General features: G+C 38.5%; 1 long non-coding RNA gene across 1 annotated transcript; it reads left to right on the forward strand.

The window, feature by feature from the left end:
- Positions 1-6,888: 6,888 nt before the first annotated feature.
- On the forward strand, positions 6,889-29,713 carry LOC149841041 (uncharacterized). Its single transcript, XR_016431423.1, has 2 exons — positions 6,889-7,215; positions 29,393-29,713. It is a non-coding gene; the product is annotated as an uncharacterized LOC149841041 (long non-coding RNA).
- The last annotated feature ends 31,976 nt before the right edge of the window (positions 29,714-61,689 follow it).

A 61,689-nucleotide genomic window follows, 5' to 3' on the forward strand; every position in this document is an offset into this window, starting at 1 on the left:
CAAACAAACACAAATACGCATGGGGGCTATTAAATGTTCATATCTAAAGAAAAAATTAGACTGAAATAAAATAATATGTATTTGTTTATATGAAACTCACCTTTCAACATAACTTGGGAAGTCAATACGAAGAATACTACAATGTTGTCGAAATGCAGCAAAAAAAATTCATTTGAATCACTGCAAGGGGAGATGAAAAATGTTGAGGGTTCTAGATAAAAAAGGGTTAGGGTTCTTTCTAAAAACAAACAAAAAAAGAAAAGAAATAAACAAAAATAATTTTATATATGATTTAACAAGCATGCAAATGTAAGAAAATTCACAAAAAATTTATGCAGATCACCCCATATTTGAAGATCTTCTTGAGGATCAATTATTTAAAGGAGTTCCTCACGGTTATATGCGAACTTCGTAATACTATATATGTAAAGTTAGTTTATGAAGTTTTGACAGGTTTCAATTATACGAATTTCACAAATTTAGTTATGCAAACTTTATACTATATATGCAAATTTAGTTGAATATTTGCAAAGTTACAACAGATTTTAGTTACAGAAAGTTCACAGATTTAGTTATGTGAGCTTCATGCTATATATGCAAATTTAGTTGAATATTTGTGAAGTAACAACATATTTTAGTTACAGAAAGTTCATAGATTTAGTTATGAGAATTTCATACTATATATGCAAATATAGTAAAATATTTGAAAATTTTCTAGGTTTCAGTTATAGAAAGTTCACATATTTGGTTATGTGAACTTCAGACTATACATGCAAAGTTTTGATAGGTTTTAGTTAAAGGAAGTTCACAAATTTAGTTATGCAGATTTTGCGAGGTCTACAAAAAAATGTGTGAATCTACCTTTTAGTGAGAGTTTGCGATACCTAGAGAGTGTACCGATATATTGAGTGAACTTCAGAAGGTTCTCTCATGTAAAGGGTAAAATGATTTTAAAGAAGTCACACATTTGCGAGCTTGGACATGGTGTGGATTTTAAAAATTATAAAGCATTTAAAAAAATGTGCCGTTTTTGTCATATAATATGGTCATTTTCTAATTTTTTCATGTGGCAACTTACATGGTGCCTGATTTTTCTAGGTGACACAGGATGCCTAGTTTTTTTTAGGCGACAACATAGACAAAATGGTTTAAAGATGGCACCTATTTTTGCAGGGACAAGAGGGAAAAATTGTAAGTAAATAGTAAATTAGCCATGTTTGCAATATTTTTTCAGTTGTGGTCAAAACTCAGATTTGTGTCAAAAGTGAGTACCGTCTACGACATTTCTGGTAAATAAAACAAAAATTTGAAGATGTGTTGAGACAGAAAGCTTTATATACGCATATGCATACTCACATATACATGTACGCATTAACTTATTTATTTAAAATATTATATACCATTTAGCATCTCTCTGAGCCTATTTCAACATGTGAGAAGAAATTTGAAGATTATGATCAAAATTATGTCTTTTCTTAGAATATCAAAAGAAGTAGCAACTGTTGAGTAATCTTATCAAATTCTGCAATGCTTGTGGCTTACCAAGCAAGACCATGTCAAATCTAAGCTAAGTGAGCTCAACATGAACTGACTCATTTATAAAAAAATGATTCATTGTTTCAAGGCAGGAAGCAATAAGATTTGAACTCTAGATCCCTATCGGGGTGAGCTTGAGCTAGCTCATCTAGAAAAAGATATATTATTATTCCAAAGCTACAAACAAGGGGATTTGAAACTTCAAATTTATTGCTTGCGAGCCAAACACTCTAACAAAGTAATCTGCACAACAAAATGTGTTGAAACTTGTATTTAAAATATATTCGTTATTACTTAATAAGCCTATACAAGCTGAATCAAGCTGAACACATGTTCGTGTTTGGCTCACTGTGCCTATTTTACAAATTTTAATAAAGTCTACGAGCTAATCATGGGGTTGAAGTGCTCATTAACTTGACTATTCATTTTTGCGGAGAGAGGCTCCACGCATTGTCCTGCACGGCGTTTGGCACACAAACGTGCCCTTTGGTGGAACCTAGTGGGATCCTTTCGGTGCTTCCAAACAAGTGGTGGAATTCTTAGGCCACCAGATCCAACTCCAATTTTCAATTTGTAGATTTTGTATTGATACCCCAACTACTGCTTTCACGCAAGGCTGGATTGAGTGCTTTGCACCAACACATTTCATCCATGTTTTGGCATCTCCACAGTCATCTTGGCGTTTCAACTTAAACAGTTGTTTATGACATCATGAGTAGCCTCATTGAATGGTGAAGATGAATGCTGCAAGCAGCGATGTCAAAACACAAATAATGTGTTTTGGCATATATATTACTTGATCCTCGCTCCTTTCATCGGAAGCCAAAATAACCATAAGGCGGCGTTTGAATGGCAGAAGAACTAATCCAGAGGATTATTTCTCCTGCTTTTAGCCTGAGGCTTGCATCCAACTCAATCAGAAAATGATTTATCATGGACAAATCCTTCTGCCTTTTACGCTATTTATGGCCAAGGTATGCAAAATCGTCTTGCTGCATGGTGAAGCTCGCTTCAGAAGCGGGAAACTCCTCGCTTCCCTGAAAGGAAGGAAAACTTTGAGAAACATGCTTCTGAAATATGGGAAACTTGATTTACTTCAATGGGAAGGACGCTTCCTCTTTGTTTCTTAAATAGATTCCCTTTCACTTCCTTAACGTTTCCCTCTCACTTGTCATTTCTCACACACTACTTCTTTACTTCATATATTTTTTATATTTAAAAAATAATTTTTTTGTGTTGGTTTTATACTTGTGTTCATGTAATTTTGAATTTGCTTCTACCCACAATTCATATTGTTTTCTAATAGTCATTGACTATTTATCATCTAACTCACACCCAAAAATAATTTTATGAATTTGTAAATACGATCTGACTTATGTCAATTTTGAATTGGAGCAACATAAATCATGTGAAGGAAAACTTAACTGGGTATGACAGTAATCATACCTTGAAGAATACAAAACATGGCCTATTAGGTGATGAGATAAATATGATGCTTTATGATGTCATTTGTGCATCCAAACTGCCAATTAATGGTAATAGTGATTCTTTAGATAGTGGAGAGCATGATGATGACGATGACTATAATGTGTTAGATGAGGGTGACTATCAAACGATAGGAGAGGATCAAGGCATAGATGAAATTGGACAATTAAATATGGATGCAAAACAGACCCTACCAGTCATACAACCATATCATTTTGGGATTTGAACTTGCAAAGTCCCAACACATGGTGACCTGCACTAACTGCTCTTGCCATACAAGAGGAGCCCCCGCTAGTACCACACGTCTTTCCTTTCCCCTTCGTCCTAAACATAGTTTTTATATGGCTGAATTAGTGACGACCATTACCGTTTTCATACCATAGGTGACGAATCCCACATGTCACTATAGAACATATTTGTTATGGGATTTTTGTGGTCATTTTTCATAATATATATATGATTTTTTTATCTAATTCTGAGAGCATTTGTCTTGATTTATTAATCTGTATCCTGATCATTTTGGTTTTTTTTCTAATGATTTTTTTTTATTTTTTTGAAAATTGATACGATTGCCTAATGGTTTTGTGGGTTTTCAGAGTTGGTTTTGTCAAAATTGATCTGATTTGTTTTCTTTGTGATTTTTATGTAAATCATGAAATTTTTGTGGTTGGTTGGGCCAAAATTTTCACAATACATATTTTTTTTTTCAGGATTTTATCTATTTTTAATGGCACTTGTTTTGCTTTATTTATGCAGTTGTGTGAGTTTTGAAAAATGAATTTTAAAATAATATTTATAATGAAAACTAAGTGAAAACCAGACACCAAATAATAAAAAGTGGCTCACACGAGTGGTGCAGTCTGTGTTGATCTTAGAGAACAAAAAATACTTTGTATTCAAGAACACAATTAAACTACGCTTTATTGTAAAAAAGAAAAATCAATTAATTGAGTAAATAAAGAGAGAGTGTAGCCCTCTGTAGAGGACTTTAAACAATAATTAAGTGGCCTTATTACAAATCCAATTAATGAAAGAAAAATAAATCCTAAGCTAAAAAGAAGAGAAAAGTCTTTAGTGCTTCGAGTCTCTTTTGTCCCCTTCAGGTAATGCTTGTTTTCTTGAACTTTTGCTCTTTGAGGGTTTCCTGAAGGCTTTTCTGAGGACTTAAAGGGCCTTTTGAGGGGATCTTAGAGGGTTCTTCAGGGGTAGATTTAAGGGCTTACCACACATCTAAACGCTTTTCTGCAAGAATAAAAAAATAAAACGCAGCAGCAACGAAGAAAACTGAACAAAAATATAATAGTTAATGAACCAAAAATTCAGCAGGAAAGAAATATCTAAACTACACAAACTAACTGCACTGAAAGACAGAATAACAAAACAAACTACAGTATGGTTGGTGGGTACAGGGAAAAAATTCAGAGCCACTGGTCCCAGCTTGTGGTTACAGTATGGTTGTGTGCAGTGTCAATCATGATCTCCAGTTATACTGCCAACTTAATGTACCTACTCACATACCACAGGCTTTCGCCAGTCACCGACATCCAAACTCTGACCATGAGAAGCAGCTAGGGATGATGAATGGGTCAGCCTCAAGACTTGGTGCCACCTTACAGCTCAGAAGCTCAGACATGCCCATGCGAGGGTTAATCCGCTGGATCTCGCAAAGGTCCAAATACCAAATTAGTAAAAGGACAAACCATTAAACCAAAAATCAAAATGCTTAAGCAGCACCATAAATATGCTGCCAATAGGTTATAGTCTTAAGCAACACCATAAATAGCTAAGGGGGCTTGGCAATAAAAATGGCAATTTTAATAGTATGCCGGTTTGCATTAAAAAATAGTTTCACAAAAATTTTAAGATTAATCAGAAGCCAACTAAGTATTAGACATAATCCTCCAGAAGAAGAACAGCAACTACAAAAGAAACAAAACTCGAGATAACTTCAAACATTTTAGCAAGGAAGCACATAATGAACAAACAAGAGGTAGCTTCAACAAACACCACCATGAAGAAACACAAAGAATCCATGGGAGACTGAAACACTCATGGAGTTTTCCATTAAGAATAGTAACTAAGAACCAGACCAACAGTAAGAAATGGAAAATCAATCAAAATTTTGGTTCAACTGATGAAAAAAAGGGGAAAACATTAATTAATCAATCACAACCTACTTTTAGATATATATATATATATATATATATATATATATATATATATATATATATATATATATATATATATTTGAGAATTGCAAGGTTAATAGAACAGATGAATATTCAAATATTGTGGCTACTTTTCATAATACACATGAAAAGGACATGACCTGTTAAAATCACAAGTATTTAAGCTGCATACTGTTACTGTGAATATAAAATGTCCATGAAAAGTCATGGATAATGTACTTTCATTTCAGAAGCAACTATTACATAGATATCAATATGACATCTCCATCTAACCAAGTCAAATTACATCCACCAATCACCCCCATAGTAAGTAGTTTTCCTTCATCTCCACCCGCAACATGCACCAACATCATATTGACAAAAAAAAAACAATAGAAAAGCATGTTGGTTATGGCCCCCATTTTACAAGAAAAAAGAGAGCATTTCCTAACAAGAAAGCAGCCACCGGTTGTTTGATCATCCTGCTCAATGGCCCAATGTATGCATGTGAGCTTGCACAAACACGTTTGAGAGGGAGAATTCAAAGCAACATTACTGCAATCCAAGCCATTGAATAGCGACTGATCAACTATAATTGGAATGGTGATTAAGACAGTATCCATGAAACAAATTTACAACCCTGCAACAAATATAATCAGGGAAAGAGATAAATTTACAACCCCGCAACAAATATAATCAGAAAAACAGACAAATGTATGCATGTGAGTTTGCACAAACAACAGAATTTAATGCATTAATTTTTTTCCAGTATTTTAACATTGGGATAGCAGGAGCAAAGCAGCGCACTGTCCCAGTTTAAGGGATCTATTTGGAAACCAGTTTTTAAATTTGGGTTTTATTGGATTTTTATATAGATTTCAATTTTTGTTAAGTAGAAGATTCATCTCGAATCCAATGTAGAATTGGGATTAATTTTCTTAGATTTATGAATATTTTTATGCATACTTTCCATTGTGTCTTGTTTTCCCTAGCGCTTAGAATAGGTATTGGTATAGCATAGTTTCTTATTGATTTAGGTACGAAAGTTGCATCAGTAAATCATACCCTTTCACGGTTAAGTATGACAAATTTGTGTCATTGGTAAGAAAGTTTGGTAACTTTTTTTTTCACAGGCCAAGGGAAGCACGCAATCACCGACCACACATTGGCAGATCTCTGATTGATAAAATCCTTGAGGTGTCTCCTGCCCACTGGTACACCTCCCTTCGACCTTGTGGCAAGGCATGCCTTCTATGGGTTAAAATGGTAGTTGAGATGGTAAATATACCAAACTATTGTGACCACAAATATGAAGATGACACCCCCTACCTAAGAACACTATGGAGCCCTTAAATTTCATAGTCAAAGTGGTTTGAAATAACTTATTAATGCGTATCTTGTGAAGAAGTGTTGCAAGCACCGTGGGCATGTGTTCATTGTTGATACTATGGGCCTGTTTACTCGTTAAAGTAATAAAACAATAAACTAATTATATTTACTTGCATGTTTATGTGTGCATGTGCAAGTTTTCAATACTTGTGTATATGAATATTATAGAAAAGTGATGATGAGTTCACCACTGTAAATTAAAAACAATTTTTTGTCGCCTATTTAGTTTAGGGTTACCAGAAGATAAAAGTGCCCATAGACATGGGGAAGCACGTTTTTCAAAACGTATTTCGGAAGCTCAAAACACGGCCTTCCTAAACGTTAGGGGAAGCACCCTATTTAAATGGGAAGAAGCTTTCCGATAATGGAAAGTGTGCTTATCTTTTGATGAAAACTGATTCCCAATTCTTAACTCTGGGAATCATGTTTTATTGTATTTTAGGACTCAAAGACGATCTTGTCTCTGATGTAATTGTTTTTTATCAAAAAAGAGAAGTTAGTGTTTTTAAAGGGCAAAATTGTGAGGAGGGTTTTTCGAGTTTTTAGGGTTTGTGAGAGTAGTCTCTCTCGTTCTCCAGAAACTGACATTTCTTTGGCGACTTCGACGATCTTCGGCTCCGGCAACCATGGGGATCAGGTATGCCCTCCATTTCTCTCTTGGTCTATCTCTTTCTCACTCTGACTTTCTCTTGGTCTGTCTCTTCTCTCTCGCTTTTTGTCTCTTTCGCTCTGACTCTCTCTCCCTCTCTTTCGGTCTGTCTCTCTCTCTCTCTGGGTGCTGTTTTTTTTGGGTGCGTTTGAAATTTTCTTGGCTGTTTTTTTTCTGCTATCATTTAGTGGGTGCGTTTGAAATTTCTAGGTTATTTACCTGGGAGAGGGGGCCAATTAAGTGACCCCTGTTGTTAAAGGGCTTTCTTTGTTGAAAAAACAAAGCCATCTATTACTTTTTTTTTGTCTCTTTTTTTTTTTTGGTGTTCTTGTTGTTGATGACGAAGTTCCACACGTTGAGGGTAATCTCAGTTGGGGTCACCAATCCCCAAGCCCCTACAGAGCCCATCAGTGAAAGACACCCACTTGGTGAAAGTCGAACTTGGGACGAAGAGGTTAGCACCTTTTCCCTAGGCGTGTCACTCGAGCGACTTGGCCGGGTGTCCTTTCTTCCTTTTCCAAGTAGCAAGAATTCAAATACCATGCAATACGATCTTCTAGGTCCGGAAATGATCTTCACTATTTTGTGTTGCCACCTGTGGCAGGTTTTGCTTATATGTTTGCCCACTTCTTTGGGAAGCAGATCAAGTCATGATGAACATGAGCTTTTTGCTCATGCCAAGTCTGTTTGCATTTTGGATGAATGTCATGTATAAGCAAAACCTGCTTGTGTTTGGGAGTGCGCTGGAGTCCCACGAGCAAATGATGCTTGATGTTGATGGAGCGGAAGACCGTTGTCTCATTGATCGGAGATGCCTTAAGAAATGAGACTTGACGTGTTAAAGGTTGCGGGTGGATGAAAATCAGAATAAGTTGAGTAGGGTAAAAAAAAGAAGTAGACCAAAGATAAGTACAAAGAGAAACTGATATATCAGTTAAAACTGTGTTCTTACTTGCACCAACATTCTCGAGGACGACAATGTCGAGGATGACAATGGTTTGGGTGTGAGAGAATGTTTTGAACCGAGCTTTCAGAATGTAGCATAGGTAGTGCGGAGCTCTATCGAGTGAAAAACACATCGAGTGTAGGAGCGCGCGGTATGCGTTGGCTTGATCGGTGATGCACGGTGATAACACCACACGCCTTAAGCAATGATATTGACGTTAGTGCATTGCTGGGTGGCGGCTCAAACGTAGAGCCTTGTTTGATTAAGCAGTGCCAGCGGATCAAAGAATGTTGCTTTCAGAGATTTGGTTAAGGACCTCTCGACTTGTAAGAGTTTTCCACGTGTAGCGTTTAGATGTATGGGGTGCACGTGGGTTGGGGCTAATTCCCCCAAGGATCACCTTAGGTGGTTCCAACCGAGTATGGTGACTCGGGGCTAGGTGAGTGAATGCCTAGGCATCGACGAATGAGTCTGGGTTGTGCTCTTCACTATGATGTTCAATCATCAACTAATCTTTGGACTGGGGGCTGCAAGGTTTTGTTCTTTCAATGGCGAGGTTTTGTTGTATTGTGCGTTTGGAGTCGCAATACGCTCCATAGCATGCAAGGCCAAGACAAGTTTGTACATTTTCAGAAGTGATAGCTGGTATGGGACGGCTATGCACTAAGCGGCATGGACTAGATGGAATTCGCATTTGAAGATGTACTTGATCAACTTTCGCTAGGTAGCTGCGCACGAGGTGGTGCGCAGGGCCAATGAAAATGATTCAGTACATGGAAAAGTGTTGGTGCGTAGCCTTTGGCCGTTGGGCTGGTCAGACTAGGTAGTCTGAAACATTGCGGGTTTGCGAAAAATTCTATGCTCTCGTGATACACGTAAGGCCAAGGCAAGGTTTTGTTCCTTCAGTGGCGATGTTTTGTTGTATTTTGCGTTTGGAGTCGCAATACGCTCCATAGCATGCAAGGCCAAGGCAAGTTTGTGCATTTTCGGAAGTGATAGCTGGTATGGGACGGCTATGCACTAAGCAGCATGGACTAGATGAAATTCGCATTTGAAGATACACTTGATCAACTTTCGTTAGGTAGTTGCGCACGAGGTGGTGCGCAGGGCCAATGAAAATGATTCAGCACATGGAAAAGTGTTGGTGCGTAGCCTTTAGCCGTTGGGCTGATCATACTAGGTCGTCTGACGCAGAGTTACCAGTCGAGGAAGCGGGAGCGGGAAGCGCGGCACTTTCAAAAATTTAGGAAGCGGGGAAGCGTGAGACCACTTAGAAGAAAATTATGAACCGTCTCAGAAGTGACCTAGGAAGCAAACCGGAAGCGAGGGGGAAGCGAAAAATGAAAAAATGGGGAAGCGAGGGGAAGCGCGCTTTCCATAAAAGAGAAGCGCGCTTCCCAAAAAAGGGAAACACGCTTCCCATAAAAGAGAAACACGCTTCCCCACACGTTTCGGAAGCGCGACATTTCACACTTTCGAAGCGCGTATCGGGGAAAGCATGCTTCCCCATACGCTTAGGCACTTCCGGTAACTCTAGTCTGGCGCATTGCGGGTTTGCGAAAAATTCTATGCTCTCGTGACACACGCATTGTTAACTTAAAATTATTAAAAATTATATATATACCCTCCCGCACCCCTGTACCCAGGGTTTTTTTAAAGTGTTGCATCCGCACCCGCACCTACGCAACATAACTTACAACATGATGCATTTGTTAAATAGTTGCACTTGCATATATGATTGTGTTTTGATATTAATAGATCAACTTTAATGCTATCTACTCATGTTTTATTTTGTTAATGATAACAAAAATTTTATATTTTGGTGAATTAGGAAAAATATAATTACATTGTGCACTTGATATTTGATTCCTATTCGCTTTCCACTTGAATCCTAGGTCGCTTTCTTCTTCGTTTCTTCTTCAAAACTTGGTTTGCTTCCGGTTTGATTCTTAGGTCGCTTCTGGTCTACTTCTCTTCTAACTTACAAGATGATTTTCTATTTGCTTCGAAGTTGTTCTGAGCTTCTCACTTTCTAAAATTTTAGAAGTGCCTTGCTTCCCACTTCTGCTTACCAAATCACTTTCCGCTCTAGCTTCCTCGACTGACAACTTTGATTTAGTTCAAATGTTGCAAAATCTGTGTTTTTTCAGAATACACGAGCGTGATAATTTGTCTCATTGCTAGTTCTCAATCCATATTTTTCAAAACCTCTTTTGATGGTATGTTTAAGTACATCCCTTTTCCTTTATTTTATAGGTGATACACTGATTGATCAACTTGACTTTCATTTTCTCCAAAAGCTAATGTGAAATGCACCAAATGTTTCATGTATTATGTGGGTGTTCTTATTCCACGAGCACACTTTCAGCATCTCCACACCTAGGTGATACATTTAGGTTGGTATGTCACTCATGACAACCACTATAAAACCTACTGAATTGGGACATGCCATATAAGGTCACATAAGACTTTAACTTTAGGGTTGGAGCTGAGCCCTTATCTGATTATCCTAGATCGGGTAGAGCTGGCCATTCAACCCCTTAAGGTCAGATCTGAACAAAACTGGGTCACCCAGGTCCAACCCGTTCACTGCCTTTGGCTTGTCTCCCTTGAGACCTAGGCCCTATTCTTCTCTTGGTTTCTTGTGTGTGGTTTTTTCTAAAACTAGACCGTGATCGTCTTTGGGTCCAACCAATTCCTGCTTTCACTGTAAGATGGAAATTGGACCATATATAACTGAGTGTCCAGGTACACTTAGATACAAGTAGGACTCCATTGCTTGTCTGATGCAAGCATAGTGATGTAAATGGCACAGGTTTGGATCCTTGCAGATTTATCTTCTTTGCCGATTTTGTTTCTTTGACATGCAAACACACTCTGTGTAAAAAAGATTATGACTTCTGATGTGGATGTCTATTTGGGTCTCTTTTTTTTTTTTCCTGGTGTGGATTGTTCCTTGAATTTTAGTGCACATGCAAAATTTAGCTAAGATTATAACATTTCTTATATATATTTTTAATTTTAGATCAAAGACGTCGGTAGACGGAGACCCAATACGAAAATATGACATATATATGAAGGGAAAACATTTGCAATGTATTTTATGTGGTAAAAAAATTAGGCTTAGAATCAACTGATTTAAATGTTATTTTGTATGGAAATGTTCCCTTAATCTTCCGCAAAGCGTTGGAGATGAAGTTGAGGACAATCAGAATTCGAAGAGCAGATGAGCCATTGCAACTTAATGAAATACTAATTCCTGACTCTGAAGATGAATGAGCTAAGTCACAGGGACTCGGCAAAGCAGGTGCCGCACCCGCGTTGACGCGATGCGATGCAGGTGCGACACCCAATGCGGTCAACACGACCTTGGGTGTGGTCAATGCACCAAAGGTCGTTTTCGTCCAATTTTAGAACCTATTTTTTTTGTTGCACGATCAAAAGGGGTTGCGAAAGAGGATTAGGGCAAAAATTTTTTGCCCTAATCTTCTCCTCTCCTCTCCCGTGCAGCTTCGCTCTCTCGCTCGCCTCCTCTCCTCCCAACGTCTCGCAGGGGAGCTCGACGCCACCTCCTCCTCTCTCTCGTTGCAGGTACTCTCTCGCTCTCTTGTTGGGTCTGCAGGGGAGTGGCCGAGCCCCCCCTGCTCCCTCTCGATCTCTTGTTGGGTCGGCAGGGAGTGGTCGAGCCTCCCCCTGCTCCCTCTCACTCTCGTTGGGTCGGCAGGGGAGGGGGCGAGCCTCCCTGCTCCCTCTTGCTCTCTTGTTGGGTCAGCAGGGGAGGGGTCGAGCCCCCCTCCCTGCTCCCTCTGATTTCAGGGGAGGGGTCGAGCCCCCCCTCTCTGCTCCCTCTAATTTCAGGGGAGGGGCCGAGCCCCCCTCCCTGCTCCCTCTGGTTACAGGGGAGGGGCTGAGCTCCTCCCTGTTTTCGGCAGGGGAGGGGCCGAGCCCCCCACCCTGCTCCCTTTGATTTCAAGGGAGGGGCCGAGGCCCCCCATCCTGCTTCCTCTGATTTCAGGGGAGGGGTCGAGCCCCTCCCTGTTTTCGGCAAGGGAGGGGCCGAGCCCCCCACCCTGCTCCCTCTGATTTCAGGGGAGGGGCTAAGCCCCCTCCCTGTTTTCGGCAGGGGAGCCGAGAGCTGGAGTCGATATTATAAATCTTGATTGTCTGCATAATTGATTTTAATATAATTTTTTTTGTGTGTTTTCAGGATAAAAATGACAGATAAAGGGAAAGGACATGCGTCATCCTTATCCCCACATATGAGTTCTGTTGCTAGTTTTGCTGATAGTTGTAGTGCGAGTGATGATGTGGGCCCACTATGGGTACATGTAGATAAACTTGCAAAAACTAGAGAAGGAGGTGGTGAAAACAAGAGATTTCGATGCAAACTCTGTGAAAGGGATTTTGTTGGATCTTACACAAGAGTGAAAGCTCATTTGTTCATGGCATTTCAGGATGCAGAAAAGTTGATGAGGCAATGTGAAGACATTATAAGAAAATACAAGAAGAATATGAGAAGAGAAAGACAATGAGTGATTCTTGTGCAATTAGTGTGCCATTTGGAAGCCACCAAGAAGATGCTGAAAAAAAAAAGTCAATGTAGGAGTTAGAGGAACAATACATGCAACATTCAATACATATGGAAGGAAGGATATGGATAAAAAAGTAGGGAGGTATTTTTATTCTAGTTCACTCCCATTTAATACGGCTAGAAATCCTTATTGGAAGGATTTAGTAACATCTTTGGCAAATTCTAATTTGAGTGGCTATGTGCCTCCAAGCTAAAAAAAAATACGAACCACACTTCTTGCAGAAGAGAGGTTAAATGTGGAAAGGTTGTTGGAGATTAAAAAATATTCATGGGAGCAAAATAGAGTTTCTATTGTTTTTGATGGATGGACATATATTCAAAGGCGTCCACTGATCAATTTCATTGCTTATTCGCTTAGTGACCCAATATTCTTGAAAGCAGTTGATGCATCTAGGGAATATAAAAATGCAGAGTATTTGAAGGGGTTGTTTATAAAAGTCATAAAAGAAGTGAGTGATCAAAAAGTGGTACAAATCATTATAGACAACTTTCTAATTTGTAAAGGTGCTACGTTGAGTTTGGAGAGTGAGTACCCTCATACTTTTTGGACTCCCTATGTAGCACACAGCTTGAATCTGACACTAAAGATCATCTGCAACCTCAAAGAAGAACAAAATTTACAAGCATATACTTTATATTCATGGATTGAAGATTTAGAAAGAAATGTCAAAAGCATTAGGAATTTTGTTGTTAACCACCATCGTGCTAATGTTATATTTAACAGGCATTCTGACATGAAATTGTTGAAGGTCGCTGAAACACGTTTTGCGTATTATTGTAATGGTGAAGAAGATTAAAAAAGTGAAGAATACTGTGGTTAGCATGGTGACTGATGAAAATTGGACATTCTATCGTGCTGATGATAATATCAATGCTCAAGAAATTAAGAAATTCATTGTTGATGATGAGTTTTGGGACAGAGTGATATACTTCCTTCCATTTATGCAACCTATTTGGGAAATGTTAAGGGAAGTTGATAAGGATGAACCCATGCTTCACAAAGTTTATGAAATGCGGGATAATATTATTGAAAAAATAAGTTATAGTTTTCAAGCATGAAGAAAAAAATCCTGCATTGGATGATTCAGAATTTTTTAATCATATTCATTCAATTTTATTCAGAAGATGGGATAAGAGCAACACTCTTTTGCATTGCATGACACATTCTCTTAATCCAAAATATTATGCAAATAAGTGGTGGGCAGGTGACATTGGTCATGTCCTTCCAAATTTAGACCCAGAGCTATCAAGATATAGAAATATATGTATGATAAGACTTTTATTCTAAATCAAATCACACAAGAGTTTGAAAATTTTTCATCTTTGAGATTATATGGACCAACATTATTCGCGAGAGAGGAGGATAATATAGATCCTATCACATGATGGTCAACATTTGGATTAGAAACACTTATTCTCCAACATTTTGCATTAAGATTACTATCGTAGTCTACTAGTTCATCTTGTTGTAAAAGAAATTAGAGCACATATTCTCAAATCCACAACATGAAGAGAAACAAACTCACCAGCAAACGTGCAGAGGATTTAGTATATATTCATTCAAATCTTCGACTACTTTCGCGAACCAATGATGAATACATGTACTAATTTGCTTTCTTAGTTATTTGATTATTTTTAGTTTTTCATTTAAATATACTTGTATTATATTTAACATTTTCAAATTGGGTTTGTAACGCAGACAAGGAACATCCAAATTTTGGGATGTAAACCCAGAAGAGTGTGACTTCGAGGGAGAGCATGATTTCAACATGACAAACATAGATTTAGCTGAACCCAATATTCCTTCTAATGATGCATTTGATGATGAAGAAGAAAATTATTAAGATCCATTACTTCATCGTCATTTATGTAATTATTCATGGTCCTGCTGCTGCACCTTTTTTGGTATGTAATTTAGTTCTTTTTTGCTTTACTTATTTAATTGATATTTAGGTTGATTTATGTAATTGCTTTACTTATTTGATTGATATTTAGGTTGATATATTTCATGCATGATAAATGATATTATGACAATGTTAATTGTTAAATTATGACAATGTTAACTGTTAAAACTTCAAAATTATATATATATATATATATATATATATATATATATATATATATATATATATATATATATATATATATATATATATATATATTACATTTTTGCCCTGCCGCAGCCCTGCAACCAAGGTTTTTTAAAGTGCCCCACACCCGCACCTGCACCCATGTGACATAGTGAATGAGATGTTTTTTTGTACCAGACACTGAGGTTCAAACTGCATTTTTTGTGTCTGATTCTAAGGGTGAACAAGTTGAAAATTATGAAGATCCACCCCCACAACAATTTGAAAATTATGAAGATCCAGCTCCACAACCTGCGAAAGAGGAAGTTTCCGGTTTTGTTAAGACATGGTGGAGATATGCCTACCATAAATGAAAAAACTGTGAGATTAGTTTAAGATTTTAGTAAATATTTGTAGTGATGGGTGGAATAAGAAAGATCATTGTAAAGCTTTATGCAATGACCGAAACTTTATTTAGTGATTTTGATTTTATTAAATAATTTGATTCAAGTTGAGGCAACACAAACTTAATGAACTAATTATCCTCATATAATTCCAGATATTTAACTGTAATTGTACTATGATAGTTTTATTGTCTTTGAATTTAGAACATATTAAAGGCCTAAGTGCCCATTTAATGGCATGTGGATACAAGTATGCTCCCACTCTATCCCAACAAGGATTAACATAGTTCTTTCTTTATATCCTTTATTTTATATCAAGTACTTTCGATCTTATTTTGATTAGTGGTTGGCAACAACTAGTTAGTGAATGCTTATGTATCACTCTAGGAGTAATTTTGGATTGATCATGCCTAACCATATTTTATTATTATACCTTTTCAGATTCTCTGATAATCTATGTCACATGGGTGCGGGTGCGGGTGCGGGCGCGGGTGCGGGGATTCGGCACTTCCAAAAAACCCAGGTGCGGGGGTGCGGCAGGGGCAAAAATGTAATATATATATATATATATATATATATATATATATATATATATATATATATATATATATATATATATATATATATATAAAAGGGAAGTGTATCACTTTGATCATCTTATCACAAGAGAAGGTGGTGATGTGGTCTTCCCAGATAATAAAATCATGCCACTGATGGAGTTTCCCGCTTATACAAAGTTAGGCCATATTTTGACATTAAAAAGTTTCATAAGACATTTAGGGTAAAATGAGGGTTTTTATAATGCATCGTATCTCTCAAAGATAGTATTTCTCAAATATGAATGTCATTCATGATATACCACTTCTAGCATGCTTGCACTGACAAATACTATTAGTTTAGAGCAAAATGGTCTCTATACGAGCTGGAAAAGCTTCCAGTACAGTTCTGGGGTTTCCCCGCAGGTTTTTCTGCTGTCAGCAGCTCACAGCAGGTGTCTGTCAGCTGCTGACAGCAGCTGCCTGTCAGCTGCTGACAGACAGTAGCTGTCTGTCAGCCCTGACAGCAGATTTTTTTTAAAGACAGACAGCAGCTGCCTGTCAGCCCTGACAGCAGATTTTTTTTAAAAAAAAATTCAAATTCGCAGCCCATTTCACAGGGATTTTTTTTTAAAAAAAAAATCCAAAAAACAAATGGACCTAAATGATCCTGGGTGCGGTCAACGCACCCAGGATCGGGTTGACCGCACCCGGTGCGGCACCCGAACCCGCACCCGCGTCGAGTCGCGTCGACGCGGGTGCGGCACCCTGCTAGCCGAATCCCTGTGACATAGCTGATAATATTTATGATTAACATCAATGGCAGATATGAGTTTGATTAGTAAACTAAGGAAATTTAATAGTTGAATAAAATATTGTACTTATCAGTATTTGTTATGATGATGAAAGATAGATCTAACTAGCTTTTACATATATTTTTTGTCATTAATAGGCTAAGCACATAATATTTACAAGGAGTTAAAGATTTTATTCAGTTTGCTATCACTAACAATGCATAGTCAATGAAAAAATCGGATGCCTTTGCATGGTGAAACAATTGCTTATATCAACTTACAGATGTCACCATTGATCATATGGTATATGAAAACTTCTGTCTAAATTATACTCACTGATATTTTCATGGTGAGCCAATATCATCTTCAAGTTATTCCAACACAAAAGAAAATAATCCAATTGAAGGAGATGAAATGCATTAAATGTTGAACGATGCATTTGGAATACCAAACTTTAATGTGGGGCCAGGCGAACATATGGATGAAGACTTGAATGATGTTGATACAGAAGCTCAAACATTTTTCAATCTTCTACAAGATGCTAAACAAGAATTATATCCAGACTGCACCAAGTTTTCCGAACTACCCTTGTTTGATTTTCATATAAAATGTCTAGGGGGATGGAGTAACAAGTCTTTCACCATGTTATTGGAGTTGTTGAAAGAAACATTTCTCAAAGGTGAACAATTGTCAAAGGATTATTATGATGCACAAAAGCTTATTAGAGATTTGAGCTTTAGCTGTAACAAGATTCATGCTTGTCCAAATGATTACATGCTATACTGGGAAGCGACAATTAGTAAAGATACATGATGCTTGTCCAAATGATTACATGCTATACTGGAAAGCGACAATTAGTAAAGATACATGATGCTTGTCCCTCGTGTACTACAATGGTAACGGGTCCCTCCTCCCCTCTCTATTTCTCTGTAAATCTTGAAGCTTATAAAGAAGTGTTGCTTTCTTTCTCTCTCTCTCTCTCTCTTTGTTGCTTTCTTTCTTGCTCTCTTTGAGATTATGCGTACTCTTGTTATGATTGTTCACCCTGTTGTGGGATGCTTGCGTTGCTTCCTTGACTCGGAAGGCTGACCTGGCTGGAATCACCGAGTGCCGCACGGTGCTTCCAAATGAGCCCGTGACAATAAGAGCACCAAGGCTCTGATACCATGTAATGAAAATGAAAAAACAATACAAGTGAGTGCCTCTTATGGGCTTACAAGAACCCTAGAGCATAAAAAACAAGGACCACTTATGAGTCAACTCAAGAGAACATACACATAAGCCAATCGGGCCAAGTACACAAGTAAAAAAATATAATCTATTAGAGTAAGAATGCTTGAGAAAGCATAGAAATAGGCCATTGGGAGCACCCCTAATGACTCTTAAGGACTAGGGCATTATAAAGACTATAATGCCCTTAGCCCAAAAGAAAAAGATAAAAAATAAAAGAAATAAGAAAAAGCCAAAGTGCCCCTAATGGACACTACCTATTACATAAAGTAATATAACAAAAATACCCCTAATGGATGTTACCTATTACAAGTACAATCATATATATATATATATATATATACATTTTACCAAAATGGAGAAGAAAATAGGAGATGAGGCTGGAGTTGTCAACTACATTCTTGTGAAGATGTTGAAAATGGCCCATCTTCACCCTCTTGTCCACTCTCACCACCATTCTCTTCTCCCAAAACAGGGTTCCCCAACACCTGTGGGGGTAGATGGTATTAATTAAACTCTCATTAAATATCATCTCGTTCTCCTAAACAGAGCCTTATCGTATTGTGAGTCGTTCAAAACGAAGACCTTGTCAAAACCCATTTAACTTGATCCAGATGTTATTTGATTTCATTCTGGATCAAGTTAAACTCAAATCAAGACATTGCAATGTTGCTTGGGAGCCAATTTGAACTCAAAACCTTAAATTTTTTTCTAGCTGCTTTAAACGGGTCATGGTCAGCCAATTACTACCATGAACCAAGTTATGCTTGGAAAAACTCATCGAGCGTAAGATCTAACCTGACAAATTTAAGATGACAAGCTTAATGAGAAATTCTCAGCTCATTTATATCGATAAAAAGCTTAATGAGAAATTCTTCCAATCTACAACCACCTAGCATGAATTTGGCTATGAAATAGTTGACCTAGTCTTACATGACTCAATCTAAATCGAGTTCATAATCTGTTTCTCTTAAACGAATATTCTTGGGAGATTTTCAAATTTGTTTTTTTCTTTGTTGAGAAAAATAATAGATATTGATGATAAACTCAAATATACTCGTGATAAAATTGTATTGTGCTCATATATAATGCTAAAACTGTGACATCTTCAGTATTTTGTGATTTTATTGGGGTTTTGTACATCCTTCAAAATATCACAGTTTTGTTTCTGAAATTCCGCCTGTGTAGTTATACACTGCCGGTCCCAAGCCCGGATAAAGGAGGAGGGTTGCGGTAGGCCTGTGACAGCCAGCATAAAAACTTTGTCATATCCTATGAAAATGAACCAATATGAGAATTTCGTTGGGGCGTTCCCTACTGAGCAACGCGCTGTACTCTCTAGGCCCGGAGGCAGTGATAAATGTGCAAGGGTTGCTAGGTCGTCGCCCAGAAGCGACGCGTCACACCGGCGCCCGGGTGTGGTGTCAAATAGGCAAGGGTTCCCTCACTTTGTTGGACGGGTGGGGGTAAAGAAGTTAGTCCAAGACCATAAAATTAGGTTAGCCACTTGGAACATAGGGTCTTTAACTGGTAAGTTGGTAGAGTTAGTAGATGTTATGTGTAGGAGAAAGATTGATATTTTATGTCTTCAAGAGACCAAATAGGTAGGTGAGAAAGCTAAAGTGATAGAACCTTGGGGATATAAGATTTGGTATACAGGAATAAATAGGAATAGGAATGGAGTAGGGATTGTTATGAGTCGTCAGTTTATAGATAATGTAGTTGAGGTCCGTAGGAAGGGTGATAGAATTTTACTTATTAAATTAGTATTAGGTACGGATATTATTAATATTATTAGTGTTTATGCACCTCAAGTAGGTTTAGATGATTCCGTTAAGCATCAATTTTGGGAAGATTTAGATGGAGTAGTACAAGAGACATCTTATGGAGAAAAGCTTTTCATCGGCGGTGACCTTAATGGACATGTAGGCATTAGTAGGGATGGATTTGAGAATATCCATGGAGGCTATGGTATAGGAGAAAGAAATGAAAGTGGAGAAAGGATTTTAGATTTTTGTTTGTCCTATGATATGATCTTAGCAAACACTTGGTTTAGGAAGAGGGAGTCTCACCTAGTAACATTTAAAAGTGGGGTTAATACGAGTCAGATAGATTTTTTCCTACTTAGAAAGAGAGATAGGGGTTGTTGCATCGATTGTAAGGTTATACCAGGAGAAAGTGTAGCTACACAACATAGAGTCTTAATTTTAGATCTTAGAATTAGACAATGTCGCAAAAGGGATAGACATAGGATAGATCCTAGAATTAAGTGGTGGGCACTGAAAGGAGCTAAACAAGGAATGTTTGTAGAGCAGGTAGTTAAGGAAGTTGATTGGTGTCTCGAGGAGGATTCAGAATCAATGTGGAATAAGATAGCCGGTGGTATGAGAAAAGTAGCTAAGGAGGTATTGGGTGAGTCTAAAGGCGGTGCACCACTAGGTAAGGATACATCATGGTGGAACGAGGATGTCAAATTAGCTATTAAGGTTAAAAGAGAGTGTTATAGAAATCTAAGTAAGAGTCGTGATAATGAGAATTTGGAGAAGTATATGATAGCAAAGAAGGAAGCTAAAAAAGTTGTTCGAAACGCGAGGGCTAAGGTATATAAGGAGGTTTATGACAAGTTGGATACCAAAGAAGGCGAGAAGGATATTTATAGGCTTGCAAAGATGAGAGATAGGAAATCGAAGGATTTGGGTATGGTTAGATGTATCAAAGATGAAACGCAAAGGGTTTTAGTCAAAGATGAGGAGATTAAGGAGAGATGGAAAGATTATTTTGATAAGCTATTTAATGATAGTCATGCTCAAGATCTTGGAGACTTCTCCATTCCTTTTCATGAGATAAATCGTGACTTCATGCGCAAGATTCAAAAGAAAGAAATTGCAGAGGCTTTGAAGAAAATGAAATCAAGAAGGGCAGTTGGCCCAGATGGTATACCTATCGAGGCTTGGAAATGCTTGGGAGAGAAAGGTTTAGAATGGTTGACAAATCTTTTTAACTTGATTTGGCGAACAAATAAGATGCCTAATGAGTGGAGGTAGAGTACTTTGGTGCCTTTATATAAGAATAAGGGTGATATACAAGATTGCACAAACTATCGTGGTATAAAACTCATGAGTCATACTATGAAACTTTGGGAGAGGGTGATTGAGTCTAGGTTGAGGAAGGTTGTCATGATATCGGAGAATCAATTTGGTTTTATGCCTGGAAGATCAACTATGGAAGCTATACATCTTCTTAGACAACTTATTGAAAGATATAGAGAGAGGAACAAAGATTTGCATATGGTTTTTATTGATTTAGAGAAGGCATACGATAGAGTACCTAGGGACGTTCTCTGGTGGACAATGATGAAGAAAGGTGTTTCTCTCAAGTACATTAGTATAATTAAAGATATGTATGAAGGAGTAGTAACCAATGTCCGCACTTGTGGAGGAGTGACAACCAATTTTTCGATAACGGTTGGGTTACATCAAGGATCTGCTTTAAACCCTTTCCTATTTGCGATAGTGATGGATGAGCTTACGAGATCAATTCAAGAAAATGTACCGTGGTGTATGTTGTTTGCTGATGATATTGTTTTGATTGATGAGTCTAGAGCTGGGGTTAATGCTAAGTTAGAATTATGGAGACAAACATTGGAAGCTAGAGGTTTTAAGTTGAGTAAGAGTAAGACTGAATATATGGAATGTCGGTTTAGTAAGCAACGAAGTAGTGATGGGAGTGTAGTGAAGCTTGGTGAGCAAGATATACCGGTGAATGATTATTTCAAATATTTGGGATCCATCATTCAAAAGTATGGAGAAATTGATGGAGATGTAAATCATAGGATAAAGGTTGGGTGGATGAAATGGAAAAGTGCTACTGGAGTGTTGTGCGATCGTAGAATGCCATTGCGGTTGAAGGGAAAGTTTTATAGGACGACTATTAGACCCGCTTTACTATATGGTACGGAATGTTGGGCTGCCAAGAGACATCATATTCAAAAAATGAGTGTAGCTGAGATGCGGATGCTTAGATGGATGTGTGGAAATACAATAAAAGATAAGATTCGGAACGAAGAGATACGTAAGAAGGTAGGTGTTGCACCCATTGAAAATAAGATGCGAGAGAATCGTTTACGGTGGTTTGGACATATTCGGCGAAGGCCTAATGATGCTCCAGTTAGAAGGTTGGAGAAATGGGAAAATATATTAGTTAAAAGAGGTCGGGGTAGGCCTAGGAAGACTTGGATGGAGATGATAGGAAAGGATATGAATGCTTTGAACCTCACCGAGGACATGGCATTGGATAAAAATGATTGGAGGAAAAGGATTCATGTGGAAGACCCAAAATGAATTTCTTTTTTGGTTCATATCGCTGACCCCAATTGTTTTGGGATGAAGGCGTAGTTGTTGTTGTTGTTGTTGTTGTTTTGTTTCTGAAATTTGTCGCACAGGGCCAAATTGGTTGAATGTGACATAGGTTCCTGGTTTTTCCATTTATCCCTCACAGCTACCCTCTCTCATACTATATGCATTATTGGTCGAAGCTGATGATTAGTTAGGTGAATTTATGGAAAGAAAATGATGCCTTGGTCACATTTGGATTGTTGCAAGTTTATTGATTAGGTCATAATTCTTCTGGGTCTCAACTGAACTGTTTAGTGAATCAAAACCGAGTCTTTCAAGTTCAATAATCTCTTCAAAAAGCAAATATTTGTTCACATTTCCAAAAAAGATAAGGGAATAAGATTTTAAATTGCTGACCATTACTATCTGCTCTCTTATACATTCAATGATCACTACTCTTTGTTGATCATCTGGATCTATTAATGGTTAGTACATATATTGTTGCAGAGGAACAGGCAGTCTTCCAGACCCTTGCGTGGGGGCTCTGTTACCTTGATGGCAATAAAGTTGTAATGGAAGAAATCTAAATTGTTATCTGAATGCTTAAGAAAGTTAGCATTTGACAAAGCTGGACATGAAGTTAGTAAAATGTCCGATATTTTTTATGCTGTTTGTTAAAAAATAGTTTTAGTATCATTGAAATGATATAGAATATTAATGAGATTTTCAGCGCAGAGCGGGCTGGCTTTTGATTGCTTGCCATCTACTAAAATTGGCTATGGGACCTATCCCAGTCAGCGTGGTGGGTACTGACAACATGCTAATATTTTGTTTTCCTATAAAATAAATGAAGTGCTTCAATGCCTAATGTCTATTTTTTTCATTGATAATATTATGAGCCATCTATTGCAATATAGGATTCTGTTTTCCTTTTATGCTGCCAGCATTTCATTTCTCTGCCCTTGTACTGTATTCAAGCTTGAGAACTAGTTGCTTTGGTGCATTGTTGCATTTGTGTTCTAGAGCTTGTAATGGATCCAAGTATGTGAGGATTTTTGGCCAAATCTTGAGTTTATTTCTTATCTTAGATTTTATGCATTTTCCTTTGTGAATATACAGGTGGTTGCCAAAGAACAGATACAACTATGTGCTTCAGTGGTGTTGAATTATGGTAATTTAGGCAATGATCTTCTACTCTTAGATTATGGATTTGTAATTTCTGAAAATCCATATGACACTATTGAGCTCAAGTATGATGGAGTACTACTTGATGCCACAACCATGGCAGCAGGAGTGCAGTTGTAAAGCTCGTTAAAAAAAAACGTGTTGGACACGCGTCAGACACGTGCCGGGCACGTGTCGACGTCTGTACGCTGTGTCGGACCCGGATCGGATCTGGGCCCGACCCCGACCTGGCTTCTCGAAGGATCGAGAGCCTGCGTCTTTTAAAAGACACAGGCTATGAGACGAGGGGCAAAACCCTCGCCCCTTCTCTCTCCTCTCTGCCTCTCGTCTCCTCCCATTCCTCTGCGGCTGTGCCGACGACCGAAACCGTCGGCGATCGTGACAACGACCTTCACTCGCGGCATCCCTCGTCGGAGCTCCGGTAACCCTCCGTTCTTGACCTCGTCGGCTGCCTCCTCTCCTTCCTTTGTCACCTTTCTTGCAGACGCCGACAACCCACGATTGGGCTCCCTTGTCGGCGGACGTCCCCCCTCTTCGATAGCCTTGCTGACAACCTCGTTCCCCTCTGGTAAATCACTTTCCCTGTAGCGAACCCCCCAGCCTCGCCGTCAGTTGCGCCTCACCAACCTCCCCCCCCCCCTTTGCTCTGCTACCACCCATGACCGACGATAGGAAGACGTCGACAACAATGTTGTCGTCCCCCTTCCTCTTCTCTTTATCTCCCCCTATGTTCTCTTTGCTAGCACCGACACCCTCTCGTCAAGCACCTGACCACCGTCGGTGTAACCCCATGTTCGACCACCTCTCCCCCTGCGAGCGACCCCGTTCTCCAGCCACCCGACGTCAGCAGCCACCGGTGACAGCACCACCGCTGCTCTCCTCCCTTCTGCTCGAGTCCCGGCGACAAGACCCTCCTAGCTCTCTCACTGTTACCCCCGGCGGCAGCCCTGGTGTCTCCTCTCGTCCGACCGTCGTCGCCCTTGCTCCAACAGCTCAACCAATGTCCCCGACGCCGCCTCGAGCACTCTTTTCCTCTACTAAGATCTCGGACGATTGCCTGACACCCCGCGTCGCCCCTTTGTCCCGCTCTTCTGACCACCGTGGCCATGTCGTCGGCAACCCATCGTCGACCGTCTTCACAGGTAACTCCTTTTTTTCCCCGTTCCTTCCTTCATCAAGGAGGGGTTGAGCCCCTCCTTGCCTCCTTGTTCCCTTTGTACGTAGGGGAGGGGCTGAGCCTTTCCCTACGCCCTCTGTTGCAGGGGAGGGGTCAAGCCCCTCCCTGCTTCTATTTGTTCGGCAGGGGTTTCACCCCTACCGCTTGGGTCTCCCGGTAGGCAGGGCGGAGCCCCGCCTCTGTCGATTTCCCTTCTGGCCCCTGCCGCTTGTCTTCAGGTAGGTCGGCAGGGGCTGAGCCCCTGTCACCTTTTGGTTCTCCTGATAGGCCGGTAGGGGTATAGCCCTGCCGCCTCTGTCCTGTTTCGGTAGGCCGGCAGGGGTTGGCCCCTGTCGCTTGGATCTCGACAATCAGGAAGCAGAGCTCCCTGTCGCTGCAACCCGTCTGGCAGATCAGAGCCCCCTGCCCCTTTTCGTTTCCTTGTCATTGCTGCTCTTCTACAGGGAGTTGAGCTCCCTGCCTAGTCGTGTATCAGGGTCCGGTTCGACGACTATTACGGGTCTTATCGGACCCGTCTGTTGTTTTTTATCATGTTCATGCTAACACTCTTAAGCCTGCAGGTTGCACGATGGAGTCGGCTCGCTCTTCGTAGCTTGAGCCCATGCTTACCTATGCCGCAGGCGTACGAGGACCCGCAACCCCTCAAGGTAGGTGATTCTTGCATAAAAGGATAATGAATGAATAAATACTAAAATGAGAAAAGATAATTAAAAATGGAAAGGGCGATGATATACGTATACGTAAAAAATATATACGTATGTCTTTTAACTCAAGGACGCAGTTTCGCGATTATTGTCCTCTTTACTTTCCTTGCACTTTTCTATTCTGTTGCCGTCGCGCTATATGTGCCCAGGCTTTTAATTCCTGTCTTTACATTTTATGTCTTTTAATTCAAGGACGCGGTTTCGCGATCCTTGTCCTCTTTACTTTTCTGCACTTTACTTTTCTTTTGCCCCACGCTTTATGCGCCATGACTTTTTACTTTCTTGTCTTTATTTTGCCGCCGCGGTTTATGTGCTCAAGCTTCTGTTTAGCATTTACTTTATGTATTTTTCTTTCTGTTGTCGCGCACTTTATGCGCCAAGGCTTTTCTTTCTGTCATTTTTGTTTTTTATGTTGTTGATACTCTTTTGCCTTGAGTATTACTTGCTTGCATGTCTGTTTAGCCGAGGTATAGTTTCGTACCTCGTGCGCTATCTTGTGTACTCATTTGCTTGCGTGTTTGATTGGCTGAGGTGCAGTTTTGTACTTCGTGCATTAGTATTTACGTATTTGCTCGGTTGTTTAGTTGAGGTATTGTTTCGTACCTTGTGCACTGCCTTACGGGGTTTTGTGCTCGACATGCAGTTTTGCACTTTGGGGATTGATTGTACTTTACCGCCGCTCAGTGCAACTTCGAGCGTATTTCAACTTGTTCATTTGTCTTAAAAGACACGATGCACACCTATGCACTTGGTTCTCCAAAAAGAATGAGTTTTAGGCATCAACCTATTTTTGAAGTATATAGTTTTGTAAAACAGATTTCGAAAGTCTTTTGCGAGATAGCGGCTGGATCTCACAAATCAATGTGTTGGGGAAAAGTGTTTTACAACTTCAGTTCGCGTATCCGATACAACTCGGATAACCCTGTTTAAGGGCATGTGCATGAGATGGGCAGAGGTTCTACTGAGGAACCTGTGCCATCGCTAGATCTGTGCTGCATTACCCCCGATGCGAGACCTAGTTATTGGGTTTTCTGGCCAAACTAAGATAGTTGATGCTTTTTCTTCGTTAGATTATTGCTGATGGATTTTTTTGAGAAATCCATGCCCCTCTCTTTATAGTTGTACTCTTAGTCATGTACGATATGTTTTGGACTACGAGCAGGATGAGAGGTCTGTAGTAACCTCGATAACGTGCTTTGGCACTTCATAGTAATCTTGTAATATCGATGTTCGCCTAATAGGCAAGAGGCTCGTGACGGTCTTAAGGACCTGAGCATGACAAGTTTGAACTTGAATGGTTACACCATATCTTATCGACAAAGCATTGTTGTGGGGATTTTCTTTTGAGAAATCCATGCTCCTCTCATCGTAGTTGTACTTTGAATAGATACATTGCGTACTATGATGATTAGGATGAGAGGTCTATATTTACCTCGAACGTGCTACGTGCAATGGCACGTGTTTGAGATTACAAAATAGTGATGTTGTTACCTTCACTATGAGTTGACCCCTCTCATCGCGGTTGTACTTTTGAACATGTACATTGTGTATTGAGGTGAGTAGGATGAGAGGTGTGTGATTGCCTCGAGCGTGCATTGGCATGTATAATTCACTAAATGGTGACTATGCGAATTCACAGGCAAGATGCTCGAGCGGGCATAATGGACCCAAGCACGTAGAATGAGGCGGCGGTTAAGAAACCTCTGTCGTGCCTGTTCGGAACAGTTCATCAAGAGAGAGGATGAATGATACAAAACTCTGATGGACAAACCATTAATGACTATTTCAGGCAAATGACTCGGCTTCCCCAGTCATCAGAGTTATGGGAAATGCTACAAAGATAGCCTTCAGGCCACTTTTATAGAAGTTTGGATGCATTCACGGGCCACGAATGCCTTTGGGGATTTACTCTCTTGGTCACTGGCCGTCCCCTTAAGAGCGGACTCAGTCAGTCATTTGGGGTATCATAAAATACATAGCTTAATAAACCCCTAGATTGATTTTGGTTGTTTCTACGTTTTGTGCCTTGTGCGTACCCACAACGGCCAACTAATAATCAGAACAAAATGTAACTTACTCGCGTTATTATGAGATGTGTGTACTATGACGTGAATTGCTTGTTTGCTCTGTAGTTCAGCGTACTACTCGTTGAACTATGCACGTCTGTTGTGACGTTGTTCTAGTTGGTTGAATTGCTTACGCAATTCCTTGCTAATAATAACTAGTTGCTCGTACTAGTTAAATGCTTATAATAATAGCATTAGGATGGTTGTAATATATTAGCATGCGACTTGCTTGGTTGAACTACTTGGTGCTTGTTGTAATATAACACTTGTTGGCTTGCGTCTTTTATGACTGATGTGACTACTTACAACTCATAATCTACGAACTGTTTATATCTTATGACGACTATAACTGCTCACAGCTCATGATCTACGAATTGTCTATAACTAGAACTAATGTAGTTGTTTGTCTTACAAGTTGCCTACACCTTGTTGTTAATATATAACTGTTGTCGTGTGATTGCTTAATTACGGGTAGCTTATAAATTGCTTGTTGTGCAATAGCTTGCACTTTATGATCAATGTAGTTATTTTCGGTGAACTATAGAATTCAGTGGTAATTGCATGTATTGTGAGCTTCGTTATAAATGCTTATTCAGTTACTCTACTTATTATGCTTGACTGCTTGATGAAGTTAGTTACTTCATACTTATAGAATCAGTTGGATTGCTATAGATGCTTATTTTGCTTATTCAACATTTTGTTCCTTATTGCTCTCGTATTTAGCTATTTGCTTTACTGGAGTTTTACTTGTCATACTCGACAGTAAGTATGGTTAGCTCTGTTTTGTTTCTCCTGTTTAGTTTAGTAATTATCTTGCTTATTGTAGTCTTTTGTTCTTGTTTTTTGCACCCTTACTAGTTTTTCGTGAAACTAACTCATTTCATGGGCAGGTGGTGGACAGGTTGATACAACTTGCGATGGCACGATGACGAGATGAGATCAAGATAAGACCTTTTTCCTGACGTTTTGTTCTTGAGGATATTTTGGTAAATATGGTATATAGTTTCTTTGAAAGTCTTTCTTTTGATTAAACTTTGAATTATTAAAACTGAGTTACCAAAACTCCGTTTCTTTTTATTTCTATAAATATATTTGAGTTGCAAATCGGTTTGGAAAGAGAAGTTTGTGCTGTAATGCGCCCAAGGTCCAGAGACTTGCTATTTCAAATATGATTTTTCGTTGAACTCCTGTTTCAAACTCTGATAAATGATCGATTTTAAAGCTTTCAACCTTTTTCATAAAAGGTTTCAAGTCGAGGATTTTGGGGCGTTCCTGCTAACTTTTATTCACCCATAACATGGCAACATGATTTGCTAAGACAACTAAATTTGGAAGGAACGAGGTCTGGTCTCAAGGTTTTCCTTTTTGATGTTTCAACTACTAAACATAACCCCGTCATTTTCTATGACTTAGTGAGCCAACCCTCAATGTGATTTTGTTTTTGTAGGTAAGCCTAGGTGGTCCAGATGTGGTTGATGGCCGTTTATTAGCAGCCATAAAAATGCTCCTCATAAACGATGTTAAAATTGTTGCGCAGAACGACTTGAGGGTCTGCAATTGCTTTCAACAAAATCTCCACTGGGAGGGAATACCTAATGAAATCTTCACCCTTCGGACATTTCCAGTAATCTCCCTGATAGTCATGGAGGATGAATCCTTGTTGAAAGTAACCATTTCTAGTTCAATGAAACTGGCAATTCAGTTCCAATTGAGAAAGAAAACATTGTTCACAGATGTGATGAGAGATCTAACAAGAGTAAATATGATCTCAAAAGAATTGGTGTCAACTCCAGTTAAAACCCTATAGTTGGTGAATTATGAATTTTCTTGCTATATATATATATATATATATATATATATATATATATATATATATATATGTATATATATATATAGGCATCTTGTTGACTATACATACTCATTACAAGGATTCTCTTATCTTTGTTGGCTGTGTTAATTTATACTAGGATTGATAGGTGCTGCAGTCAAAGATTCTGTACACTGTCAAATTCTTTGTACACAGTTGATGCTACTGCCATGGTAGATTTTTCTCTGCCCTTAGGTTTAATACAACACTGAAAATATTCATATGCTTATCAGAGTCTAAAATCAAGCTGTTAAGTTTACAGGGAAAACACATTCAGTCAGGTGGCATCTTGGGAACCAAGACAAATGGCTGAGGATGTGCTGTGAAAGGTGCTGCGGCACCTTCATACTTGCCACGTTTGGAAGTGTTTAAACATTTCTTAGAAAATTTGAATATTTATGTCATATGAAAATCATGTGAAGTATGGCTAAGAAAAATTTCACCATTATGTATCTACACGAGGTAGAGAAGTATTTTCATATGCACGGCTGGTAAAATCATGTAAAAATTATCTCTTGTTTAGAATAATGACAAGATTTTATCTCACTATCTGTTTATTTTACCAGAGAAAATTCTATTTGTTTGATCTTATTGTACTGGATTTTCCCACTTCTTAACGTGGCCTTGGCATGAGCATGATTTGTTCACCGGATCATGAATTGTTGCAACCTTATTTAATTATTTAATGTCCAACATATGTAGGTCGGTCGGTAACTGTTGGATAGGGCACATAAGGGAGGTTGGTCATGTCCTCATCTAGGGGTTTGCCTCACAGAGAGGTGAGCCCATTAAGGGCACGTTTGGAAGCAAGAGAAATTCTCATATGATTTTTTTTTTGCCTATGATAAGTTTTGATATGATATTTTTTTCTAAATGAAAAATTTCACTTGTTTGTGTAGCATGAAAAAAATAAAATAAAAAATGTTAAAAAAATGAAAAGGGAAGGGGTGGGGTGGAGCAGCGCACCACACCAAAGCTGGAAGTCACCGTCTCTCTCAACTCATTTTGTCCGTCCATGTGGACCTTACCTCCCACCTCTGTGAGTTAGCGTTCGTTGGTTTCTCTAAATCCACCCAGGGTAGCACTGAGACCCACACCATCCAGTGGTGGAGCAATGGGCACTGCCGAGTTCCTCTTTGAGCTGTTGACGAGGCTTTGTTTCAGTTGGCTTCGGTGCCACCGTCGCCGAACAATGGGTTCAATGCCAGGATTGTGGACTTTGGCCTTGCCGACAGGTTGAACACAACAAGTCACCAGATGCCATGACAAAACCGATGGGGTACCTGACACTGGAGTACATCCTCTTTGGCCGAGTGTCTTCAGCTTCGGCACGGTGGTGCTGGTGGTGCAATTGGCAGTGGCGATGGCTCTTAGCCGTCTCATCCTTTGTCAATGATGAGGCTCTCGGTGGAGAGGTCCAAAGGGAGAGTGTGTTAAATTAAAATTATCTCTTAGTAAAGGAATGTTTTCTACAAAAAAAATACTTTTTAGAAAAACTCGTAGAGAAAAATTTTCATTTGAAATAGTCAAAAAAACCAATCGAGAAAAAACGTACATTTTTCTTTCCTATATTCACTTTTCCCAAATCTTTGTCACTAAGGGCACCTTTGGAAGCAAAAAAACAACTCTCATACGAAAGGAAAATTTTTCCTATGAAAAATTTTGATATGATAATTTTTTTAAATGAAAATTTTTCTCTTGTTTGGATAGCATGTGAAAAATAAAATGAAAAATCTTAAAAATAATGAGAGGTGGTGGTGGAGCTTCTCCTGCATGTCCATGAGGTGGGTGATGGTGGATGGTAGTGGTGGTGGTGATGGAGCTGTTTTTTGGGAGGTGGGCGAGGATGAGATGGGTGGTGGTGATGAGATGGCAGGTGGTTGAGAATGTAAATCGCCAATTTTTTCTTGGTATACAAAATTTCTTCCCCTCCTTTTTTGAGGAATGTTTCCTGTCAAAAAGTGTATTTTTTAGAAAAACTCTTTGAGAGAAAAAGTCTCCCGTTTGAAAGAGTTGAAAAAACCATAAGGTTTTCTTCCCTTTTCACTTTTATTACAACTCTCACCTTCAAACGTACCCTAAGGGATTGGGTCCTTGGATAGCGATTTTCTCATAAATTGTCACAAGTCAATATTAATGTCTAATCAAGAATATGCATATACATAGTAAACAGATATAACTAATTTATTTTTAATCTCTCATCCATTGGGCAGTGCGACTCTGGGCGTTAGGGTTAAGCTGTGAGTTCCTGAGGATTTCTGTTTTCTTATCTTCTTTGCTTATGAACCAAGTACATGAAATGCTTATTTTTCTTTTTGTTCCTTGAGAGATAAAGAGAACTGCACTCTCTTCAAAAAAAAAAAAAAAGATCTGATGTACTACCTAACCTGGAGCCTGATTGATAATAAAAATCAATGAAAATCCAAGACTACCCATAAGGTAGATCTGCAAAGCTCTGATTCATATGACCATAATCATTTCAACATCATGTCTATGTACAAGAACTCCGACCTCTTGTCATCTGATTCCCTACCACCTCCACATAAAAACCACTAAGAGATAGCCTAAACTAACCAAAGCCCAATACATGGTTATATTGAAAACCCGACTTGAGGACGACACAAACGCACACTGAGAAAGTGTTGCTATGAATCACCAACAGGGATGGCAAACCCAGCTCTTCCTAATGGCGACTGCGAGACCCGGCGAGATGGCTGCCTCCAAACTGGCTGTCCGTGCCCGATGTCCGGCTTTGGATGCGACGATACTCTGTCGTCGGCCAGGTTCTCATCCTCTAGCTTGATCCTCCTCACTTGGCTATGGACTGCAGGACGCTCCATCTTAATCCATTCTTCTCCACTCTCCCTCTGCTCCATTCTCTCTCTATCTCTACAATTCGAAAGAAAGAAGTCACGGCCATCCAAATATGGTCCTGGCCACCACTTATATACGTTCCAAAAGAGAGAGAGAGAGAGGATGGGCACGAGTTTGTTGTGATGATCGCGGCAAGCTGAAGGAAGGTGCGTGAGGAAACGCCACTTCCCCGCAAAGCCGACGATTTGGAGCCGTTCGGTTGTTGGAGATAAAAACCGATGTTTCACAGATTACCATTCGAGATTGGGATTATTTCACTAGTGCCACTCAGCCTGGATCGTGAGAAAATTGATGTTTTACTTGAAAATACACAACACGCCTACAAGGTCTCCGCTTTCCTAGCTAGAGCCCACCGTGGTTTGTCACCACTAGGGATCTCAACGGTTGGGGTTTGAGTAGGATATCCGACCGATCATTGCAGTCCGTCTTCTAGGGTTTGGTAAGCTGTTCGACATCTGAGTTGATAATCGGGTCGGATCAAGACTCGGATTCGGTTGTGTATGAGAATCCGAACGGGTATTTATTAGTGCGTTATTGGCATGTGTATTGAAAACCCAATTTCACAAGGCATTAAGCGTGTTGTATTGGTTAGATGCAATAAATGCATTGAGAAAAGTCTCCAAAATGCTTGTGCTAGCAATGGCTCCCACTCTACGTAACTGCAACAAATCTATAAAAGCAGTTTTCAAAGAAGTTGCACATGTCTATTGTATAACTTCTGTCACCAAGGTCGTGGCTGGGTTCCTCTCTCTATGACGTTAATAAACACATTGAGACGTTGGGTTCAAATACCTTTTCTCTCTCTCTCTCTCTCATCTTCTAGCACAGTGCCTAATCTAACACCAATGCTAACAAGTCAAACACAATTCACCCTCCATGAATGCGTAGACGCAATCTAATTAGCATAGAGTTTATTTCTATATAATCATATTGTTTGTTTAGAGGTATTACAATTTGTCCTTTTCCTGTTCCTCGTAGGAAGACGAACACGTTGAAGTGCTCAAACTTCCTCCAGAAATGATTATTCATCTTTTAGAGTCATGATTATAAACTCTGGTTTCTACATCATGCAAGTTTGAATGGATCGCCTAGAACAGATTTGCATGCTCGAACCTCCCCCCGATAAGTTTCGAAATCGGAGATTAGGTGCTTAATTGTGAGAGCAAACCGGAAAGCTAACAGTGCATGGTTGCGTTGCCACCGGTCGAAATCAACCCGAAAACCAACTTGTCTGGCAGGAGCAGTTAGTGCACGTCACCTTGTGTTGGGACGTTGCAAGTTCTAATCTCAATGGTATAGTTTTATAACTGGTGGGGGTCTGCCTAACTCCAGCTTTCTCTGTCGAAAAAAAAAAATTGAACAAAAAAGTTGGCCATAGATGGTGCTCGACAGCCGATTCTGGCATCTCGAGCAAAGATGTGTGTTACTCGTGTACTCTTGTAGGAGTATGGTGTTTGAGAAGCCCATGGACAGGAGTCCGGATCGGGTGCAATATGATTGCATAAAAATTTGTGCATTAAGCACCCCATCACCCTCCATCAGGTCTTGGGTCCCACACCCGACAGGCGCTGTCCTCAAGATGGAGGGTGATCGGGCGCTTAATGCACAAATATTTGTGCAATCATATTGCACCTGATCTTTTCACTACGGACAAGCACTGCCAAAAACTTTCGAGCACTGGTGCATGGTACTTCTGTTAATTTGGGCATTTTCCAGGGCCAATCTCTCAGGGAGGCCAAGGGCAACCCGGTGCGGTGATAAGGAGATTTTTTTTTTTTTTTTTCAGTTAGGGGTTTGTTTGGTTGTAGTCGGTCGTGAAATCGTATAAGTTAAAACCATCTAGAAACCCCTCCAGGATGGTAGACGCGTGGCGAGGAAGACGCGCACGTTGACGAGACTCATGATTGGTGGGTTGCGTGTGTTCACCAACGAAACCTATACTACCTTATCTTACCTCATCTTTAACAGAGAAATGATTTGTCGGTTGTGCCCCTATCAATGTCTGACATTTCATGCATGCCCCGTCCCTTCCAACCAATAACCTATATAAGGCAAACCTCGTTGTCGGAGAATTCTCGGCGAAGAAAACCTCATAATATAGATTAAAAAATCTGATTATTTTTCCCGAGAAAACCTTAAAATCTAATATAAAGTTAGTAAAAAAAAGATGGTTTTATTTCATTGATATGAATATCACGATAAAAATGTAATATTTACAAGATAGACCATATTTTTTCTTTTAAAATATTTTGATAATATAGGTGACGTTTGTTTTAGGTGTCTATCCCTACCTACGATCGATGTCTTTTCCAGTTTTCAAATGGGGTTAGGTGTTGGATCTGAGACTTGGTCAGCAAAGTCTAAGCCGACGGCTTTGGGCCAAGTCTAAATGTACACATTTGGGTTCTGTGTGCCCTAGGTGAAAGGTGGTAGGCCTAGTTCTTGAGGCTGGTTTGGTAAATAATCTTGGATGAGTCCTCCTGGCTTTGTCAATCTTCAACTTGTCGCCTTTGACCTGCAAGCCCCAATAGGCCTAGTGAGCCATACAATAGGTTTGGGGAAGGGCTTTGATTGACCACATGCAATATGTGTGGGGCTTTGGAGACTAGAAAACCCCCCTTTGACTGCTTGTTTTGCCGATTTTTTGTGTGGAATCAGAGGCTCACTAGTTTTTGTTGAAAATTTGGTGACCCTTCCACCATCTTTATCATCCTAAGATACTGTCTTTTCTTGTTTGACAATGTTTCAACGATCAAACCATGTTGAAAGGTGCATCTTAGTCAAGTTCATAGAAGTGATGATGGATGCTACACTCGCCACAAAGTGTATAAATGAAGAAAAAAAAAACAAAATACATTAGGAATATAAAAGGGTCAAATTGGGTTCCGATTTTAGGCAGCACTAAATCCAGCTTAAACAGATATTGCTTAATTGGATTTCAAATGGGAATCCGAATCGGATTCGGAGGGAAAAGCTAATGACAAATCGTGATTTGAGTAGGATAAATACCTATGAGATATATGGTTTACATGTTAAGGGATTAGGATATCCATCATATCCTGATTCGGCTTGGGTTTGGATGTAAAACTTTAGTCTGAATCCAACCGTTTCCTTGAACATATTCATATTTGACATGATATCCCACCATATCTGAACCATTAACATCCCCAGAAAGACCTTTTGTAGGCATTGTCAAAACTACACGTGCCTGGACATGTTCACATAGAACTATATTATACTTTGTTGATGCAACATGAACCCCTTGTTGGTAACTTCCAAGGTTATTTGTCATTACTGGTACCCCTTTTCCATGGTGTTAATGTGCGCAGCAGCACTCTGGCTAGGTGCAGGCTCAAAGAGACTGAATGAGATAGGAGATCTAGACCTATACTAGGCTTATTGTGGGCTCAGTTCGGCCGAACTCACGTGGGCAGAGTTTGTGTACTAGGCTAGGTTGGGTGGTAAGTGCAACAGTGTATCTCTATTCAGGGTCTAGAAGATGAATTAGGAAGAGGTGATCCTTATTTATAGATTTCTTATTCTTAATCCTATTATGTTTGGGGTCAAAAGATTTGGATTTGGATTTGGTTTGGACGGCGTGGCAACATAATGCTATGAGGTGGCTTTCTGATTGACCAGAGTTACCGACTTTAGGAGCTAGGGTTTTGGGTAAGAGGATAAGTTTCTAGGGTTCCAAGATAAAGTTTAGGTTCATTGTTTAGAGTTTTCGAGCTTTTGAGATAGGAACAGAAGGTTTCGGAAGGGTTATGCTTAATCTGTGCATGAATATGAACCAAATGATGGTAAAATCATGCTGATGACAAGTCATGATAACGGCAAGCTACGCTGATGACAAGTGGGTTATTCTTGATGACAAATGGGCTTTTGGGCCAGTACTGATGACAATTCAAAGATTGCTAACAACGAGTCACTTGTCGTTAATGCTAAACCTAGATTGTATCAACATTTGAACTTATTTTGGCCATATCTTCATAACTGGATGCCCGTTTAACATAATTTTTTATGCATTGAAAAGATAACATCCTACAATTTAATGTGAAAACCAATTTTAATCATTTTAGAGGTTAAAATTATAATTAAAGTGAGATCTACCTAAAAAAATAAAGTTCATCTATAATTTCATATCCTGTTGTATTTACCTAATTTTTTGTCATATTAAAAAGCTAAGACCCTCTAGTTTAAACCTTCTCAATGACAATCCAAGTGTTGTTAGAACAAAGCCAAGACTGCATCGATGTGTTGCCTTGTTTCAACCATATCTATCAAACCGAATGTTAGAATAAGACACTGTTAGGTGCATTAGAAAGATAACATCCTCAAATTTAATTAATATTTTAAATAGAATATCAAATTTAACCATTTTAATGGTAAAAATGCACTTAAATTGGGATATAGCTGAAAACAAGGTTTTGATTAAACAAGTCTTGTTTTGGTCATAACTTTTGGTCTAAATGTCATTGACTTATTATTAACTTGTTTGAAATATGAAATCCTCTAGTTTATTTCATCTTTTGGACAAAAATTTAAAGGCTTTTGTTTTATGGCTAAAAATATTATTGAATCAAAACTTGCCTCAAAAGTTACTGGAAATACATTGTTTTAAAAATGAAACTTTTGCCAAAACTATTTTTGTCAAAATTGAGGTGTCTACACTTCCTTGTTCCTTGGAAAAAATGGGTTTTCTACAATAGAAAACTATTTAAAGACAGTAAAAAAATCTACCATATTTAAGAAAAGGTTTTTAAACAGCCTTGTTGTCTATTTTGAAATTCTTGCCCCTAGTTTGAAAGTTTATTTTTCAAACTTCTTGGTCACTCTTTAGATCAAGTGATAGGTCTTATGACAAAAAATTGTTTCCGGTCATTTTTGTCTTGGAGAGGATATTAAAAACAATTCTTTTTTTTTACTTCGTGATTGTTTGTACAAGAGTGTATCTCTCTTTCACTTTCCAGATGTTTGTTCTATCTTTTTCTAGAACTTTGATATCTAAATCCAATTAATTATATCCTTTCATCTTCCTTTCAAAAAATCAATAGGAATAATGGACCCATTAAGTGTTATCAAATTCTTGTTTTTCTTTTCAATTCTTGTTTTGAAATACTGGACCAATGTTGCCCCAAATCAACTTTAAACACCTAGTTTCCAAGCTTGAATTCTAAGGGTGAACAATTCTTTATAATAAGAGATAAGAAAATATTTTTCCTCATTCGCTAAGGTCTTAAAAGACTTTATCCTTTCTTTTGCCATCACCTTTTAAGTGCAATGGTGATGGCACTCACACATGATTTTTTTAATCCAATCTTTACCCTCCGTGGTGTCCTAACCTGTACGAGACTTGGTTTTTTAAATCCAACCTCTACCCCTATAATAGAGCCTACTCAGGCTGGGCCTTGGCCTAAGTGCACCTCTCATGCCTTTCCGTCCTTTGCGATGCTTTGGAAATTTTGTGTTCTAATCTAATCTATAGCCTTATAGTTGCCTAATTGGGCTAAGACTCAACTTTTAAAATCTAACCTCTGCGCTCATGATAGGATTCTACTCGGGCTGGGTGTTGGCCTATAAACCAAGATTGGAAGAAAAAATAGGATGATCCATCTCAAATAAAATGAGGGATGTGCACACACTCATGATTTCAAAAAGATTTTTGAAAGTCTCAAAGACAGGTTTATGAGAATTAAATTTTGAATAATTGTTTGATCAAGACTTATGCAATCTCAAGCCAAAAGCCAAGATTTTTGCAAATGATTCTTTTCAAAAGAATTAAAAGATACTTTGGATTTTTTCCAAATTTCAAAAAAGCTAAGTTGGTTCCATCACCCAAAAAGCCTTAAGATTTTGGAAATTGCAAAAATCATAAAATTTTGTACATTCTATCTTTTCTCTTTGAAAATAAAATTTCCAAAATGATTTCCCATTAAGTTCATTGTCTCACCTAAGGAAAGGATTAACCTTGACCTTGATAGCTTTAGGTTCTTTAATTTGTTCTTCTCATAAAAGCTATAAAGATTCTTGATGTAGTATGTGACCTTGCCGCTTTGTAAAAGAGTTTCTTGCTGCTCATCATTAGGCATGCTTGCTGCTATTCCCAAGGAGTACCTTGACTCATTATCCTCTTCGGTATGGGGCTCCCTTTCTTAGTAAATAGTCAAGCAAAAAGAAAAAAATACTGAAAAAGAAAAATCCCTAAACAATGCAAAATCCTTAAAAAGAAATAAAAATCATAAAATTATACAATTAAAAGCTTAAAAAGAAGAAAAAGGTCTGTAAATATTGAGAATAAACCCCATTGTACATAAAAGCTTTTCTCAAAAAAAAAATAGAAAATAGCTAAAAAAAAGTAATAAGAGTAAGAGGCAACGAAATACAAAGCAAGATTTCATTAAAACATGTCTCAACTCATCCAAACCCATTTTCTTGTATTCTCTTGAGAGCGTTATTGTTGAGTGTCAGGACTCTTTCTTTTCTCTCTCTTGATTAAAGAAGAAATATAAGACGTGTGTGTCACCACTAAAAACACTGTTTCTTAGTAGGGCATAGGCCTGTGAATGATATGTAGGCCTAGAGGAACATCCACGAAAGCCCACAAGCTTTTAGTTGGTGCTCCACACGTGTTGTCCAACAATGCTCTATAAAAGTCGCTCATTAATTTTTTTTTTTACTATTTGGGGTTGGAACTTGCAATGTCCCAACACAAGGTGACGTGCACTAACTGCTCCTGCCAGATAACTGGAGCCCCTGTTGGTAAGTCTCTCACTGTCTTGTTAGGAGAGTATCTTGGATGCCTTTGTTTGGCCAATAAGGGATGGTGAAGTGAGACCTCACTAACTTTTGGAGGCCGCAATAGCATATCCCTTATGGTATCTAATTCCTTAAATGTGTCTAGATTTCCTTACCATTCTTTTCTGTCTGTTTGATCCTTAGGGATGTTTTTTGGTAGCATATGCACTTAGAATCATTCATTTGGCCATATTATACAATTGGGCATGTGTAAATATCCTTAATGATAGATCCCAATCCCTACAGAGTTAGCCTAGTATGGGGCATGAGTTGAGTTTTTCTAGAATATCATTGATCATAGATGGTCATATACTTCTAGGAATTCATAAATCTTCAACTCTAGGTTAGTGGACCTAGGGATCTCAAAAAAGATGCTAGAAGCTAGGAGATTTTTGCTCCCATTTGTACCCAATAGGATAATCAGCTAGATTTCTCATAACCTAATTGGGTGCGAGGTGAGGGAGGGTAGATGCATACATAGGTGAGCCAATTGATTAGATGTACAGGCATATAGAGAGAGTGAGAGAGCATAAAGAGCTTGGTTGCTCTTATCTTTCCTTTGAATACGAGAAAAAATGAGTTTTTTATGACTATTTCATCCCCTCATGGATGAAATATGCATTGAATGAGTTTGTCCCATTGAGGATACACCTCAATCTAAAAATTTGAAAATTGCAGGAAAATCTTTCTAAAAAGTTTCAAAGTCATGCAAAAACTGCAACTCCCTTAAGCAAAATCATGCCTTTCAAAGAACATGATCATCTTTTGCTTGTGAGACACCCTGTTTCTTTGTTTTGTCTCTTGGGTGTGAGCTTCTCTTGTCTTAGTGAGCATGTTTTTTGTTAGGTTGTCTTTTGGACAGAACCCCTTGTTCCAATGTGCTTTGGCACTGGTTGCAATTCTTCTTTCAAATCAAGAATCTCAAAATCAAGAAATTTTCAACTCAAGTCTTTTGATATTAGAACGTTTCCAGTTTGGTTAAAGCCAACACATGATATTGTTGTTGCATCCGCATAGCGTCTGGCAGAACCCCCGCCTTTGACAATGAGAGTATCAGGCACCATCGCGAGACTGGTGAACAAGAACTTGTTCAGTTTTGTTAAAGCCAGCACATGATGATGCTATTGCACTGGCATAGTGTTCAGCAGACCCCCCCCCCACTCTGACAACAAGAGTGTCGGGCACCTCTGATAGTGGGAGTGGTGAATAAAAACTTGTTCGGATTTGTTAAAGCCAACACATGATGTTGTTGCACCAACAATGTCATGCAGAACCCCTACCTCTGATAGTGAGAGTGCTAAAAACCCTCATGTGGGATAAGTTGCTAAACTTGTCTTGAGATCGGTGTTTGAATAGGAAAGACCCTCACTCACAAACGAGTGCAACGCCCGAGTGGAAGGTTTAACATTTTCCTCTATAGCTAAAAATTCAAGTCTACAAACTTCTCCCGTCTTTGGATTTTTCTTTCATAAAAGATTCTTCTAGCTTTTGTTTGGAGCAATTTTGGGTGTTAACAAACGAGTGCAAGGCCCCTGAGCGGAAGGTTTAACATTTTCCTCCACAGCTAAAAGTTCAAGTCTACAAACTTCTCTCGCCTTTGGATTCTTCTTTAATAGAAGATTCTTCTAGCTTTTGTTTGGAGCAATTTTGGGCGTGTTAACTTCTTTGTTATCAATTGAGCTTCCTTTGTTCGATAACAAAGAGGGACATATGTTGACACCCAAAATTTCCTTTGGTTCCCAAACCAACTTTATTTGCTTATTTGCTGGTCCCTGCGCATAGTTTTGCAATGACTCGTTGGAAGTTAGGATTTGTTCTTTCATATACCTCGAGTTTCAGGGTGTGAACTCTTTATACTTTGTTATTCACAGAGAATACGAAGTATTTCTCTAGAAAAGAAGAAAGCCTTATATTCTCCCAACTACTATTAACCATGCTCCGACATTTTAAAAGGGTATTTCAAATATCTCGTTTGATAAAATGTATTTCAAGATATATTCTCCAAGGTTTTTAGTGTTTTCGGGTCTTTTTTTAAAGATAATTCAATTTTACTATACTTTTACTCTCAAACTAACATCCTTAATCTTTTTCAATCGAAAGTAGAGGTTTCTAGACTTTCAACAAACCAAAAATTACTTTGATCTAACCTTAAAGTTAAAAGGTATAGCCAAAACATGACTTTGGTTTCTAAAATTACCCATTTGAAAAGTAGAGCTTATTTTGAGAGAATTTTGAACCTTTCAAATTGATGAATTTGGTTTTAGCCCAAAAGAATAATTGTAGAGTAGGATATTAGCTTTCCAACGCATCAAACCGCTCATCAAATAGACTTGTACATCTTAAGATATAAGTATTTTTTCACATACCACCAAGGGGATGGCATAGTGGGGTGTGGCCTTTGCTGCTAGAAGGGCAGTCAAGGTTCAATTCCCATGGACATCACCCCTTTGTGCAAGCCAACACGTAGCATAAGCCCTGGGGGCAGGGGTCCTAGCCACGCTGCTCGCACAACGACCATAGGTTTGGCAGCCTAAGCCTGTACCACCAGGTCTTTGTGTCAGGTGCAGTTTCATTGGGTTATAAACAAAAAAAAATGTATTTTTTTCACAATATGTCAGAATAAGATCCATATTCACTAGATTGGTGCTAGTGGCTTCAAATGGTGCCAATAAGTCCATTTGATGCCAATTTAGGCAAGTAAACTTGGTAGAAAACTTATAAATACCCCATTGGCACTGCATTTTATACATCTTGAGTTTCTTTGAGCTCTCCCACTTGAGTGTATGTGCTTGGGTGGAGAATTGGGTGCATCCATCTTTTTTCTCTCCTTTCCTTCATGTCGGGGAGAGGCCCCTCTTGGTAAAATTTTCAACTTTCTCTCTATGTTGGGTAGCTTATCTAGGTAGCTTTCCTAGTTCTTAGGCTAGATTTTTCATTTGATTGGATATCAAGTTTGGTAAATAGGAAAGAGTTCTTAGCATTTTTTTCACCTAGGAATAGTTTACTTTTCTGCTGCTTTCTTGCTTTGTGGAGTAGTTTTTCTATGGAGAATATCCTTCCCACATAGGAATCCCGGTTAGAGTGGGGAGACTTCTCAATTTTTGACTCGTGGTTGGGTGATGAGACTCCACTGGTGCACGAGCAAGGGCTAGGGATCGCCAAAAGCCCAAGTATTATCTCTCCTCTTACTCTTTAATGTTATTTTTTCAATGATTTCTCTTTCCTATGCACTTCACTAACTCGCACACACTTGTTTTCTCTTGTTCGAGCCTTGGGTGGGTCCATCACTCAAGGCTTACTGTACAAGTGCTTGAAGAAGCTTCAAAAGGTCACTTTCTTAGGAAAATCTCAACCTTTATTGAGTTATCCCTCACCACATGGGGAGAAATGGCCTGACCTCGTACTTGTGAGCACCCCATCTCTTTAAAAAGAAATCAGTTTTCTAAAGATAGTTTTCCAAAATATCTTTTCAAATAAATAGATTTTTTAAGGTAGGATTTCCATCATATTTTTTTTGGATTTCGAAGGCAGGCTACAGCGGATGTGGATCCTTCAGTTGGACCTTCTGAGAGGCATGTGCACGAAATGCCTCACCTACAGCACGACGCAGCTGTGATGAACGATGATCCTAGTGAAATGTATGTGTGTAGCACATTCGACGCTAACGCCTTTCGATGTTGCGCACCCGCACACAAAACACCTGACTGCCATGCGCCCTGGCACCGCGCTGAAGCACACAATGTGTATGGGGTTAGCACCTACGTGCGGCATACCACAACACGCAACGCACGAGATACGCGCGATACGCATGAAAGTTTTGTTATGCACGACGGATTAAATGACGTGCACGTGGCGTTATTGCATAACGCGCACGGCAACATGTATGCTAGCAATGTGCGGGGTCAGGCGTGGCCTGCCCAAGGCGTGACAGATGATTTGCAGTTTTTGTATGGTGAGTGTGGTATGGGGCGGCAAGCACATACGATGCGCAGTAGGGTGCCGCCTATGCACAGTCCATATGGGTAGACCGAGTATGTGCATGGATGCCGACTAGATGCTAACCCTCCGAGTGAGGTACAATTCGAAGATGAGTAGATACACTTTGAGGATGTGCATGGTTATGAAAATGCAACTGGTTTTGAAAACCATGGTAGAAAACATGGACATTTCGAAAATCACTTTGCGACATCTTTCTCAAGATCGGTAAAGTTATCTTTTCCAATATTTTCGGGAAAAAACCCTATAGAGTGGCTATACAAAGTGCAACAATTCTTCATAAGACACAATGTGAGGTTTAAGCACATTGTTAGATATGCTATTATGAGTTTTGAAAGAGAAGCTTTTAGATGATTTTGATGGTTTGACCAAAGAAATGGATATCCTACTTGGGATATTCTTGAGAATGAAATTCTTAAAAGATTTGGTCCAACATCATACACCAATCATGGAGTAGAGATGAAACAACTTCATCAAATTAGATCCATACAAGAATACCAAGCCCAATTTGAAGACTTAAGCTCTCTATGTGGTGAATGGAATGATGAAGCATTATTGAGTTCTTTCATAGGTGGATTAAAAGATGACATTCGTCATGAGTTTTTGGCTCAAAATCCATAAAATCTTGAAGATTGTTATCTTCAAGCACACATAATTGAGGAGAAGTTCAAAAAGATACATGGGTTTCAAAAAAGTTTCATTCATACCAATTCCAACTCAAAGTTTATACCAAAGCCCACACCTAACAAGGGGGTTAAGTTTCGGGGTTCCAATAACCCCAAGGTGGAGTGCATCTCTAAAGAACAGATGAAAGAATTAAGAAAGAAAGGTTTATGTTTCAATTGCAAGAGCAATTGGATGCCCGATCACAAGTGCAAAACTCTTAAATATTTGATAGTGACTACTAACGAAGATGAAAATGAATCGGAAGGAGAAGAGACAATAGATGAATTGGACCAAGAGAGAATTGATGATATTCAAGAACCAATTGACCAATGCTATGTTTTGGAAAGCAAATCAACCCCTAATTCCATAAGAGTCTTCAGCACCTTATCCAGGAAAAAAGTTGAAGTTCTTATAGATACAGGGTCTACCCACAATTTTGTGAGAGAGGACTTTGTATCTAAACTCAAGTTTTGGCCACATGAACATCCTAAGTTTGATGTTATGGTTGGAGATGGAAGTCATCTCAAATGTAACCATCTTTGCATGGATGTGAAGATTAATCTCCAAGGCTCTCATTCCAAGCTTTATTTGTTTGTCTTGCCTATGCATGAAGCCGATGTTGTGCTAAGAAGGTCTTGGCTTCACTCTCTTAGAAGTGTCACATGGAATTTTACTAACATGGAGACGACATTCACCAAAGTGGGTCGACCTATGAGTTTGAAGGCTAATAACACATTCAAGGGTGAGATAGTTGGTGGCCAAGAGGCAATCAAGATCTATCGGGCTACTCACATGGCTTTTATATGTTTGGCACAACCACTTGCACCTAAAGAGGAGTCTAAATTGGAGGAACAAGTTCCACCAGACATGAGTAAATTACTTGAGTCATTTCAAGTTGTGCTTGGAGAACCTAAAGGTTTACCTCCTTCACACACTCAAGATCATCACATTCCTCTTATTTCGGGTCAAGGGCCGATTAGTGTAAGATCGTACCGATATGCTTTTGTATAAAAAGGTGAAATTAAAAAATTAGTGCAAGAGATGCTTGAGAGTGACATCATTCGTTCAAGTTTAAGTGCTTATTCTTCACCGGTTCTTCTTGTGCGCAAGAAAGACAACACAAGGCGATTTTGCATTGATTATATAGCACTTGATGAGGTGACTTACAAGGACAAACATTCAATTCTGATTATTGATGAGTTATTGGATGAATTGTTTGATGCCAAATACTTTTCTAAGCTTGACTTAAGAGCCGACTATCATCAAATTTGAATGGCTAATGAAGACATAGAGAAGACCGCATTTCGCATACATGATGGTCACTATGAATTCTTGGTTATGCCATTTGGGTTGACCAATGCGCCAACTACCTTCCAAAGAACCATAAATGACATATTTAGACCAATGTTGAGAAAGTTTGTATTAGTCTTCTTTGATGACATTTTGGTCTATAGCTCAAATTGGGAGGATCAGCTCAAGCATGTCAAGATTGTGTTAAATGTTTTAAAAGAACACACTCGCTTTGCCAAGTGAAGCAAATGTAACTTTGGACAAGAAAGTGTGTCATGTCTTGAACATATAGTTGGAAGCAAATGAGTTAGTGTCGATCCGGACAAGATTGAAGCTATGGCTAGTTGGCCAACTCGACGCACCATTAAAGCCTTAAGAGGTTTCTTGGGATTTACTGGATAATATCGCCAGTTTATTAAAAATTATGGTGTCGTTGCCCAACCTCTCATGACATTGTTGAAAAAGAACTCTTGTGAATGAAATAATGAAGTCGAACAAACTTTCTTTAAGCTTAAACAAGCTATGGTAGAGACACTGATTCTTGCTTTGCCCGACTTTGACAAACTTTTTGTCTTAAAAACCGATGCTTGTGACATTGAGATTTGTGTCATGCTAATGCAAGAGAGACATCCCTGGGCTTAATTGAGTAAAACTCTTTCGGAAAAAAGTAAAAGTCTATCCACTTATGAGAAGAAATTTCTAGCCATTGTGTTGGCTTTAGAAAAGTGGAGGCCTTACTTACTTGAGAAGCATTTTCTAATTCAAACAGATCACCAAAGTCTCAAGTATATTTTGTAACAAAGAGTTCCTCTCTAACAAAATGACTTACTAAGCTTATGAGCTATGATTTTGAAATCAAGTATAAGAAGAAAATGAAAAATGTGGTTGTCGATACATTGTCAAGGAGAATAAAAAATGACTTTCTTAATCATTTCCAAGATCACTTGTACAATGAGGGAACAAACGAGTCAAACTCAAAGGCAAGTAAAGAAATTCAAAAAATTATTCATAAACTAAAGAAAGACTCTACAAGTCATCGCTCTTATATGGTGAAGGGAGACACATTATTTTTCCAAGATAAATTTGTCTTACCAAGTGACTCTCTACTTATTAATCAAGTTTTGAAACACTTTCATAACTCAAGAGTGGGAGGTCATGAAGGTGTTCACGAGACTTGACAAAGGGTTAAATTCGAAATCTATTGGTCTAGAATGAAGAAAACTATAAAAAAGTATGTGAAGGAATGTCAAGTTTGCCAAACAAACAAATTCCTTCCCAAATAAGGACCGCCTTAAGTATGGACTTCATTGAGAAACTTCCCCCTTCTCAAAAGAAATAAGTAATTTTTTTGGTAGTGGATAGACTTAACAAATTTGCTCATTTTATGGCATTACCTAGTACCCACTCAGTCCAATTGGTGGCTAAAATGTTTTTGCAAAATGTGGCCAAGTTATATGGCATGCCTAAGACTATCATATGTGATAGAGATCGGACTTTCCTTAGTCGCTTTTGGAAGGAGTATTTCACCTTGATGGGCACCAAAATATGTTATAATACAACAAGTCATCCACGAACAGATAGGCAAACTGAGGTGGTTAATAGAACTCTTGAGACTTATTTGAGATGTTTTACAAGTGAAAAACAAGAAGAATGGGTCGAGTTTTTACCTTGGGCTAAATGGTGTTACAATACTTCTTTTTACTTTACCACGAGTATGACACCTTATGAGGCAGTGTATGGGCGGCCTCCACCTTAAACTCTTTTGTATGAAGAAGGAACGACAAACATTCATATAGTTGATAGACGGTTAAGAGCAAGAAACAAAATTCAAAGAATTTTGAAGAAAAATATTGAGCGCACCCAAAATCGAATGAAACAAGTCTATAATAAACAAAGAAAAGACAGAGTTTCAAGTTGGTGATTGGGTATGACTTAAGCACATCAATTATGGTCAGTTCTCCCTAAGTAAGAATCTGATAATAAAGCTTACTCCTAAGAAGTATTTTGGGCCTTATCAAATTTTGGCTCGAATTGAGGAAGTAGCATATAAGTTGAAGTTACCCCAAAGTGTACTCATTCATCCAGTTTTTCATGTATCATGTTTAAAGGCTTACCATGGACTAAAACCAATAGAAAAAACACAAGAGACAGTCACAAGACAACCAACTAAGATTTTAAAATCTAAAATGGTGCGAAGAGGTGTGAGAAATGTTAGAAAATATTTGGTTGAATGGGATAATGAAGGAGACTCAACGACAACATGGGAATGGGATTACAACCTGAAGTATAGATATTCAGGTTTTCTTTCTAGAGGACTAGGACAGTTTCAAGAGGGAGGAATTGATATGAGACCTATTAAAAATTCTAATAATGAATGGGCAGAATCAAGCCGACAGGGTCAGCAAAGGAACAAATAGTTTTGGTTAGGCAGAGACTTGAGCATACAGCAGTAATTGAGCAGCGAGTAAACAGGTTACAGGGTTAGCTGAATCGCAGCTGGGTTAGCAGAGTCGGTTAGCTAAAGTGCAGCCAGGTCAGCGGGGTATTGCAGCTTGAGCAGCATCAGTTGACAGGTGAGCATATGGTTTGCACAGTCAAAATAGGGTTGACTGCAGCCGGGTTTGAAGCATGAGTCGCCTGGATGGTTTTGGTGCCACTTTGAAGTCAGTCTATAAATAGATGTTGACTCTTGTAAGTAGACATAAAGAAATTTGTAATTTGAAACTTGATCGATAAAATCTTTTCTTCTTTGGCTCCATTTCGAAGAAGGCCTCTTAGGAGGACATCAGCCTTTCTAGTCCAGACATAGACTAGAAGTGGATCATCTTCATCTTCCTCCATCTTCACATCTGTTCAGTGAGCTCTTACTGTTGCAACGTAAGAGAACTTTCGCAACCGAATGGCGCATTTGACTGCTGAAGCTCATAACGCACAATGACTCAAGCATCAGGCGATCCGATGAGCCTACAGCTCATCCGCGCCTAATCTCAGTCCACAGATGAGTGCATTTACAGTTTTGATTCACTGCATCTAAATTTTAGCAATTGAATGTTTTCAATATGATCAAAGTAGGCAAGCAAGATTGAGATCAACATCAGCTAGAGGAATATGCAAGTGATCAGAATTGAACAAACTAACAAGGCTTCCGGTGACTTAAGCAACTAACTTAGATCATCGATTAATGATCAATCAGCTAAGTGCATAAACAACTTAGACGATCAAGTTACTTATTTAAATCAACAACTAATCTCTGATCACAGGCCTACTGTAATCAATCCAAAGGAGCTGGACGTGAATTCTCAACTGGATCCTCAACACTGCAGGATTTACTTACACATCTGTGTGTGCACTGTTCCTGATCGGCTACTGTGAGCGCTTTGCATCCGGTGTGTGTCAGCACGGTCCTGCACGTGCTGTGTCTAACCTTAATAAGTGTGCATTGTACTGTGAGCACCTGCACGCACCACAACTAATCTGCATCTGTGAGCGCTGAGCTCTGTGCTTGCGTGTGCTGCACTTGACAGCACCTGCGAGTACTATTTCCACACTGCGCTTGTGTGCGTTGATCAGCAAATTTCGTATAACAATCTTCGTGAGATTCGTATTGAAGAGGTCATTGACAAAAACAACCACCTAAATATGATGCTACTTTATGTCAAGGTACGATTGCCCCCACTGATCATGAGGGAGGTTGAGAAGCAAGTCTGAAAACTTGGGGTTAAAGATGAGATCCAAAGGAAATAAACATATGGCTATTCAATGAGGAATGCTTGGGACCTAATAAGAAAAAGAGGGCAGCAAAACAACCTTTTCAAGAAGGTTTGGAACAATAAAGCACCTCCAAGAGCGGCTATCACACTAAGACTGGCTATTGAACTCAAAATCGCTTAAAAAGTTAGGATTTCAAATGCTTAGCATATGCGAATATATAATTCTAAAAGCTAGAATTTCTAATGCTTAGGATATGCGAATAATGCAAAAAGGAGGACAAAACTGAGGTGGACTTGTTTTTAAGATGCACTTGGGTGGCACATGTATGAAGAATGATGGCAAATTTCTTTGACAAACAATGTAGACCAGGTACCAACGTGAAGGAAGACCTTGTGAGGTGATCAGGGAGAAGGTTAAAGGAAAAGCAAGTTCAATCTAGTTGGGAGATCACATTTCATGTCATCGTCTGGATGCTATGGAGGAAAAGGAATGGATTGCTTTTTGAGCCCTCATCCAAAACCCGTTAGCAGGTAGTGCATATCTTCATGTGGTGATGGAACAGGTAGTGTCAACTCTCAAAAAATCGGTATCCCTAGTGGCTCTAAGTTAGAGACACATACATGCATGGGATCCTCCACCCATGGGATGGGTGAAGCTTAACATCCACAACTTTTATAGTACTTAGAAGCTTTCTCTTCAGCTTTAGGCTTGTTCGAGCTCCTCCCCATCAGTAGCGAAGTAGCTAATGGCCCCCACCCCCTTCAGCAACCAGGAAAAGAAAAAAACCACTTTACCTGATTTTTCAGTGATCCCCCTTTTTTAGGCGAGATTCCTTTTTAAGGCGAGGCTTGGGTTTTCCAGTGATATTGGTTGCTTTTGTTTGATTTTTTTTAATGTGGCCATCCTATCAAAGAGATGGTCATTATGAGACAGCTTGACCGGTCCAATACATTTCTCATATATATATATATATATATATATATATATATATATATATATATATATATAGAGAGAGAGAGAGAGAGAGAGAGAGAGATTTGGTTGCTCTTTACAAATATAAAAATAAATCTCATGAAATTACTTTTGGTTGCTTGTACGGTACTGTGCAAATAAGATTCACTTTCTAAATCTCATGAAAACTAGAATAACATAAGGTCACACAAATGAGATTTACTTTAAAAAATAACTCTCATTTGCAAAGGCAAACGAGATTCACTTTAGCATGAGGGTATTTTTTTACCTTTGGTTGCTTTTGCAAAAAAAGCAAATGAAATTTACTTTAAAGTGTAGTAGGAATTAAATTTCATGTGATTTGGAGTATCATGAGATTTCACTTCTCATGTTTGGTGGGTTTGAGGAAAGGAATCTCATTTGTATGAGATTGATTGTTTTTTTGTTTGGTAAGTTGACACTGAAACAACCCATGTTCAGTCATAGGGAGGTGATGACGATGGTAAGAATGGGGACACGAGGAGACGTCCTAACAACGTGCCTATGCACGGACATGACTCAAATATGTTGAATGCGAGGTTTATATTAACTGCACCCTACACGGTTTAAGTGTTACTCAAGAGATACCTAGGGGTTGTTTTTCTACGTTCAAATCAAAACTTCATATCTAAATCAGGTTGCAAACGACACATTCATCTCATTGGGTGTTTCATCGAATAGTTGGTGTGCGCGCCAAAACGCAATTGAACAACGTATTGGCTGTTTTAGAATCCACAACAGAAAATCTGTGAAACAACTACTCAACAACAACTAGAGCAAATAACAACTAGAAGTTATCAGTTAAATTAGGTTAGAGAAATTAACACACATTCAAGTGGACGTCAAGTTCAAAAATAACAAAGTCCCTATCCTAAACAGTCTTAAATATTCATTTATAAACATATGCATTTCAGATATACGATCACCATGATAAAACAAAAATATCAGTCAAAATATATTCAGATTAGGATGGTAAGTTATCCCTCTCTCACAATTCAATCAAGCACCCAAACGATAACACAAGAAAACGTGTCCAGTCATAAAACGTAAACCTAACGGACCTGTAACCTCAAATAAGATTCATATTTAAACTTCAAAACAAGCCTGTATACACAGGTCACTTTTTGTTACAAAAAACAGTCCAAAAATAAATAGGGTCACTATGGCGGACTGGATCAATTCCTAACAGAATTTTTCATAGCTCCAAACTAATACAAACATGCACATCAAGCCTAAAACATATGAACTTTCCAGCATGAATCAAACAGAAAGTTACTTCATAAAAACAATGTCAGGAAGAAGACTGGTTTACAAAGTAACAGTTGACGTCAAATCTGGTCCAGCGTCTGACCAGTTTTGGCGCAACTTCAACCTGAACAAAATCAGTAACACCTGTCCCGAACTGGTTTTATCAAATGACACGCACAAACGTACTTAAGATTTTAGATTTTCTCAAGAACAGGGTTACAACAATAAAACTCATTTCATTCGATCATTCGAGTAAATCAGAATGACATTCAAGGGAGGGAGAAAAGACGAAAATTCACTTAGCTCCGGGGATGAACTTCGCTGGCCAATAATGAGTTCACGTCTAAGGCATCCATAGCACTCGAATAGGTCAGCTATAACTCCACACTCGGTGGAGGAATGGTAATGCTCGCAGCGCCGGTGTCGACCAAGGAGGAAGAAGGGTGTTGGGGGCATCTTCTAGGCCTCACACTCTCACCAAGGGTTTTTTTTCTTCTTCACTAAAAACACAACTTCCATCCCCTTAATGTTTTGGGGGTTTTAATAAGCGGAGAAGAGACCCCAATCTATTTCTTGTTTTGGGGAATAGGGTTGCCGCCCCTTAGATACAATCAGTGTGACAGATATCGCGAGATTTATGAAAATCTCGCGATAATATTGCGAGAAATTGCCTGAAAGTTTAAAATGGCAATTTCTCGCCAGATTTACAAAATATCGCGAGATTTATGAAAAAACATAAATATCGCGATATTTACGCTTTAAACGACTATTTATAGAAAAAAAATCATGTATTTTTATTTTTAAATAATTTTTATTAATATTTACTTATAAAAAATATTTTTCATATTTTTAAATATTTTTTTATTGCCGAAAAAAAAGTGCAAGATTTATGTATTTTTTTCAATTTCTCATGAGTTTTTGGGAAACGAGAAATTGCCGATAGAAAACGTTTGTCACTATGGATACAATCAAAAGAGATCAAAGGTCCAACAACCACATATAGATCCAATAACTTTTCTTGGTTTCCAACAGCTAGTTTTGGGAACCCAAGGAGATCCAAATTTAGAGTGATAAATATTCAGAACCAAACAAAAAAAATCTACCCAAAATAGATCCTGACAAGCTACTGGGCCTAAATCTCGATCTGGTAATTTAATCCAAAAACAGAAAAGTCTCAGTTTTAAGTTGAAATTTTTTTCAAAACCTTTAAATATTATCTACATTTTAACAAAATGTTTTTCAGATAAAAATAATGTTTATCTTCTCCAAAAGAAAATTTGAAAGTTTCTAAATTACCCCAAAATACCAAAAACAAGTATTTTGGATTGTGGGCTTGGTTTTAACTGGGTGAGAAGATGTCATCATCAAGTTCTCCTCGAGCATTAATGAAGTTCCTTAGAATCCATTCCACAAGCTTCTTTCCAACCTCCCCAAGTGGCAAATGGAGGTCGCTGAAATCAAGTTCGGTGAGCTCTCTCAACACCATCCCTCCAATCTGACTATGGGTTATGGAGCTCACCCAAGTCCATTCCAGCGAGATCCTCCCCCTCAGTAGCCATGTGGCTAATGGACCCCACCCCTTTCAGCAACCAGGAAAAGAAAAAAAAACCACTTTACCTGGTTTTTCAATGATCCTCCTTTTTTTGACGATCTTCCTTTTTAAGGTGAGGCTTGGGTTTTCCAGTGGGATTGATTCTCGTTTATGCATCAAAATCGAATGATTCAAGAGCGACTTCTTATAAAAACAAGCATGTAGTTAGATTCAAGAGAAAAGGACAAAAAAAATCATAAAAATCATGATCCACATGTTAGTTCTCATAAGCATTTTTAACACTTCTTTTGCAAATCCAACCATGTAGATATGCTTGACATGGTGAATTTGCTCATACAGTTGTGTATTTTTAATGAAATATATGATTTTTGAATGCTTGAATATTTACAAAGATTAGAAACTGTTGATTTGAAAGCCATAAAAAGTCTTGTTTATGTATCATAATTAGCTGATTCAAGAGCTGGTTCTTATAAAACCAAGCATGTAGATTACATCCGTATAGTTAGAGTCAAGAGAAAAAAAAAATCATGAAAATCACATTTCACAAAATAATTAATATATTTTAAATTCTCATATTTTAGTGACTAGAATAATGGGTAGGTGCTTGATGAACGTGTTTTTTTGGCTTCTACAATGCTTTTTATGTGGTTTTGGCCCTATAAATGTGTTGGGCATGGTTGATTTACTAAAAAATCACACATGGATCATGTGTTTTTGATGAAAAAATGATGTTTGGAGCCTCAAAATTTTACAAAGATTTTCGATCATTGATTATTTGAACCTTATAAAAACTGACCCATGTGTCAGAATCGAATGCTTCAAGAGCTGGTCCCTATAAAATCAATACATAGATCACATTTGTACGGTTAGAATTTAAAAATAAAATAAAAAGGCTGAAAAACCCATCAAGCATTTCAAGCACCTACTCTACTCCTAGTGACTATATATATATATATATATATATATATATATATATATATATATATATATATATATATATATATAGAGAGAGAGAGAGAGAGAGAGAGAGAGAGATTGGCAGTTGCTCACTTGTTATGTGCGAAATCATAGTGCTAAATGAGTTTTTCTAATCTTTTTTTGTAGTTTTGACGCCATAAATGTGTCGGGTATGGTCGATTTACGAGAATCTACATTTGGATCGTGTGTTTTCAATAAAAAATGATATTTGGACCCTCAAAAATTTACAAAGACTTTGGACCGTTGTGTGTGGGAATAGAACGCTTTAAGAGTTGATCCCTATAAAATTAAGCACATAGATCACATATGTATGGTCTGAATTTAAAAATAATATGAAAAAAAAAACTGAAAAACCATTTAGCATGTTGATTTCGCACCTAACATGTGAGGTGCTACCAATCACTATATATATATAGGAGTGATTGGTAGCTGCTCACACATGAGGTGCAAAATGAATGTGCTAAATGGTTTTTTTTTTACCATAGAGATGTGATCTATGTACTTGATTTTATAGGGATCAGCTCTTCAAGCGTCCAACACATGGGTGAGCTTTTATAAGGTTCAAAATCTCAAGAGTCCAAAATATTTATAAATTTTTGAGGCTTCAAATACCAAAAAATATTATTAATTTTGAATAATGAAAATGGATAATTGGAAATTAAGAAAAAATATTTTGGTGATCTTTAATGTATAGAAAATGGATAGAATGTCCAAACTTAGAAGAAAAGAATTAAGCAAAAGTTTATATCTATACTTAAAAAATTTCATAATATTTTCTTGTGCTATGCTTAAAAATAATTATCTTTATTAGATCTCATGATAAAATTATGATCTTTATTAAATCTCAGGATAAAACATATTTAGTTTTTTATTTGAAAATCTTACTGTAAATATCATAATATGTTCAAAATATTGATGGCAAGTAATGTCAACAAGGCAATATGATAGGAAATGTAATGGTGTTTTAGGGTATGCTTTTCAGCTGGCATATTGGTGGAATCTCAAGCAATCTAGCTTTATGAAAGTGATTATAGTTTTCTAAGGTTTTTTTCTTTCATTTGCTAAGAGTCTGGTAGGCATTTATCTTCATGGATACATTCAACTGTCTTATATGTATTCTGCATGGTCACATGTGACTGAAATTTTTGCGCATATTTGATTATTTTTTCAGATCATTTTCATAGCATTGAAACAAGTGTCCTCATTCATTTGTACAATAACCTACATTATGTGGTCATTTGTCAATAACCAGATTTTCCCAATCATTTTTTGAGTCATGGATATACTTTCTTTTCAAGTGGAAAATATTCATTTTATTAGGTTGTTATTTGTTGCTACTGAACTATGTTTGTGTCAGTGTAATTGTTGGTTTTGGGTCCATCCCTATCCCTCCATTAATGCCGTGAGAAGTGGAATAGCCACCCACTGCTCTCCATTAACTCATAAGAAGTTGAAGGGCCAAAACCCCTTTGGTTTCTAAAATGCGTCTAGAAGGCTCTGTGCCTTCTATAAAAGGGGGAGCAAAGCCATTGTGCAGAGTGCTTAGTGTTGTGAGCAGCGGCAGTATGTAACATGCAGAGTGCAAAGAGAAAAGAGAAAAGAAGTAGATTAGGAAGCGAGGGTGGAGAGAGAAGAAGAGTAGAGGAAGAAGGCAAGATCAAGCTGAGCTTTTTCGATCGTTCTTCGAGTCAGCTTCGTCACCACATATTGATCCTCAGAGAGAGGTGTTGGTTGTGGTGTGGGTTTTGACCCGAATTGTGCACCCGGGAGGTAATCTTGTATTTCTCTCTTCCTGTAATTCTTTTGATGTTGTTCTCTTTAGCTTTAGGCAAGCTATTGAATGTTGTACTCTCTACTCTTATTATAGTGAATTATTCTCTCTGTGCACCGTGGATATAGGTCGAGTTGACCGAACCACGTAAATATTTATGTTTTATTTTATGTTTTGATTGTGTTGTTGTTTAGATCTTATATTGCTTCCACGATTTTTGTTATTTTCAATTCTCTATAAGTGGTATCAGAGCATGTTCATGAAAAATCATGTTTTCTAAGTTAGTTAGCTCCAAGTTTGAGGTGAAGAGGTTTGATGGCAAAGAAAACTTCTTCTTATGGCAAAGAAGGGTGAAGGCTCTACTTGCACAACAAGGGTTGCACAAAGCCCTTGTTGGGAAGAATAATAAGCCAGAAACTATGATCGATAATGAATGGGATGATCTTGACTTGAGGGTCGCTGGTGTGATTGAGTTGTGTCTGTTAGATGAAGTCATGTGTAACGTGATGGAAGAGAGGATATTGACGAGATTGTGGTTGCGGCTAAAGAGCCTTTATATGACCAAGAACTTGTCCAACAAGTTACACCTCAAGAAACAACTTTACAGTCTTCGTACGAAGGAAGGTACTCTCATTCTTAACCATCTCAGTATGTTTAATAAGATTATTGCTGGTCTGTTTAGTTTAGATGTTAAACTTGAAGATGAGGATAGAGCTTTGTTGTTACTAACATCATTGTCCTCATCCTATGAGTATCTTGTGAGAACCATACTTTATGAGAAAAAAATATTGGATATGAAAGAGGTCACAGGTATCCTCATTTTAAATGAAATTAGGAGAAGACCATCACCGAATGAGGATTTTGTTGAAGGATTGATGGTGAGTTCATCCAAAGGCAGGGATCAGTCAAAGAACAGAAAAAATGACCACAGATATAGGAGCAAGTCCAGGTCAAGGAAAGACATCACTTGCTACAATTGTGGAAAGAAAGGGCACTTCCAAAATCAGTGCAAAGAGCCAAAGAAAAATCATAAAAGGGGAAAAGAGGCAGAATCATTAGAAACCAAAGAAGATACCACAGCCACAGTTGAATGTGAGCTTGTGATTTTATTTACTACTATTGATCCATGTATCTGTGTGTGCTAGGATACAGATTGGGTCATAGACATGGGGGCCTCGTACCATGCTACACCACAGAGAGAGTATTTAAGTATATACAAGACCGATAATTTTGGTATTGTCCGAATGAGAAACACAGAAACATCAGAGATTGTAGGGGTTAAAGATATTTATCTGCAGATCAGTCTTGGGTACATGCTGCTGCTCAAGGATGTCAAACATGTTCCAAACTTGAGGTTGAACTTGCTTTCAGTATGAAAGCTTGATGAAGAGGGCAGAAACAGTGTTAACAGTGTTTTCAGCCAAGAATAGTGGAAACTTAGCAGCGGGTCATTGGTTCAGGCAAGAGAAAAGAGGTGTTGTACTATTTACAAGATGCGTGCCAAGGTATACAAGGGACAATTGAATACAGCTGAGGACTCCTCTATTGATTTGTGGCACAGTCGATTAGGCCACATGAGTGAGAAGGGCTTGCAGATTCTTGCTAAGGAAGAACAACTTCTAGAGTTAAAAAGTACACATCTAAACCCGTGTGTTCATTGCTTAGCTGGTAAGAAACATAGAGTATCTTTTGTTAGAAATGTCTTTCATAGAAAATCTCATATTCTAGAGCGAGTTTATATTGATGTTTGTGGTCTTCTGAGAAAAAAAATTGTTAATGGTGTTACTAATTTAAAAACTTTCAGTGGTGCACTTTATTTTGTTACTTTTATAGATGACTTCTCCATGAAGGTTTGGGCATACTCTCTGAAAACCAAGAATCAAGTTTTTGATATATTCAAAGAATTTCATGCTATGGTTGAGAGAGAAACAAAAAAACAACTAAAATGCATCAGGTCAGATAATGGTGGCAAGTACATAGGATCATTCCATGAATACTATAAAAATCATGAAATTCACCATGAGTTGACAGTTTCAGGTACCCCATAACACAATGTAGTTGCAGAAAGAATGAACCGTACAATTGCAGAGAGAATAAGGTGTATGCTTGCATAGTCCAAGCTGCCAAAAAAATTCTGGGGTGAGGCTTTAAGGACAACAGTTGATATAATCAACTTGTCGCATGCTCATACTTTAACAAATGATGTTGCAGATAGAGTGTGGTCATGAAAGGATGTGTCCTACAAGCACCTGAGGGTATTTGGATGCAGTGCATTTGCACATGTTCCCAAGGAGGAGAGGTCCAAGCTTGATGATAAGATGAGGCAATGCATTTTTCTAGGATATGGTGATGCTGAATTCGGCTACAGGCTATGGGATTCAGAGAAGCAGAAGGTATTCAGATCCAAAGACGTGGTATTCTTTGAAGACCAGACACTTGAAGATATTAAGAAAGAGGTGTCAGTTCAGACTTCTGCAGGTAGATCTATCCACTTGGATCCAGTTACTCCTCCAGTGGCACAAGTTGAAGGAAGAGAAGTGAAGGAAGATGGTGCAGAGGCTTATATTGATTTACCTGCAGGACATGTTGAGCAGGAAGAAGTTGGAGAGCAATCTCCTCCAGAGTACCAGCTGAGAAGATCTTCCAGAGAGTCACAACCTTTCAGAAGGTATTCTCCATATGAGTATGTAATGCTTACTGATGCAGGTGAACCAGAGAGTTACCAGGAAGCAGAGTGTGAGCAGAAAGAGCAGTGACTAGTAGCTATGCAGGATGAGATGGATGCATTGCAAAAGAACCACACTTATGACTTAGTGGAACTACCAGAAGGCAGAAAGGCCTTGAAGAACAAGTGGGTTTTAAGGTTGAAGACTCAAGAACAATGTTCTCAACCAAAGTATAAAGCTAGATTGATTGTGAGAGGCTTTGGTCAAAAGCAAGGTATTGACTTTGAAGAGATTTTCTCTCTTGTTGTTAAAATGTCTTTTATTCGTATTGCTCTAGGTATTACTGCTAGCCTGAACTTGAAATTGAACAGCTAGATATGAAGACGGCTTTCCTCCATGGTGATTTGGAGGCGGAGATATACATGGAGCAATCAGAAGGCTTCAAAGTCAAAGGTAAAGAAAATCTTGTCTGCAGGTTAAGAAAGAACTTGTATGGGCTGAAGCAAGCTCCTAGACAGTGGTATAAAAAATTTGATTCGTTTATGGCCGAAAATGGATACAAAAGATTGACTTTAGATCATTGTGTCTACATCAAATGGTTTGGTAAGAATTTTGTTATTCTCTTGTTATATGTTGATGATATGCTTATCCTTGAGAAATATATGTTTATAATTGACAGGTTGAAGAAGGAACTGAGTAAGACCTTTGCAATGAAGGACATAGAGTCAGCAAAGGAAATATTGGGTATGCAGATTTATCGTGATAGAAAAACCAAGAAGATATGGTTGTCATAGGAGAAGTACATCGAGAAGGTATTGGACAGGTTCACTATGAACAATGCAAATCCAATTGGTTTTCCATTTGCAGGTCACTTTAAGTTGAACACAGAGCAGAGTCCATCAAGTGATGATGAGAAGGAGAAAATGAAGAAAGTTCTGTATGCTTCAATAGTCAGAAGCTTGATGTACGCGATGGTATGTACAAGACCAGACATTGTACATGCAGTGGGTGTTGCTAGCAAATTTCTTGCAAATCCACGAAAAGATCATTGAGCAACAATAAAGTGGATCTTTAGATATCTCAGAGGGAGCTCCAAAGTTTGTTTAAGCTTTAGAGGTGGATCACCTGTCTTGACAGGTTACACAGATGCAGATATGACTGAAGATATTGATAAGAGGAAGTCCACATCGGGTTTTGTACTCACTTTTGCAGGGGGAGTTGTGTCATGACAGTCAAAATTGCAAAGGTGTATTGCTTTGTCTACTACTGAGGCAGAGTACATTGCTCTTGCAGAAGCTTGCAAAGAGATGCTGTGAATGAAAAGATTCTTGAAGGAGTTGGGTTTTGAGTAAGACAAGTACTTGGTGTACTGCGACAATCAAAGTGTCATTCATCTCGCCAAGAATCTGAGTTTTTACTCAAAATCAAAGCATATAGATATCATATACTATTGGATTCGAGATGTGTTTGAGAAAAATTTGCTTCATCTTGCAAAGATCTCTACAAATGATAATGGCGCAAATATGCTGACAAAGGCCTTATCAATGGAGAAACAAAATACATATTGGCAGCTGGACAACATGGACTCTAGTTGATTAGTTGTATTGGAGTACCCCTTGAGCTGGAGGGGGGATTGTTGGGTCCAGCTCTACCCCTCCATTAATGCTGTGGGAAGTGGAATAGCCACCCACTGCTCCCCATTAACTCAGAAGAAGTTGAAGGGCCAAAACCCCTTCGGTTTCTGAAATGCGTCTAGAAAGCTTTGTGCCTTCTATAAAAGGTGGAGCAGAGGCAGTGTGCTGAGTGTTGTGAGCAGAGGCAATGTGCAACATTCAGAGTACAGCAAGAAAAGAAGTAGAGTAGGAAGAGAGGGTGGAGAGAGAAGAAGAGTAGATGAAGAAGGCAAGATCAAGCTGAGCTTTCTCAATCGTTCTTCGAGTCAGTTTTGTCACCACATATTGATCTTCAAAGAGAGGTGTTGGTTGTGGTGTGGGTTTTGACCCGGATTATACATCCGAGAGGTAATCTTGTATCTCTCTCTTCCTGTGATTCTTTTGATGTTGTTCTCTTTAGCTTTGGGCAAGCTATTGAACATTGTACTCTCTACTCTTATTATAGTGGATTATTCTCTTTGTGCATCATGGATGTAGGTCGAGTTGACCGAACCACGTAAATCCTTGTGTTTTGTTTTGTGGTTTGATTGTTCTGTTGTTTAGATCTGATATTGCTTCCATGATTTTTGTTATTTTCAATTCTCTATAGTTGGAAAGCTTCAAGAAATCATTTCCTAAGTTAACTTTTCCTCGTCTTCGAGACCATGGGGATTTTAATCTGAAGGAGGTTTTCATGCCTCGCCACTTAAAACATGAGCTTTTTGCATAGTCTCTACCACAACCGATCATGCTAAGAGATATCTCCATGTAAATATTATGTGAAGACAACTCTTCAAGAGGGACAGGCATTCCTGATTGTATATGAACATCTGCTTTATCTCATTGCCCAAAGAGATCTACTAGCATTGTATTTCTATGTACTAATCTTGTATTCAATTTGATCTTTGTCGCATGAACCTTTTATGCTTGGTGTCTTCACCTTCCATCAAATATCAGTTTTGGGTAGGAAAAGCAATGTATGTTGAAGATAAAACAGTATCAGTCTTGTATTCAATGTATGTAGAAACACACAATAAAGGTGTAATTTTATGTAGTACTGAATCGTGGAATGGAATTTGAGCTCTAGGTTGTTAAGACATGCATGTTTGCAACTATTGTTTTCTTTTCTAATGTAAATAGTGATCTAATTTTTAGGTTTTTTTGTACCAAGTACCATGTTTCAATGCCCAATGGTAAATTTTGCAAAGTTGCTTTTTTTATATCTAGCAAGGGAAAACTCTGGTTCAAGTGGTGGGGCTCAGGAGAGAATGATGTCTTGCCATATGAGCCACCGTGGATTGGTTAATACCCCTCAGTTACCCTTGAATGCCTTTGACCGACCCGATGTTGGCGTATTCGTAAAATCAAATTCGAAATGCAAATACGTACCAGTAGATGCCAAGGATGTGAAGTGTGGGTGCTTGGTGTTCTCCTCAGCTTATCGACGCCCACGATGAGCCTAAGCTTTAGGTCGATGGTGAGCAAGACCCTGAACCCTGTATTTGAAAGAAGAGGATCATATGGTTGTTCCCCTCATGCAACCATACCCTTCCTATAGCCTTCTAAGGAAGGCTTGCACTGTGAAGAGTGGGTGGTTACCACTTCTAGTGGTTGCCATGTACGTGCAATTGCAACAACTACCCTTCACCTCACGATGTGCCCATGTCAAACCAGGTTACATCAGGTTGGATCTGATTGCAGTAGGATGCATTTGACAGTGTGGTAGTGCATAATGGAGAGAGCGATGTTACAGGAAAAGACTTGAGATTTTTTCTAACAAATGATGAGCCATTCAAAAAATATCCGTCAAGAACGAGGAAAGAAATTTTCCATTTTGGTTAGTTTCATTGACTCATTTAGCACGAAGTATTAAGAAACTTACAACTTGATCTGGACTGCATGCAATTTTTTTTGCTTTTCATATTTGCTCCTCTCTCTCTCTCTCTCTCTCTCTCTCTCTCTCTCTCTCTCTCTCTCTCTCTCCGACGTCCGGCTATTGGGTCTTGACGAGGGTGGGGAACGAGATGGGAGGGAGAGGGTGAAGAATTGGTCATTTTTAGGGTCAAAAGACCTATTTAAATAAAGTTGATGATGGCTGAGTTTATTGAATTTGGGTTGAATAAGCAAGGATTGAGTAGCTACCAACTTTTATATATATATATATATAGTAATGTGTCAGTGCTAAATGAGTTTTTCAGGGTTTTTGTTTTATTTTTAATTTCGTCTATGCCCTTGATTTTATAGGGATCAACTCTTGAAGCGTTCCATTCCGACACATGGGTGAATTTTATAAGGTTCAAAAAATCAACGGTCCAAAATCTTTGTAAATTTTTTCATTGAAAACACATGATCCAATTGTAGATTCCT

The sequence above is a fragment of the Nuphar pumila genome, chromosome 4 (assembly GCF_984573655.1).
Source record: "Nuphar pumila chromosome 4, dmNupPumi1.hap1.1, whole genome shotgun sequence".
NCBI classification, from domain to species: Eukaryota; Viridiplantae; Streptophyta; class Magnoliopsida; order Nymphaeales; family Nymphaeaceae; genus Nuphar; species Nuphar pumila.